This window comes from Apium graveolens, chromosome 8, assembly GCF_009905375.1.
Source record: "Apium graveolens cultivar Ventura chromosome 8, ASM990537v1, whole genome shotgun sequence".
Lineage (NCBI taxonomy): Eukaryota > Viridiplantae > Streptophyta > Magnoliopsida > Apiales > Apiaceae > Apium > Apium graveolens.
This window is the reverse complement of record NC_133654.1, coordinates 31,371,738-31,443,826: the sequence shown is the minus strand read 5'-3', so window position 1 is coordinate 31,443,826 and position 72,089 is coordinate 31,371,738.

The window sequence follows — 72,089 nt, the reverse complement described above, 5'->3', positions numbered from 1 at the left end:
CGGTAATATCCTGCTAATCCCACAAAACTCCTAACCTCAGTTGGGGTAGTCGGTCTTTCACAATTGTATGTCTATCTTGGCGGGGTCGACCATAACTCTTTTGCTACTCAACACATGCCCTAAGAACTGAACCTCCTTTGACCAAAACTCATATTTTGAGAACTTGGCATACAACTTCTCATTCCTCAGGATTTCTAAGACTATCCTCAAATGTTCTGCATATTCTTTCTCTATCTTTGAGTAGATTAGAATATCATCTATGAAGACTATGACGCATATGTGTAGGTACTTTTTGAACACTCTGTTCATTAAATCCTTAGAGGTTGCGGACATGTTGGTTAACCCGAATGACATGACTAAGAACTCATAATGTCCATATCTAGTTCGAAAGGCAGTCTTTGGTATATCTTGAGGTTTGATTTTCAACTGGTGATATCCTGTCCTCAAGTCTATTTTGGAAAATTGCACAACACCCTTAAGCTAGTCGAATAGGTCGTCAATCCTAGGGAGAGGGTACCTATTCTTGATGGTCAGCTTGTTCAACTCTTGGTAATCTATGCATATTCTCATACTACAATCCTTCTTCTTTATAAATAGCACTGGTGTACCCCATTGTGACACACTTGGTCTTATCATCCCATTGTCTAATAATTCTTGCAGTTGAGAAGCTAATTCCTTCATCTCAACTGGGGCCAATCTATAGGGGGCCTTAGATACTGGTGTCGTTCCTGGTGCTAATTTTATAGCGAATTCTATTTCTCTATCGGGTGGCAACCCTGATAAGTTCTCCGAAAACACATCCCCGAATTCGTTTACTACGGGTATGTCCTGTATGTTAGGAACTTCCTTCTTAGTATCCATCACATAAGCCAAATAAGCTTCATTACCTTTCTTTAACAACCTTTTTGCCTAAATCATGATCAGAAATTTCTGGGTCTGTCATTGACCTTTAAACAGTATCTCCTTCCCATCTCGCAATCTCATTCTTACCTTTTTTTTTCTCACAATCTATTTGTGCTCCATTACTGGATAACCAGTTCATTCCTAGGATCATATCGAATTCTCCTAACATAAATGGTAATAAGTCAACCTAAAAGACTTTCCCTTCTAGTTTCAATTTGCACCTAGGGTGTACTTGATTTAAAGGAATGATTTCTCGGTTCACTATTTCTACTTGTAATACCTCACGTAAAGGTATAGCATTAAGATTTAACTTCTTAGCAAAATTTTGAGATATAAATGACTTGGTCACTCCGGAATCAAATAAGATATTTGCGCGTTCAGAATTTGACAGATGGGTACCTGCTATCACATCGGTGTTTCAGACAGCATCTTGAACGGTCATGTTAAGAGTCCTAGCAGCCAGGGGTTAGTTGGATGCAGCTCTGCTTATTCCTCAAACCGGTGGCCTATTGGTGGGGTAATCCTTCCTTACGTGCCCTATCTTTCCGCACTGGAAACATGTCATTCCTGGATGTGGGCAACTTGGGGCGATGTGTCCTGGTTGGTTGCACTTGAAGCACTTCTGAGCGCCTGGACACATACTCTTAGGTATCTATTTCTGCATGTTCGACACTCTGGTATAGGGGCACGGGATTGGCTGTAAAATGTCGCCCTAGATTGTTCGCCTCCCTGACCAACGCTCTCACTTAGGACCTTCCTAAATCTGGGGCCTCTCGCAGGTTAGGACACCACTCCTCTGACGAACCTGCTCGAAAGGCTGTTTCAGATTCCTCCTCCTCCTTGACTTCCTATCTTCCTTTTCCTACTTTTCTTCTCTTTCAAACTCTGCTCACTAACTGCTTCAACAATCGAGGCCTTTTTTTTACTAATGTGGCATAATCTGACAGCTCTAGAACTGCTACTCGGTTCTGGATCCACTATTTCAGACCAAGCGGAAACCTTCGTGCCTTCTCTTCAGTATTCACAAACTCTGGTACAAATTGTGACGGCTCAATAAACTTGGCCTCGTATTCCGCCACCGTCATGCTATCTTGTTTCAGCTCTAGAAACTTGATCTCCATCTGAGTCTCCATAAACCTAGGGAAATACTTGTCTAAGAACAACCGTGTAAATCTATCCTATGGGATCACAGCGTTAGTCTCGAGGTTATGCTTGGACTCCCACTAGTAGTTACCTTCCCCCTTTAGCATGTAAGAGGTGGAGATGGTCTTGTATCATTTTTTAACACCTAGTATCTCGAAGACTTCTCTATCTCCTTGACCCAGGCCCGTGTTTCAACGGGGTCGGCAGATCCTAGAAACTCCGAGGGTTTGAGAGATTTGAACGCCCTGAAGGCGGTAGCAGCAGTTTGTTGGAAAATATGTGGCAGTGGTGGAAGGGGCTGTTGATTCAGATTTTCCCTCAAAAGATCCATAAATTCATTCATGGGGTTTCCTCTCTGATGGGTATCCGCAGCCTCTTTCTCTATATATCCTTCTTCATCAAATTCATCAAAGGCTAGGTCCTCTTCATTTTTCTCATTCATTATATGGTCGGGTTCATTCTGTCGTTGGTTGACAGATTCTGCGGGCTGTGCCCTGATTCCTCTTCTACGGGGTGGCATTGTTCTGATAATAAAAATGGTGTTAATATAGTTGCATGTTTTTATCTTGAATAAATTCCTTTATATGTAAGCATGTATTTAAATATTCAGCATGCTTCTACCAAGGTGCGATAATATGGTAAGACAATTTCATAATAACTGCCAGATAATATATAATAGGGTCTCCCAGACTATGTCTTGGGGATAATAACAATCATCCAAATCCATACGTGTACCTGAATACAATACATCAACTACATAATCCTGAATACTGAAATACAAATATATACACCAAGTACCCTGAAGGGCTAGGAATGCTATCTACTACCAGCTATCCTAACAAAATTGGTGACAAGTCACCCAGCCCTTTACATGGTCCATATGTGGTCACTGGTCTCTCAGTCTGTGTCACTGCGTGTGAGGTCTCGAACCCTCCTTATCGCTCATGCTAGCATCAGCTCAGTATCAACTACTAGAATGTATCCTCCCATTGCTATCATCCTCATCTGCACTCGAGTACAAAGCTCAATCCCATCAATCTCCCGACGAGCTAAGCCGGGGAAGCAGCCCTGAAGTCCCCAGGGTAGCTTAGCCTGATAGCTCTCCCGGTAGTCAGTGCCTGTCGTAGCTCCACAATACGGGCAGATGCCGCGGTGATCTCAGTATCCAGCTGAGCCACTATCCAGTCATGCAAGACTACATGTATGGTCGCTGGGGGTGGTAGGGGTGAGTTCGGGTCACTGCAGGATATGTCATGAATTTTATAAGTTTGTGCCTCCATCTCGTCATCCTCGTCCTCATCAGCAAAGGGAAAGGGGCTCAGTATTTCTGGGTGAGATGTGGGAGGGTGAACGGTCGGGAGAGGGTACATCTCTATGTCAGTCCAGTCTACGCCATAGCCCTCGGGCTCCCCAACATCATCAGCTATAGGGGTAGGGAAGTTATTCTCCTCCTCCGGGGGATCCTCGCTAGGGTCATCATTTGATTCATCAATAGGTGGGTCCTCCGGTTCATGGGTAGGGTCGCGTTCAGGGGCCATAAGGTCTCGAACATGGTCAACCTCCCCCATAGGCTCCACTGGTACCTGATACAACAAGCAAGGTGTTACTAACTTAGAGTCAGAATTTCCTTGAGGGTAAAACTGTCAAGATGACCCATGCAGTCTGACGATCAACTCGACTTGAGTTCTAATTGATTATTATTATTCTTATGTCTACGTATTTTATTTCCTATCATTTCCAAGATTTGATAACCTAACGCTCTGATACCAATTCTGTGGCTCCCCATAATCCCGGTCAGGAATTTAGGAGGCCACACCATCTTGAATCATGTATAATATTATATAAATACTCACACTTTTATGACCCCACACTTATCTGCACACACACACTTACAGGTTATTGTCTTGGAAACGAACAATTCCTTACTAGAGTTATTATATCCACAGAGTGATAATGATTACATAACAAAAGTAGTTAAGTCTTACCATAGGTGTAACCTTTATTTAAGGTTAGACCGGCGGCCAAATATACGCTTCGTCATTATTACCTTACATAAGTCATACTTGTAAATAAGTCGGACTAAAAATAACTGAAAACCAATCCAACTTATACGGTCTACCCGGGGTACTGCACCGAACATCCAACGGAACAACCGGCCATTTCCTACCCGTTTCCTGGCCGTGAGCTTTATGATAGGCATTTTCTTTCACTATTATCTTGTGTCATTTTAAGAAAACAAGTGTGAGCTATAATGCCCAGCATAATAAAGTACAGTATGAAAAGACTGTATAAGAAATTCATATCTGATTTCGTATATGATATATATATGTTTGTTTAACATAGTTTTTCTAGGTGATACACATCTCCCTTCAAAATAATTCTTTTATTGACTTACTAGTCTGCAAATACCTTAATGGTAAACCCAGTACCTAGGCTTGAGTTACGGTATTGCATCTCAATTCCAATTCAAAGAATAGGACATTCATCGGAGCCCCCGAAATATGATAATCAGTCGTATAACGGTAAATATTTATTTTTCCCTACATGTAGAAGGATGACTTCCTTACTCCCGGTTATCACCATTTCCGTATTCGGGCATATTATGTGTGGCCCAACATCCAGGCTTTTCACATACTTCACATGTTTACATGTGGCATACCAGTAGTCGCTCCAGTACACGAAGTACTAGAGTCTACCCCTCCTTGTCCTTTGAAGAATCTTATTATAAAAATGGAACTTGAATTATATCGAAGTTCCTAAAGCGTGTTGCTTGTTGATAGAAACAACTCATCTCATATATGTATATAAGTACTTCCGAGAATTTTCAGAGGAAGTACTAAGATAATGTGAGTCGAGCATTGTCAACAGATGAGTAAATAAGGAGGAGTTTCCTTGGATACTATAGTCAAAATAATTAATATATATTGAAATAATATTTTTCGAAGTTCGAAAATTACTAGAATAATTTTCTGAAACCTAGAAAATATTTTGAATTAGATTTTAAATCACATTACATCATTCAATAAATATTAAATAATTAAATAATAATTATAAAATAATTAAATCTTAAATAATTGTATTTTTAAAAGAATATTTGAAATAATATTCCTCAACTAATTTATGTTTAAGAAATTAACTTAATCTTTAACAATACTTTATAATTAAATTTAAAATAAAATAATCGTCAGAGAATACTTCTACTTTTTAAATGGATATCTGAAATAATATTCATTGTTCGAGTAGTTAAATATAGTTGAGGGAATAAGATCATTGGAAATTGTTTTAAATAAATTCGAGGTATTTAATACTTCGCAAGAGGACATCGAGTCCCTTGGAATAACATAAGTACAGGCTTTTGATCGTCCAAAAGTCCATATTTCACTTGAAATTTTTACATTTCGTCCCTCGGCTCCACTATCGATTCTTAAGGATTTCTATACGCGCGGTCTCGGCTCCGATAATTTTACAAAATTGAAAAGTCCATATTTTCACTTGAAATTTTTATGAAAGTTCAAAAAATCCATTTCTTACTCTCTGTAAAATTTATGATTTTTAAATATTTTTAAGTCGATCATTTCTATTTCTAAAGTTCATAATTCGTTGCAGTTTTTATCGCGTAAGTCATTTTCACTAAAACGGACTTAACTTTTGAACCGATCGAAATCAAGCGATTCAAGCGCCTAAATGATTCTTACAGCAAGCTCTTACTTTTCAAGAAATAACAGTTTATATATTCTGTACTTCTGCAGAAAACTTAGGTTACGATTCTCTCGTTTTAACAATGTTACGCTCGCGACTCGGGTTTCATTTTCGCTCTAAATCATTAAACAACAATCAACAATCACCATACCATCATCTTAACACCATTTTATTAAGGCCACAACAACAGCCTTAGTAACTAACTAACTAAACATCAAGAAAATAACAAATCAACCATCAAACTAGGTTTATAACCAAGATCCATAATCTTCTTGAAACTTAAACCTTAAAAAAGTTTGGGTAAGGATTTATACCTTTCTTGAAAGCTTGGAATGTGTTCTTCTTGATGTTTGAATCTTGGGGAGGCTTGGTTGTGCTTTAGGATCCTAAATCATGCCATTAAAATCAAGAAATCAAGAAGTGTTACTATGTGGCACTATTCATCATCACTTGCATGGAATTATTTTCCTATCCAAACCTTAATGAAATGCTCTCAAAAATTTATCTTATCTTAGTTTGATATGTAGGAATCTTAGGAATTAGATAGAGGATTTATCCATGGCTTGAAGTGGAGTTTTGAATTTTGACTTCTCCTTTTTTCTTGAAAAGGGCAGAATGGTGTTTGCAAGAGAGAGAAAAGAGAATTTTTGATTTGTTTTGCTAGTTGCTTCTTGTATAAGTGATGAAGTATTTAGTATATATTTATAAGATATGCAAATATCATCCATATCTTCCTAGCTAGGCTATTTTCCAAGCTATATTGCTAGCTTAGTACAACTATTACTATTCATGTCACTATTCTCTAGCTAGGTTACTATGCTCACTAGGTAGGTTATTATTTGGTTGGTAACCTTGGTTACTTCCTTACTTAGTTAGTTTTCATGGTTTGCATGGCTTGATACGTTTTATTTATTCGCTTACATATTCGCTTGGTCACTTATTCATTTTCATATTAAATCTTCGTAAGCGGTTCGCGGGGTAAATCATTTCTTATACGTCCTTTACGCTTTGAAGCCTTGTACTTGGGTTTTAATTTGTAGGAATTTAGATTCATAATGTATTGTGATTCTTGTATTCCTCAATGGTTCATAGATACGGTCGTTTTACAAAGTTTATTTTCTTCGAAAACTAATGGCGTTTACATACACTTATTTGGTACGTAAAATCTCATTGTCGACTCGGAAATTAAATTTCCCATGCATAACATAGTGTTGGATAAAAAGTTTTCCCCAATTGTCAGGGTTACTATTCATCAAACATTTTACAAAGTGTCAAAAATTCGAGTTATAACATCTTCAATGTTCAACGAGAAAGAATGAAATCGAAGAAAAAACCAAGACATTTGAGGAACTCTTAATATTTCTAGGGGAAAAAGTGTGTTATTTTGGAGAGTGGGAGGAGAAAGAAGAGAGAAAACGGGGCGCTAAAGTCGACTCTTGAAGGAGTACTTGTTAAAGGGGGAGAATTATGATATTTGGTTATACAACATGATATGGTTGTTTGGAAATTGGTGATGTCATCATTTATTGAATTCTCTCTGGTTGAAGGTCTTAGCATAATCTCCTCAGTATCAGTCAATTTTATGATAAAGGATGTGAAGTCTTGTTTAAGAAGGAGAAGTGCTTGATCTCTAATAAAAAAAATCAGAAGCTTACTCTCAATGGAGTGAGAAAGGGTGATTTTTTGTAACTGACTAGAATTCTGCTTAAGATGGTCAAGTAATGTGTTTCTACAGTAAAACTTCTCTAGATAAAAGTTGGTTATGGTATAAGAAGCTCTCCCACTTAAACTGTAATTCCATGAATCTTTGGTTATGAGGGAATTGGTGAAAGGTCTGCCCGAGATGAAATTTAGTTTAGATGGACTTTGTGAAGCATGTGAGAAAGGAAAGTCAAAGAGATCATCACACAAGAAGAAGACAATGACTAATATCACTGAACCACTATAACTTTTTCATATGGATTTGTTTTGCCTAAGCAATGTCATGTCTATGTCAAGAAAGAAATATGACTTAGTGATTGTTAATGACTATTCTAGATATACTTCGGTGTTATTTCTACATTCAAAGGATGAAGTAAGTGATATGATTATTGATCACATCGAGAAAATTGAGTTAGAAGCTGGAGTGCATGTTCGTACTATCAGATCAGATAATAGAACATAATTCATCAATGCAAAGTTGAATAAATTATGTATTCAGATGGGCATCTCAAGAAAGTTTTCAGCACCAAGAACACCACAATAGAATGGTGTGGTTGAGAGGAAGAATAGAACATTGGTCGAAGCTACAAGGACTATCAAAGTGAAGCCAATCTTCCTATTCACTTCTTGGCTGTAGTAGTTTATACTGCATGCTATACTCAAAACAGAATCCTGATTGAAAAGATGTACGAGGAGACCCCTTATGAGTTAATGGACAACAAAAAACCATCAGTGAAATACTTTCACATGTTGGGAGGAAAGTGCTTGGTGCTTAAGGATAATGATCATCTTGGCAAGTTTGATGTTAAAGCTGAAGAAGGTATTATTCTGGGCTATTGTCTGGAGTCAAAAGCTTACAGGATATATGTGATTAGTGATCAAAAGGTTATGAAGAGACTTAATGTAACTTTTGATTGCCAAACTCTTAAGTATTCAAAAGGAATATAGTTCAGATAATCTTGATGTAAAAGATCTTTCTGATGATGAAGACGAACCTGAGGTTGTTCCAGATAGTAATGACAATGGAAATGATCCTGATAATGATCATAATTCTAATTCAGACTCTGATGGTCCAGATGACAGTGGAGAGAGTGGAAATGCAGAAGAGCAGAGTCACACTATTTCTGAGACAAGTCCTCAAGTGTCGCATTCTAGAGATCAAGCTGACAACAACTCAAGGGGAGCAGAACAAGAAGCAAAATAAAGATCATCTAGTCAGACTCAACATAATGCTGAAAATGCTAAGTCATCAAGAGCTAATTTGCCTAAAGCAATTAGGTGGACTAAATATCATACTCCTGATTTAATCATTGGCGATGCAGAGGAAACAGTTCATTCTAAAAGAGCTACAAAGTACAAGAAGCAGAACAAAAATCATCTAGTCAGACTCAACATAATGCTGAAAATGCTGAGTCATCAAGAGCTAATTTTCCTAAAGCAATCAGGTTGAATAAGTATCATACTCCTAATTTAATCATTGGAAATGCGGAGGAAACAGTTCATACTAGAAGAACTACAGCAAATGAATGTCTTTATTTTGGATTTCTATCACAAATGGAACCAAAAAAAGTAGATTAAGCTCTTGGAGATCTAGATTGGGTGATTGCTATGGAAGAGGAACTCAAACAGTTCGAAAGACAAAAAGTATGGATCTTGGAGATCCATACTCCTGCTTTAATCATTGGAAATATAGAGGCAACAGTTCATACTAGAAGAGCTACAGAAAATGAATATCTTTATTATGGGTTTCTATCATAAATGGCACCAAAGAAAGTAGATGAAGCTCTTGGAGATCCAGATTGGATGATTTCTATGTAAGAGGAACTCAATCAGTTCGAAAGACAGAAAGTGTGGAAGCTTGTACCCAGGCCTAAAGATAAATATGTGATTGACACTAAGTGGGTTTTCAGAAACAAGCTTGATGAAGATGGAATTGTTACAAGGAAAAAGGAGAGACTGGTTGTCAAGGGATATTCTCAAGAAGAAGGAATTGACTATTATGAAACCTTCGTACCAGTTGTTAGACTTGATGCCATTAGGATGTTTTAGCATTTTTAGCATATTCAAACCTCAAGGTATATCATATGGATGTGAAAAGTGCTTTCCTGAATAGTGATATTGAAGAAGAGGTCTATATGGAGCAACCCACTAACTTCGTAGATCTCGAGTTTGAAGATTTTGTGTATTTACTCTTCAAGGCTCTTTATGGTCTTAAGCATGCACCAAGAACATGGTATGACATTCTCTCAAAATTTGTTCTTGAAAATTGTTTCACAAGAGGTGTCATAGATAAGACTATGTTTCATAAAAAGTATAAAAATGATTTTATACTTGTGCAACTCTTTGTTGATGACATTATATTTGGGTCTACAAATGATGCACTTTGTGCAAGGTTTGTTAAGCTTATGCAGAGTAAGTATAAGATAAGTATGATGGGTGAATTGAATTTCTTCCTTAGACTACAAATCAGTCATAAACCAAATGGTATCTTTAGTTGTTAAACGAAGTACATCAGAGACCTTCTGAAGAAATATAGGTTGGAAGATTCAACACCCGTAAAAACTTTGATGGTAACTACCACAAAACTTGATCAAGACAAGTCTAGTAAGAAGGTGGATATCACTACTACAGAGGCATGATTGGATCATTTCTCTATCTGACTGTTAGTCGTCCAGATATTATGTTTGTAACATGCTTGTGTGCACGATATGAAGCTAATCCGAAGGAATCATATCTGATAGTTGTCAAAAGAATTTTCAGTTATCAAAATGGTACACCTAATTTAGGTATCTGGTATCCTAAAGATACGGATTTTGATCTCATCGGCTACACGGATTCTGATTATGCTGGTTGTAATATTGATCGGAAGAGTACTTCAGAAAGCTCTCAGTTTCTTGGAAGAAGATTGGTTTGCTGATTTAGCAAGAAGCAACATTCAGTTTCCATATCTACTGCTGAAGCTGAATACATTGCTACTGGAAGCTGCAGTTCTCAACTTCTCTGGATGAGAAACCAACTTCGAGACTATGGACTTCATTTGAGTAATATTCATACCTACTGTGATACTACAAGTGCCATAGTAAACTCAAACAATTGTATTCAACACTCTAGGACCAAACACATTGATATAAGGTATCATTTTATAAGAGAGCATATAATGAATGGTATTATTGAACTTCATTATATTCTGACAATGGATCAAATTACAGATATTTACACAAAGCGACTTGATGAAGCTACATTCAACAAGTTTTTTTGTGAACTTTGCATGTTGAATTTTCTCAATTAATTGGTAATCAAAAAATTTAATTTGATGTGGGTAGTCTTTACAACCCCTATGATGATGCTTCGAGGGGAATGTAAGGCTACATATCTATTATCATTATATATTTCCATGTTCGTACACTTTTGAAGCTCACTGATTACCATGCTTTACATGTTATATGCTAGTTGGTAAGTAAGTTAGAGTTCTTAAAGCAATATATAAGTTGTTTGAATGCTTTCATGCTATATGTTTTATATGATGCCAACACTTATGATACTGATATTTGTTTTAGCGCACACACATATCACTCATGTTCTGATTTAAGATTCTGTGTGATATTTGGGTACTAGATCCTGAGTCATTTTAATAGTCAACTCCTGGGTCACTCTAATTTTCTGATTATTAGTATTTGTTCTAGAATAAATGTGCATCATAATCAGAGAAAGTTGTCATAGTTTATGTCAGGAGTATAGTATAATTGATTCAGTCTTGATGTGTCTAATCAACATTGGTACAATCTTGTTAAATACACTCATGGCATGAATATGTGATCTTGTAATGCTAAACTCTGATTACTTTATGTCAATCTTGTTATTTTAGAATAGTTCTTATGCCCCCTGTGTCAAAAAAACATTAATTATTTCAAGCTATTGCGATTTGAATGGATAGAATTATCAAAAGAATAAGAAGGAATAATCATTTGAGACATCCTTAATGAATCCTTGTGGTGGTAAGTAAAGGTAAACTTCTTTGATCCTAAGATTATAAGCTCCTGAATCACTCTGATGGTGATCTTTAAATTCTCTGATAGTTTACTTTGGAAGTTTTTGATCATCAACCCTCAGTGGTTTTAGGAACTGACTATTAGCCTATCAAAGCCCATAAGTTCTGACCCAAGTCATAGAACCAAACACTTCTCAAAAAGCATCTTTTACCTTGATCTAATATATTCACCATATTTTGCTCTGATACACCTGATTTTCCTTGAGATATTAACTTGGTCGTTAGATAATTTTACCACTTGGTATTTGAGTTTTGTTGAGAATGAGGAAGATAGTGCCAAGTAGCACTACATAAGGAAGGATCGGTCAACCTTACAACTTTGTCTTTTACAAAGTAGTGGAGTATCTAAACCTCGATAAATCTGTAAGTCCATATGTATTCTCTTAAAAGAATATAGAGCTGAAAAGGCATATAAACAGTTACTAGGTGAACATAATCTATTAAAATTCGCATGTCAGCTAGGGCATCTAAATAAGAGTCACTACCCCTTGATATATGTATATATTTCCTATGCACGAGTGAGATCATTCACAAACAAGGAAGGCATTGATGAAGCAATTATTATTGAACCATATCAAGGTCACTAACAATTGTTGGATTTTAATCTTTAGATCCTGGCCTTCAAAGCCTTACTCTTTGATCTTTAGATTGGATCAAGATTCTGGACCTCTGATTCACTTCTAGGTTCATGATCTCTGATAAAGGTAAGATTTTTCGATCATTTCTCTATTCATTATCTCTGATTTTGAATTTAGCTTCATGGCCCTGGATCATTATCTTTGATAAGTCTTCATAAACTTCAGAAGATATATCTGATCCCTAATGGCATATCATTGATCATTGAATATCTTCCCAGAATTCAAATATGGCTATAATTTTGACTTTAGTCAAAATTGCAATTTATAAATAAGGACTCGGATATTATTTGATGAGTTTATAAAGTATACTTCTTTATGGAAGTAGAGGGATATCAGAAATTCTGTCACTTAAAGAATCCTAATTTCCCCTCTCAGAAGGAACATTTCTGAATCTATTGACTGAAAGTTTCCATCGTTGAAGTTGGAAGGAAACTTTTCTATGAAAAGAATTTTCTTGCAGGTACACTTAGATGTTTGGAGCTCTGAGTGAGTGACATACTGTGAGACTGAGTGATACACACTTGATTTTAGAGTGGATTGAAACATATTGTGAGATCACTAAACAGAAATCACACACTTGCATTGCAAGGAAATAGTTACATAATATAATCTCTTCACTTTGTTGGGTGGTCCTACCCCTATGCTTTGATACATTTTGAAGAATTAATCAACTAAAGGCGAGAGATTATAGAAATATTATAAGAGATTATATGGAAAAATAGTTATTCTTATACTAAGGAGGAGAGTTTTCACCTTTATCGTACTAAGGGGAGGTTATTCATCTTAGGGGGAGAGCTTATTGGTTCTGAGTTCCAAAATGTTTTCTATGTGCTTTATGGGAATATTTGAAGATATAATTTGGAAGCTTGTAATACGTATCTAGCTGCAACTTTACTTAAGGGAGAGAAAAATCAGTTCTCTACTAAAGCTGAAGTGCAGAAGATATAAGATAGTATCATTTACAAGTCCATAGTCGAATGTTGAAATTTTAGTGAAGATCTATTTTTGAAGTTAGTTGACTTATCCTCCAAATTGTTGGTTCTCCATTATTATTTGACTGTCGGGTGTAACAGTCAAATAGGGGGAGATTGTTGAGCAAGATTGAAGTTGTATGTATAACTCAATATAGAACAAAGGACTTGAAAATAATCCTTTGACTGTTACACTAAATACAAGTTGTCAATCAATTTACTTGGTTAATATTAAGCCACGTATGCTTTCTCCCTCTCTCCAAACTACTACTCTACCTACCAGCCTATATAATAAAAAAATGCATATTAAAATTTTATCTCTCCATAAGTGAAAAGTGCGAAGCTCTTGTAAATTTTTTTCAACACACAAAAACATTGATTTGATAAGGAGAGCTCATGCCTAATTGATTACTCACCATTAAAGCCTAACACATTTGATTGCACTCATCATTTATAGCCTCTTTGATTGTATTAATTATTATTTGATAAGAGCTACAGGTTTTTAGAATAATAGAAAGAAGCTATTAGTTTGATAGCTTATATATTTGTATTGGCTCTTTCTCTTTGTAACCTTTATCTATGTTCAAAGGTGTAAACAAACCTTTGCGATTTAATTTCTTTATATAAGAATTATTCCACGAAATCTCTTGTGTTTGTTTATTTCGTTTTAAAGTTTCAACTTCCGCTGCATTTTAGATTCAAAACAAAGAATATACATGCACCCCCCTGTATGTACCTAGTGGACCTAACACCCATTCTCTCAGCGGCTAAATTAAAGACCATATGAAAAAATTGTTGCTCTAGATGATGAAATATAAATAAACTGAAGATTAGCATAAATTCCATATATAAAATTACTCAATGAAAACAACTTCATTCTTGTTCTTTGAAATATTATATGTGACTATTTTAAAATTTAACTATATAAATCTCATATTCTGGTGGTGAAGAAAGGGTGTTTGGAAGATGTTCAACACGCAATATGAACACATGGTCCAGAACACATGTTCCTTTAGCAAGGGGACAGTAGCAATGCTTGTGATTAAATGCAACTCCACATTTGGACATGACAAACAAAACCAACATTCTTTTGATATGTCATTGTTTCCTTGTCGGATCATTCACAGCTTCTTCCTGTAAGCTTTGCTTAAAGCTTTAATATGGACCTCTTTCATATTTTCCTTCGTTCATGAAGTTAAAGCATACTCCTCTTAAATATTGTTCCATGGCCTCGATATTGTTTTAAAAGTTGAATGCTCCCCTTGTGGACAACAACCTAAAGAGATAACAACCTAAAGAAACAAATTTTAAATACAATTATCACTAGCTAAATATTTTTGACATTTTTTTAGAGGTATCATATCGCCAATATTGTAAGATGAAAATATCATCACTGGACCTCTCATAAGATATGTTATTTAGAGATGCATAAGGACTAGAACTGGTATTTGTTTATTTCATAGATACATCAGGAGCAGCCATGGTAGCTGTTAGAGTGGGAGACAGTGCATGTATAAATTTTTATTTATCTACATTTCTAACTGGAGCTAGACTGATAAAATGAGACATGTAAGCAAAGAAGTGCATCGAATGAACCAAATAATACCACCACAATTTAGGACTAAAAATGGGGAAACCATCAATCCGACTGGTATTCCTCCCAGGCTTTTAAGCCAAACCAAAACCTGAGCCTTAAAAACTCAACTAACTACAACCCTCTATATACAATACAAACGTAAGGCTAGCCACTTAAATAAAACAAACATAAACTTGGCCATGGTAGATTTAATAAAATACTGATAAAGTTTATCTTGTCAAATGCAGCCACATCGCCCAACAACATAAGATTCAATACATAGATGGATTCAATTAAGTTAAATCATGAGCACTGGAACAATAATTAAGGGATTATTACTAATCCTATTCTTCATTTTGGCTGAATCGTAAGAATGAAGTTTTAGAAATGAAAAAGAAAGAGGCAGACCTCCATTGCTAAGTGATGAACCGGTGAACCTACTCCGACTAAAATGATAATCTTTAGAAGTCTTGGTCTAGTGTGTAATATGTAAGTATGTCTCAAATGTATCTCGGAAATTATTGTCAAATTGGTCGAAGTAAATAAACAACCCAATAAAAATATTGTTTCGCTTAAGAAATCTACCAAACACCTCATTTATTATCATAAAGCTCACAAAATTTATGCAACCAATGTTATATTTTCTTTAGTTATGCATAACCTCTAGTTGTAATGTCGATCTAATTGAATAATCATGTCGTTGTTGCCATCGAGCTTTCATCGACAACTTCATAAAACTACGATGACATAAAATCAAAGGAAGGATAATACATATTAATAATTAGTCCTTCAGAATCAGATGCTTGGTACCAGAATAACCTTATATATTGATAAACATAACTATATCTATATATTTTTGGGATGACAAAAGAAGAACGAGAAGAAAAGCAAATATTTATAATGAAAACATTATAAGTCAACTACTCTAAAATGAAACTAAGTGGCGCTTTTATATGGAGCTCAATATCCACTTAACTACAATGACTAAAATATCCATATATTTTATTCATCAATAATCTGTTGTCTATACGCCTATGAAATTATCTGGTGCAATATAACATTTTGATACTTTGTTACCATCACAATTTTGGAGGCATATTTTGAATGTGTGTAACTGCTTTTCCAATGCTTTGGGATGGTGTGAAAATAATTTTCATCCACTTGATTTAGTTTAAGTATAAATAAAAAAAATTATGCCATGTCAAAGAGAAATACTTATGAAAACCTGAATTTGCACTTTCGTGATTTTGATTCCTAATAATTTTTTGACTGCCATGTCAAAGAGAAATATTTCAAATTTTCATGTTTTATCTGCATATTTTCATAATTACAAGCATGGTGGCACATGAGAGAAAATAGTATATGATAACATTATTGTCACACTTTAGTCTCGCATGCAGGAGATTCGGAACTTAAATGCTTGAGTTTGTACTTTGTAATACCAATGTCCCACATAGAGATTTGGGACCTTAAATTAGTTTATAAGTTAAACTATTACAAATTCAGTATATCAACGAATATGAAGAAAATGGAGTCAAAGTGTAATTAATTAAAGGCTTATATTTCTCAGAAGTGTAATAAAGATTCAACTAATATTAAGATCCAACAGATGAAGAATAAAAGATAATCAAATACATCAACAAGTGAATTTTCTCCAACAATTACGTATTACTTATTAAAGAGAATTCACTAAAAAACTATGTATGTATCTATATATGTATGTATGTATTTGTATATATATGTATGAATATATGTATGTATATATGTATATATGTACGTATGTATGTATATATATGTCTATGTTTTTAGGTATATATATGCATGTATATATGTATGTATGTATGTGTCTAATTATGCATGTATGCATGTATGTATATATGTATATTTACGTATATATGGATGTATGTATGTATGTATATATGTATATATGTATATATATATGTATGTATGTATATATGTATATATATATATGTATGTATATATGTATGTATGTATGTATGTATATGTTTATATGTTGTATTTGTGCATCTCCCAGCGGTCAATTTTTATACCATATATGCTATATTTTGACGCGATTTAGATTTTTTTTTTTAGTATCTAGCTTTCATTTTTAAGTGGGTTTCTAGTAAAGTGCTATCCACTAGAAATTCCCTTATAATGAAAATTAGAACTAATGGCATTTTAATTATTTATAGCTTTAATACTTAAATATAATACACACAAAATATATTTTAAATTTCATTTAATCCACCTCACCCCATCCATACACTCTTCACTTTCTCGACATCTACCCCCAACCACCCATCACCCAGCTCAGCCTACCCCCCGGCCAATAACCACCGGATCCCTCTCTACCTCTTCCTCCCCCAACATCTTAATCATCCCTACCTCCATCTCTCTATCCATCCCCAGCAACTTCACACCCACATCCAGTCACCGCCCTACTGTCGCCCGACCATTTACCCGACTCTTACAATAACAAATCGCACTCCTCTCCCTCAACCTTCACGTCAACGATGAAAAAGACACAACCTTCAATTTGCACAACTTTTTTTCAATTTTCCGATTTGCTCAAGCTCCAACGACTATTGAGATTTTTGTTATTTTTATTAAAATTTGATCTCCTTATAACTAATATAACTAATACTGATTTTATATATTAATTTGGTCATATGTGTTATACATTCATTGATTAGGGCTCAGATTTAGTGATTCTGTAATTGGATGTATATAGATTTTGGTAGTGGTGGCATTGGAGGTGATGTTCTGATTACAGTTTAGTTGTGGTTCTTTGTACTTAGATTTGGTGATTTTTGTCATTATATCGATGATCAGAGCCGTTGATGGAAGCTATTTGCTGGATCTGGTAACTAGAGGCATTAGTCGGTTGTGGTGATTTTTTTTGGTGGTGATTTTTTGTTTTTCGTGATCAGATATGGTGATTTTTATTTTCCAGTGGTAATTTCTCTATTTTGACAATGGTGATTTTTTTTCTTCCGGTGATAATTTTTCAGATATGGGCCTCGTTGACGTGGAAGTAGGGGTCGCTACTAACTTGATAGTTGTGTCGTTGTTGATGTAGAGGCTAAAATGTAAAATTGGAAAGTCGGTGTGTGAACTAGGGGGCATAATATAAATTTTAAAAAATTAATTCTAGTTTTCATTTAAGGTTATTTCTATTTGAACTATATATATACATATATATATATATATAGGGACGGGTTCAGTGAGGAACTGAGTTATATGAGTAACTTGAGTAACTCTTTCTTATTGGTCATATTAGACCCTCAACCATAAAATACTTTACACATGTTCAACTGAATTTAAGGAAATAATAAAATAAGTAAAACACTTATCTATATTGTACACAAACATTTACAGTACATAAGAATTTGTAAAAAAAAATATTAGAGAACACACTTACATTTACACTTACAGTATATATGAATTTCGTAGCATTTACATTTACAGTATATATGAATCCTATAAGAAAAAATACAGAACACGCATTTTCATTCATTCTAAATATTTTATTCACGTTATTTTATTAAATAACACTACTTGTTCTATCTATGAAATTTTCCGTAATAATATTATTTACTAATATTACGTCATTTTGCAATAGTTGTAGAAAAATATTTCTCACCCATATTTTTATAATTTTGAATAACAGTTATCATCTTGTGATTTAATTATATCCGTAAGGAATATATTTATATTTTAAATTATAATATTATAATAAATTTACAGAGTATTGCTTCCATATAAGTTATATGAGTAGACACATGAAATTTTGGTGATTAATTTTATGTGTTCTGTAATTATAAATTTGTGTTCACTAACATTTTAGAATTAATATTTTTATTTATTAATCTATCCTCATAAAGAATAATTATATTCATAAAATATAACACATAATTTATTTGTATAAATTATTATTTTTATTTAAAAAATATGTATTGACATGTACCAAAAAATAAAGCAAAACTTACATGTCCCTAAAAAATAGAAAAATTATATGTATATATATATAATATATCTTAAAGCTATGATCGATCAGGTCTAGAAGATAAGATAAGCAGGGCCCATCCTTAAGCATGCAATAATGGATTATGCAGCTAATCATACGGCGCATGGCTCTCTATAGAACAAGAAAGATGTATTGCTAGTTCAAGATGCTGAGCAACAAAGTTCCATTTTGGAAAAATATTGCCATTCTGGGAATGTACATGCAGTAGAAAAATTATGCCAATCCATTGAGATGAGATGAAAAAAAGGAAAAAACTAGCACTATCTCTCAAATTACCTATCTTGTACTCGATCATGGTTTAAATAGATTTAGATCCATTTTATTGGAAAATGCAGGTTCTAATAAATTCAGCTTACTAATTGTGAAACATGTAATTGAGCGACTGTATCAGTATAAACAAAATCATTTGATTATTTTTGCTAATAATTTAAACCAAAATCCATTTTTGGGGGGCGAAAAGAATTTTAATTATATATATATAAGTTGCCCTCAAATGAGAAATTCTTAAAACGGGAACTGTGAGAACTGGTGATTACTGTAGTAGAAACTGGTAATTTTTTGAAGATTGAAATTTCGAATTCGGTAAATTGGTGATTTTGTGAAAAACAAAAATTTTAAATTTTGTTAAATCATTAATTTTAACTATGAAAATCACCGGTTCTCACAATTCTCATATTAAGAAGTTTTCATTTGAGTAAAAACTTATAATATACTTCACAAATAAAAAAAATAAGATTATCTTAAAATTCAAAAATCGTTCTTACTTTTAGTTTCTAGTTCATAGCTTAACAGTTTCAATTATATCAAATTTATAAAGTATGTATTCAACCCTATCTTACAAATTATCTTGTTGAAACTTTGTTGATTATAGAAATAACAAACTATGTATTTAAAAATGCATTTAATAATACGATGTCTTATAAACTTATATAAGATACGTATTTTGTCATTTTGGTGTCCCGTGAATACATTATATGTCACTCTAACAACTCAATATGCGATATAGTTAACTCCAGCTTTCCAGTTATTCTTTAAAACACCATATTTGATTACAAAATACAATATTCAACCTTATGTAAGTTACAATCAGATATAAGTATTTGATTCTCCTTCAAAACACCATATTTGATTCGAAACACCATATACCTTATATCATGATTTTTTGTAGATCTTTGAAAAGTTTGAGATTGTTCGTCGAAGAGATCGGGGAAGGACACTGCAATCTTTATAAAGATACTTGTTTCACACTGTCAATTTTATATGGTACAACTAACCGCTTTTCTGAATTTGCCATTTTAATGATCTTCTTCTGATAACATTGTAAAATTGACTTTTTTTAACATTTTACTCAATTTTAACATTTATATCATATTCAGTTTTTGATTGTTGAATTCAAATTTTTGATCGTTAAAGGCCAGGTTATAAAATAAAATTTATTTTCAGGTATTTAATAGATTATAAGAATTTATTATTTAGTTATCATGGACAAAATTATAATTTTGGAGATTCTAAGCCAGTTGTGGTGATTCGGTGGTGATTTTTTGTTTGTCAGGGGCCGAATGTGGTGATTTTTATTTTTCGGTAGCGATTTCTCTATTTTAATAATGGTGATTTTTTTCGATAATGATTTTTTAGATGCAGGCCCGCTGACGTGGCAGGGAGGTCGCTGCTGAGATGGGGGGATAATGCTATTCCCTAATAATATAACAACATAATTACAAAATAGGGGTTGAACGGAATTCTGGTTTCTTTTTAAAACTTTGAAAACTTCTTACAAAAATATATACTGTGTTTGAATATGCTTGAGTACGGATAAACAATAATAGTATTCAAGAACACAAAGTAAATAAACAGGTGTTTAAAAACAATCTGGTGGATTGATATTTCCACCAGAGATATATATATTGAGAAGATAACCCTGTGATGCTAATATCACACAGTTGCTTACAAGTGTTTACAAACTTGAACTTGAGAGTATTTTATAGAGGATACATCTTGCTATGCTCTCTTGTTCTTGCTTGTTGAAATGATTCGATAATTAAAGTACTTGCTACACTTGGTTTATATATTACCAAGTTAAATGTGAAATAAGACAAAATATAAAACCTAACAACTAAATCCAATCACATGTTTCTTCATTTATCTATCCAATGCAATCCAGTTAGATACTACATCTTTGAACGTCCCCGATTTACGTGGAAATGGAAATGCTTCAATTGATTCTAAAACCTGAATACATGCTGCCACATTCCTTTTGTATACAATCAACCCATATGAATGTTAAGTCACAGTCAACTGCTATTTGAATTGGTTATCCGTTGAATCTTCACCAACATCCGTTGACACTCTGTTCAGTTATTCGTTGATGCTGTAATAGTGCCATCCATTGATGCTTGTATATGAACATCCGTTAAAGTTTTAACAAATAGCAGTTGATCAGCTTATCCGTTTAAGGTGTCTTGAGTCATCCGTTGAAGCTTGTGGTTTATCCGTTGAAGGTGTATTCTATAGCAGTTGATACTCTTTCACTTATACAAAATTACAAGGCCGAATAGCTTGCTAGTAGTCAATATGACTTAGAATACAGTATAACTTCTAAACCCCTAAGCTGTTTATGGTATACATAAATGTACTACAAACTTATTTGAGTATAAGCTACTACTCCAACAATGGATAGAAACCTATGGTTATCTGTTGATGGTTACAAACTCATTTAACTTATCTACTCAGAGTATTTTGGTAAGTTATCATCAAGCCTACAATATATTTCTAACAATCTCCCCCAATTTATGTCTAATAGAATTATAGGCATAAATTCAGGTTAACTTGATGATAACAAATACCCTATTAAAAATAATACAGTAAACAGTAGATAAATTGTAAAGTGATTCAATTGAAAATTAAACAAAGAAGGTAAAGAATGTTTACATGTCATTTTCAAGGTGATCCTCTAGACTGAGCTGATTATCTCTTTTTCCTTGAATCCCTTTTCCTCTTTCCTAGCCTCTTATCATTCTCCTTCATCTGATTTTGAAATTGTCTAAAAAATTCTGCTTCATTTTTATTGTTGATATCCAGCATCTCCTGCATTTCTTTGAATATATCATTACTTGATATTTGCAGCTAGTCTTCAAGTCTGAAAAATCTCCTGACATATCTTTCATCTATGAACTCCATCATCCAATAAGGTCTCAAATGCACTCTATCACCAGTGTATGGGATAGTCAAAACTCTAGGTAATGCATTTGGATCTCTTCAGCTTTGTCTGATTTGGCTGATCTTGCTGAGTACTTCTGATTTGGCCACCTTAGTGAAACTAAAATATTTCTTCATTACAGAGAACATCTTTACTAAGACATTATAGCCTTCATTAAGAATTTTATAAAGAGGCCATGTAATCTCCTTTCCAGCCTTGTATCTAAACACCAATCTTTATGGTAGCTTGTATGAAGCATCAATCCCCCTTATTTCTTCCAGCTCATCGAGATAAAGATTGATGTCTGAGAATTCTTTAATGTCACATATGAAGAGTTGATCCTCCTTGTTGACTGTGGGCCTTAGCTTGGAGATGGTTTTGGATTGAGGTGGGTTAAACTTGATTCCTACGTGTTTCCTTCTTAGAGTCTTTTTTTTAACTGGTAGAGGAAGATTGAGATCAGGCATAGATAAATTTTCCCAATCTATTGGTTCATCCTTAGGTATAATTGGTTCGTCATGGAAATTAACACCTGAATGAACGTTGAATTCAACTGGCTCCACAGTAGGCACAACTGGTTGACTTGAGGTTGTAGATTGTATTGGCTCAGCTATATATCGAATGAGAACCCTGTGAAGCTTGAATTGCTCACAGATGCTTACAAGTATGAAAAACTAAACTTATAGAGAAATGTTATAGAATACAGCTTGAAAATGTTTCTCTGAAAATATGTGTGCTTAGTTAGTTGCTTGTTGCTCTACTAGCTACACTTGGTTTATATATCACCAAGCTTACATGACAATAAGACAAGATAATAAAATAAAACATATCTAGTCTAACTCTATGCTACTTCACTACTCTCTTCCAGCATCTTTGAATATCTTCATAATAGCATGGAAATGGTAATGCTTCTTTTTTCTCAAATTCCTGCTAAACAGGCTGCACATTCCTTTTGCAAACACTCGACGCATATGACTGTGTTGTCACTGTCAGCAGATATTTGAATTTGATCATCCGTCAGGTACATGCTTGTCATCCGTCGAGTACATACTTGTCAACCGTCGGTTAGCTTTATTAATCATCTGTCGGGTAGCTATTTGTCACTTGATTCCATTTCACTTATGCAGAATTACAAGACATCTCATATTTACAATTAATCAACCTATTCTGCATATCTACTAGTAGTCAACATGACTCATATACCCCTACAGAATCTACACAAAGTTGTTTGCAGAAATGTGCTACAATACTTATTTGTTACATAAGCTACTCACCCGGTGGATGTCAAATCATCATCCGTCAGGACTATATTGAATCATCCGTCGGGACTATATTGAATCATCCGTCGAGTGCTACAAAATTCACTAAGTTAAATCTACTAAGGTGTTTTGTTTAATTTATCATTAAGTTCACAACATATTCCTACAATCTCCCCCAATTTATGACTACTAGAATTGTAGGTATAAATTAAGAGAAACTTGATGCTAACAAAACATCCAAAAGATACAGAATAAAAATAGTAGATAAAACTGATAAGTGCTACAAAATTTACTGAAAATTGAACAAATCAAAGTATACAAAGAGCTAAAAGAGAACCTAATTTAGCAGCTCTTTCCAATAGTCGTGAATGCAAATAAAAAACTGCGTAAAAATCTAGGAAAACGTCAACGCTTGCTCGCCTATTGTCAAAAAAAATAGAGTACGTTATAAAGAATTAATCGGCCAGTTGGAGATTTGAGAAATAAAAAATCATTAATTTGAAGAGTCATTTTGAATTTTCAATTATATTTTGATGAACCTCTTTTCGCTTTCAGCAATTCATGGAAGAATGAATCGGGAAAAAATCTAAGTTGCTCACAATCATAATCAAGGTGCTCCTCTAGGCTGAGCATATAAATCTATTTCCTTGATTGTCTGGATTTCTTCCCAAGCCACCTGTTGTTCTCTTCTATCTGATTTTGGAGTTGTCTGTGGAACTCAAGTTCATCAGCTTCTGAGAGATCTGGCATTTCTTGTATTTCCAATAGAGTCTCATTGCTAGAGATACTCAACTGGTCCTCCAATATGAAGAATCTTCTTACTCCCTTTTCATCCCTGAATTCCCTCAGCCAAGTGAAGGGAATTAACAGAGTTTTTAGTATTGCATCTTTGGCTGTATTACTCCTCAGCTCCTCAATCTTCTCTAGAACTAATCTCCTTGCAGTCACATTGTATCCAAAGTTCTTTTTGAAAGATGAGTAGATCTTTATTAGAACTGATTGGCTTTCTAGAAGAATCCTGTGAAATGGCCATATTATCTCTTTTCCTCCCTTATATTTAAACACCAGCCTTTCAAGAAGATGTCTGTGAGCATCAATTCCTCTTACTTCTTCCAATTCATCTAAGTAGAGGTTTATGTCAGAGAACTCCTTGATGTCACAGATGTATAATAAATCTCCCTTGTTGACTGTAGATTGAGTTTTGGTCAGGGTCTTGGATCTGAGAGTCACAGGTTTCACTTTCTTGCTTGCTCTAGTCTTTGTCTTTTTTGGCTTGTTGAAGATAGGAAAATTTAGCTCAGGAATTGGCAAACTATCCCATTCTACTGGCTCATCCTTAGGAATAATGGGCTCACCATGAATGTTCCTAGTTGGATCCACCACCTTGAATTCTTCAAATACCACTGAGGGTTTTAATGTCTGAGTTGAAGTTGTAGGCTTTTTAGGAATATAGTCTTCCATTTCCTCATCACTAAAGTCCAATTTTCTTTTAGAGTGGAGCTTGTATCTGAATCTTCTTTTCTGTTATGGTTCATCTTGCACTTTTTGATCTTGAGGTTCAGTAATTACAGATGGTTGTGCAGAAATCTCAGTTGTGGTCTTTACAGCTTGAAGTTTGGCTAAGATAGCAGCTTGCTTCTTCTTTTGTTTGAGTTTCTTAGCATCCAGAGCAGCTTGCTTCTTTTCTTGCCTTATTCTTTCCTTCTCTTCCTTTTTAGCTTCCACATATATAGGGTGTCCAGCCACCACACAAATTTCCTTACCATTTCTATAAATCTTGGCTAATCTTCTTTTGAATGCCGAATCTGTTGGATCTTTGTAAAATGCAATTTACCTAGCCAACAACTTCTTCTCATCTGGCCTAGGTGTCTCATACACAATATCCTTAGGATTTTTGTCTAAGAACTTTGAGTAGTTCCTTTTAGGCTTCATGATCAAATTTGCCTTTGGAGATTTGATACATGATGTTTGGCCTTTTTCCAGATAATTCATACTCATTTCATTCACAGAAATTTTCTTGACTTGAGAGTGATGAATGAATGTTTTGTCTGGCTTCTGAATTGGCCCAAACTTTTGTTGAATTTCTGCATCTATCTTTCTCCATTTATCATCTAGTTCCTTCTCCACAGCTGCAACATCAAGCATCTTAGGAATTGCCTTTGACTCAAGCTTAGCAGCTGCTATGTGGATCAGATCAATGTTGTCCAATACTGGTGGCTTTGGCAGAGTAATTTCTGGAACAATTACTTGGCTGATTTATACATTTACCATTTTCTCCCCCTCGGTAGATGGCTCTGCTTGACTGACTTGAGATAATGATTTCTCCCCCTTTTTGTTATCATAAAGTAGAGTGGAGGAAGAAGATTATGCCGCCACCAGTTTTTGTAGCAGTTGAGTTTGTTGTGCTTGATGTAGATGTATAGCTGTGAGAGAAGCTTCCATAACAATCATCCTTTTTTCCAAGGTCTCCACCTTTGTGGAAACATTAGAGTTCTTCCTTAGCTGTCTCTTAATATCAATCATTGTTGCCTCTGGAAGTTTGGCATCCAATCTTTCAGAAATTTCCTTCTTCATTTGATCAACCTCATTTTTGATAGAAGTGACATTCTGACTGTGTTGAAAGCCTTGGATTTATTGTTACTGAAGAGAAGCAAGGTGTGCTTGTAGGAGCTTTTTAGTGCTGACATTTGTTGTTGATTGAAGAACAGATTGTGTCTGACTGATGAGTTGAACGAGGGTGGTCTTGAAATAATATTCATCACATTTCTTTGAAAATGCCCAATTTGGCATACCAAATCTGGAAGCCTACTTCTCCCCATATGTTCAGTGTCTCCTTTTTACTATCATCACCAAAGAATTCTTCTGACCCACCAGCCTCATAATCTATGTCAACACCAGCTATAGAAGGCATAGCTGTGATGGCATCCTTTGCTCTTTGCATGGATTGAGTGGTGTGCACCAAATTTAGCATCCTTTCTGCATTTTCATTGCCCTGTTAAGCCAAAAGTTGATATGTTGGAACAAGATGAGTAAATATCTCAACAGCCAAAGAGGTGGAATCTATAACAGATTGACTATGCTGAGATAGTTCCTCTCTGTTTGCTTCATTGACATTCATTGACTCACTAACAATGATGTCCACCCTTATCTCTCCTGTACCTGCATTTCTCTCATAATCTCTCTGTTCTTGCATCAAGGGCTCCCCTTGGCTTCCCACCCTCACACCCTCACCTTCACTGTCACACCCCCAACTTAACAATACATAATATATAACTATTACAATATTTAAAAGAAAGTGAATATAACTGAATCCAAGATCTTACAGTTTAGGGTTTGGAACAGCCCAACACTACCATCTATTACTACTGGTTTTAATATCGAGTCCTCACACAAAACTATCACTTATTCTACCTGGGCTCGGACATACGCATCGACATCACAAGTCTTACGTGTTGTCTGCTTGAATCTAACCATAGCTGCTAGCTATAATATCAGGGTTAAAGCAAGGAGTGAGCCAAATGCTCAATAAGTGCTAAACAATACGATACAAAACATAAATCGAGATATATATTAAAGAATGATAATGCGAAGATATAACTAATAATAACAAGAGATGAACTTTTGGGTGATGGCATCATTTGCTTGAATCAAAACATTTTCAAAATCATATCTTAATCAAAAATCATTTTATGACGCTACGAATTACAGCCGGTGATCAGCCGCGAAGTAATCCCGAACCTCGCTGGGTTCTAAACATTAATGGGATCCCTAGGCAACTTTTAAGCCTACAATATAAGTGTGGAAATGACTCGCGTCTCAGTCCATATCCACTATTCAAAAAAAATATTTATCCCCCTTTGGGACTGAAAATCCACATTTAAATCATTTCAAAAACTGATGCCGATTGATAATAAAATCTCTTAAACAGTAAACATTTTTATCAAAGGATTGAAGTTTGACTTGAAATACTGAAATTATGTTCACTAAGTCTTAGGGCCAAGATCCACTAGACTTCACTCTTTCAGGGTAATTGAAAGGTTTCCATTTACAAGAATTTTGACAAGGAGATTTAGTAGGGTTTTTGGATAATAGGAAGGAGTAATGCCAAACTAGGCTTAAAGCAATGGTTTTAGACAAGGTATAGGTATTAGAACATCAAGAAGATAAGCATCACTGGTTACAAGTATACTAGAGGTGTTAAGGTATAAAGAAAGTGATCATTAGCTTAAGGTATATCAGGATGTCAAACTTTAGGATAAGGATAGGGTTATCAAACAATCGTGAACAATTTTAAAGAATATCTGGCTTTTATGTATCAAGGTAAAGTTTCTATTGGGGTTCAAGCATCAGGGTGAGATATCAAGATTTCTCAGTAATCAATAGCATGTTAATCAAGAGGATCAATTAAGTATTATAACAAATCTTTATTTCATCATGGCATTCCAATTACTTTAGTATACTAGCATGGTATGACTTTTGATATACTTACAATAAGTACTTGAGGGTTCATGGCATTTCTATATAATACGAAGCTATATTTGAGAATCAATTGGTCCAGGTATGACAATATAAATTAGAATACTCATATCATATATATATACGAATTAGCTATCACACATCCGCAGTATAAACTAGAAGGTAGATTGAATCACTTGCCTTGAGAAAGGCTGGACTGGTCTGGCAGGTAGGAGCAACTAGAAGCTTTACTCGACCTTTATAGCAAGTTTACCCTCGTCTCGAGATCCTACATAAATAATAATAACCTCATTATAATATATTCTCACCAACTCAACCTATTTACAACCCGAAATTAAACACAAATGGCACTTAGGCCTCTATGCATGCAATTTATAATCACCTTATAAACATAATAGTACACATAGACACATATACTCACATACCATATTTTAATACCAAATAATATCACTCACACACCATAATGCAACACTAGGCTTGGATGATCTCGATCCACAACTAAGTCACTTGATCGCTAAACTAGACAAAGTCTCAACTTTGGTCTCCTAACTCGATATGCCTTTATTAAACCATCCAAAACCCATTGACCCTCACTTGGGCCTTTCACTCTACTGGCTTTATACTATCTTGCAACTATAGTGGTCAACCTAGGTCTCACTCATAAGTGCTCCAAAATTATGTGGTAAGTGAAGGTGCTTACTAAGGTAAATTTCAGAATGACATTTATGGTTTCTTGAGTGCATTAGACACTCTTACACTAAAAGTTTACCTCCAAAACTTCTACACTAGATTCTTCCGATCATAAGGAAACTCCCAAACTTGATGTGGCTCAAGGGCCTAGCTTGGGCCTCCCTGGGCCTAAGCTTAAAGTCCATGGTTCCCCTGTTTTTCTGGGCAGAAAATGCCCTGACTTGAACTAACTTGTGACACATTATTCTAACTCAAAGTGTGGCGCCCTCCAAACCCGGGTCAGAAGTTTGGGGTCCTCACACACACCTTAATTATAACCTGCTTATAATAATAATAAAGATAATAATAATATATGCAGTGACCCTACTTACCAACCACCACGGACTGCAACAGGTTAAAGTATGCACACAAGCCAAACACACTAATATATTACAAACCGTTCAAATCCAAACTATTTCAAACTCAAACTAAGTATTAAACATTATTACAAACTTTTACAAACTTAAATTATCCCAAAAGAAGCCTACTAGCTCAGCTTTCTCAACCTGAACCCCTAGCTCTCGCGCTGGACTGGGGATCCTTGCCACCAACTGGTTCCTTTTTAACTGGAAATAATATAAACAACATCGCACAAATGAGCTAACTAGCTCAGCAAGTCACAATGACAAAACTGAGAATAATGATCATCAGGTGAATATGATTATGATATCAAGTGAACAATGGATTATGATTTAGAATTGGATAGTATACTTTTAATTTAAAAACCAAGGTTAGGCTGCTGATCAGTCACGCACTAACCCCGAGCAAGGCATACAACATTGCTCTAACTACTGGATCCAAGGCACACATTGGCCTAACTTGACCATTATATGGTCTGACCACGAATCTGGTCCACAATTTTATAAAAACCAATCCAATTCTAACATAATAACAGAATATGCAATAATAAACAATAACCGAAATCATTAACAACAATAAATGTTTAACAATGAAAGGGTTTCAATCCTTGTAAGGATCAATAAGGCAATTTAAAAGCTTGGATGCTGGGTAATGAAAGAATTGGATAACAAAGGAATCAACATTTCAGGGTTTCAAAGATTTAGGCTTTCAAAGCATAGGATACAAGGATTGAATGTACAAGTAATTCAGTTCAGTGTTTGGGATTTTGTTTACATGTATCTATGGAGTAATATCGTATACTTGAGATTTGTGTTTAGGTATACAACAATCAATGGTCTAGAAAGAATAAGGTTTATGGCTCAAGAACAATAACTGGAATCAGAGTTTAGGTTTCAGTGCTTCAATGCACTTGCAATATCAATCTGACTATCAAATACTACAATATCTCGAGAAAGTTCAGAACACTTGCCTGATATTAGCTTACTACACTGCACTCGTTTTCAATCACAAGCGTCTTACTCTTCAACTATCTGTTTCCCTTTCCTACGTCTTGCCTCTTCTGCTCATATATCATAAGCATCTATCAATAATTTACTCATGGAATTCTATTCAACACATACTTCTATCTACCCTTCGTTTTACCCAAATCCGATTAACGGATTGAAAGTTATGCAATAATCAAGTAAACACCGAATATATAGACCTATAGTCAATTAACAAGTCATATATAGCACATAATACATCACGTAATCAATGATATATTATTTATAAAGAAGTCTCGGGTCATAAATAGGCTTTCTGGTATTTAAAATGATTTTTAAAACATTTTTCAGAATTAAAACGGGTCGTTGGATCAATTTCGGGTTAATAAACAGGGTTCGGTTGGCTAATTCTGGCTCCGAAATAATTTTAGAATAATTATCGAGCCTTGGAAATAATTTAGAATAATATTTTAAAGCTCGAAACTATTTTTCAGAATTTTTAAATCATTTTTAAATAATTAAATCTAATTAAATAATTAATTAAAATCAATTAATAATTAATTAAATTAATTAATCAATTAATTTTCGAATTAATTGACCAATTAATCAATTAGAAATTAACTGAAATTAATTAACTAATTAATTTAGATTTATTTGTGAATTAAAAATAATTTTCAGAATTAAAATAATAATTTTTAGAATTTTCAGAAATTAAAAACGAATTTTTATAATAAAAATAAATAGGAAATATGATTTTTAAACATTTTTAAAACAGAAATCCAATTTTTGCAAAGTTTGGAAACTACAGGGACCAAACTGCATCGTTTTCAAAACTATAGGTACTAAACTGTAATTTTCCAAGGGTCGCCGGAAAATAGTCGGGGATGGCCGGAGAACACGTTCCAGGGATGCTCAGGCCACCATCACCTCCAGATCACATCTACACAACACCAGGAACACAACCATGCAATCAATTCATCCTAACAACTCCCTTCTCTACAGACCTCGTTGGTTCATGAAACTTATACGACTAGATTGCAAATTTCACAGAGAACACAACCCACTATAACACAACATCAATCTATCACAGAATAAGAAACCCCCAAATTTCAATTAAGAACATTCATACGGGTTATAAATCCTAATTTTAAAATTCGAAAATCAAACTCAAATTTGAACATGTTATTGAACTCCAAATCAGACGTATGACATATGAAATTCATCAGGAAAACAAGCTCTACAACGTGCAATCATCAAATCATACAAACAATCATCCGAACAAAAATTCATATTTTTAATAAAATAAATACGAAAATAAATAAATTTTTAGAAAAATAACCTTGATTTCTGCAGGTGTATGGATTACAGAATCTGGTAGAGCTCTTCAAGACCTTCAGATTGGTTACTCGAGCTTTCCAAACCGAATTCAATAACACCTCCAAATGCTTGTTTGATTCTTAGAACAGTTTTAGGAAATTAGGGTTTTTCTCTGAAAATTATATAATTATCTGTCTGCAAATGATTTTGATACGAAATAAAATACGGTAAAAGGCTATTTATAATTACGGAAAATTAGTATCCCGTTGGATCATTCCGGATATAAAACGGTACGTTTATTTGTAAAAACTGATCCAAACGGTATCAGTTTTCGGGATAATTATCCAAATCAGTACAATTTGTACTGCGGTCTTGGTCTCAGCGCCTGGTTACACGTATTACGAAGTGATAATTGTGATAGTTTAATAAAAAGCTCCCGTTTATCGAAAATTCGGGTTTTATTGATTTATCGAAACGAATATTGTATCAAAAATATTGCGCCGGGACCCGCACAGGACAAACCGTACGCCGAATCGAAAAAGTCGAAACATGGAATATGCTCGGAATATTACAATTAGGTTAGGAAGGAGTTCTCGAAAGAGTTTCGGGTTCCAAAAACGTAACAACGGTTGACGTCGGTTGGTTCCCGTTTTTATAAAATAGATTTTAATTACCCAAAAAAGATTTCAGAAATTTCATATGATTCTTATAAATCCATAAACCAACATAAAAATAATTTGTAAGATATGACAATTATCTATATTTTATTTTGGACATATAAAAATTAAAATACTCAATTAATATTATTTTTGAATATTCAAGTACAGATAACACTTAACAATTAGCTCACAGAATAGATACTGAACACACATAATAATTATATAATAGCAAAATAATTACACGATATATCCCGGATATTACACAAAGCCTATGAACTATGGCTGGAAAAACTCCTCTGATACTCCCTCTAACTAAGGCCCAACAAGGCCTAATGAGGGCCTACCTATGACATGGTCAAAACTTCCTATTTCTAAGTTGAAACAAAATTGTCCCCTGCTGGACAGATTTTGTGATTTCACTCGTGTACCTAATCAAACGACTTACAAACCTCCAACAAACACCTAAAACCTTTTATATACTCCTAGTGCTAGCTTCTGGTGGCTTGGGCCTCAAAGTGCACAACAAATGCTCATTCAAAACTTCCCCATAAACTAGTGCATCAAATCTGGAAAAATACAAACACTAACTAATCCCTTTCCACCTTGACTCCCACTTATTAACCAAGCATCCAACCTTTACTAAAGCAAACCTAGTGCATCAACATCCTAAAATAGTGCCTCAACAGGAGGGGAGATCATCCATGCCCAAGAACATCAACATGCAAATAAAAATATAACATGCAACTCATGGAAAATACTTAACAAGATTTCGGCTAAAGCATAAAGTTTAAATTCTTACAAATTTGACTTATACCTATTACTCTTCCTTAATAATCAAGAAATATATCTTCTCTTATCTATTAATAAGAAATATATCATGGAAACAATCTATCTCAAGTACAATATTTCGAATTTTTAGATTTTTAAACATAAAAACATGATTTCGAAAAGAGTTGCATGCACAACATGGTTGATCATCATATTAACATATTAAAACTAGAACGCATGGCTAAACATGATTATATAATGAAATTTTAGGAGCATGAAAAGGTTTTTCAAATCATGGTTTCTCCATAAAAAACTTAGTTAACACATATATAAAATGTATCTCATAGAGAGCTCTTGAATTCACAAGAATCAAGAGTTTCTCTTTGGAGATCGCACAAAAACTACACATGCAACCATGAAATCTCATCTCCCAAGTCACAAAACTCTTGGAAAGTATATAAAATCAATGTAGGTGGAAGAATTACACTAGAAAAGATGATAAATGGGATGGAAAATGGAAGGGAGTGGGGGAAATGGGGGTTCGACCGAGAGCAAGGGAGGGAGGGGGAGGAGAGAAAAAAAATGAGGTGTGTTGGAGTGTGGAGTGAGTGAAATGACTTCTCCCACTTTGTTTTTGGTTTTATGCTTTTGTTTGACAAAGAAAATGAGTGGAAATGAGAATGTACAAGAATGACCTCTAGCTAAAGTTAGGTCATTTTGCATGCAAGGTTAGTATGGTAATTTGGTTAACAACAAATAATTTAGTGGGGTTGGAAAGGTCTCCTTTGCCCTTTGGTAGAATAGAAGAGTGATCAGCAAGGGCTTCCATGTAATTTGCTAATTATAACAAATAAATTTTTAAAGATTTATTTTTATAAAATAAAATACAAGTTTAAAAATTATAAAATTTATACCATAAAATAACTTGGATTTTTAGAAATTTTATAAAATCACTTTTGAAATTTGTGAACGAAATAACTTTTAAAAGAAAATTTCTCCAAGGTTTAGAATATTCCTTATAAATTAAAAATAAGGGAAATAAATAAACTTTTGCTTTAAAAATCATATTCTACATAAAGCAAATTTATCATGTAGAATTTTCATTCACACAAACGTACAATCATTATGTATATTTGCATTCAGCTCTAATATTATACCAAGTCCACAAATAATATTACATAAAATGCCGGTCGTAACATCCTCTCCCCCTTATGGGATTCTATCTCCAGAATCTAAGAGAACATATGAGGATACCGGGAATGCATATCAGACTCTAACTCCCAAGTTGATTCTTCAACCTTGGGGTTCCTCCAAAGTACTTTAACTAACTTTACCTACTTATTCCTAAGACTCTTTACTTGCCAGTCGAGTAATTTGACAGGTTGTTCCATAAATGACAGGTCTGCCTAAATTTCTACAGGTTCATATTCTATCATGTGGTTGACATCAGGATTGTACTTCTTAAGAAATGACACATAGAACACATTATGCACATGCTGATACTGAGGTGGTAAGGCTAACTCGTAGGCCACCTTCCCCACTTGACTCAAAATTTCAAAAGGACCTATATATCTAGGTGCTAAATTCCCTTTCTTGCCAAATCTAGACAACCCTTTCCTTGGTGACACCTTCAGCAAAACGGCTTCGCCTACTTGGAATCTAACATCCTTACGCGCTGGATCCGCATACTTTCTCTGTCTATCTTGAGTAGCAAGCAACCTTTTCTGAATTAACTTGACTGTCTCATGCAACTGTTGTACCAATTCCGAGCCTAGAATCTTTCCTTCTCCTACTTCATCCCAACTTGTTGGTGATCTACATTTTCGTCCGTACAAAGCTTCGTATGGTGGCATGCCAATACTGGAGTGATAGCTGTTTTTATAAGAGAATTCTACCAATGGCAAGTGGTCGTCCCAACTTCCTATAAAATAGATTGCACAACTGCGCAACATGTCTTCGATTGTTTGAATTGTCCTTTCGCTCTGACCATCAGTCTGCGGGTGATACGCCGTATTCATGTTCAACTTCGTGCCAAGACTCTCTTGAAATTGCTTCCAGAATCTTGAGTTAAGTCGGGGATCTCTATCTGAAACTATCGATACGGGTACTCCATGTCTTAGTATGATTTCACGCACATACAGATGAACCAATCTGTCCAATGACGACTTTTCATTAATTAGAAGGAAATGCGCCAACTTCGTAAGGCGATCAACTAAAACCCATATAGCGTCATGTCCGGATTTCGTTTGCGGTAGTCCCACTATAAAATCCATAGAAATATTTTCCCATTTCCATTCTGGAATCTTTAGGGGCTAAATTAATCCGCTTGGTCGTTGATGTTCTGCCTTCACTTTCTGACAAGTATAACACTTTGCAACCCATTCTGCCACCTCTCGCTTCATATTTGGCCACCAAAAGTTCTGCTTTAAGTCCCGATACATCTTGGTGCTTCCTGGATGGATTGAAAATCTTGAATTATGGGCTTCTTGCAAAATCTCATTCTTCAATTCAGGTACATGAGGAATCCAAATTCTTGAGGAAAACCTTAGTATACCTTGCTCATCCTTTTGAGTACCAATCTCTTCTCCAGTTAGCTGATTCTTCTCTTTCTCCATTACTTCTTCCTGACATTTCCTTATCTTTTCCACTAGTGTTGGCTGAAAAGTCATTGCACGACAAATTTCTTCAACTATTCCACAATCATAAAGTTCCAATCCAAATTTCTTAATCTCTTCCGACAATTCTTTTGGTGTTGTTATCATATTCAATCTTTCCTTCCTACTCAAGGCATCGGTTACAATGTTCGCCTTTCCAGGATGATAATTTATCGAGCAATCATAGTCCTTAATCAATTCCAACCATCTCCTTTGCCTCATATTGAGCTCCTTCTGAGTGAAAATGTCCTTTAAACTCTTGTGGTCCGTGTAGATTTCACACTTTTCCCCGTAGAGGTAATGTCTCCAAATCTTAAGTGCGAACACTATGGCGGCTAGTTCCAAGTCATGCGTCGGGTACTTCAACTCATGCGGTTTTAACTGTCTTGACGCATACGTGATCACCTTACTGTGTTGCATTAGCACACAACACAATCCTTTATGTGAAACATCGCTGAAAATCACAAAGTTTCCTTGGTGGTCTAGTAGTACTATCACCGGAGCTGTTACCAATCTCTGTTTCAACTCTTGAAAGCTATCCTCACATTCTGCATTCCATTCGAACTTCTGATTCTTCCTGGTTAACTTAGTCAATGGCGTGGCGATTTTCGAAAAATCCTTGACAAACCTTCAATAATACCCTGCCAATCCTAGAAAACTTCGCACTTCTGTAGGTGTCTTTGGCCTCTCCCATCTCATAATCGCCTCAATCTTTGCCGGATCTACTTTAACTCCTTCATCTCCAATGACGTGTCCCAAGAATTGAACTTCCTTTAACCAAAACTCACATTTAGAAAACTTGGCATACAACTTCTCTTGTCGGAGTATCTCCAATGCTATCCATAGATGCTGCTTATGTTCTTCTTCTGACTCTGAATAAATAAGGATGTCATCAATGAATACCACTACGAACTTGTCCAAATACTTTTTAAATACCCGATTCATCAGGTCCATAAATGCTTCCGGAGCATTAGTCAATCCAAAAGGCATTACTAAGAATTCATAATGTCCGTATCTGGTCCTGAATGCTATCTTGGGAATATTTTCTTCTTTGATCTTTAATTGATGGTATCCTGATCTCAAGTCAATCTTTGAAAAGCACTTTGCTCATTTCAGCTGATCAAATAGGTCATCTATTCTTGGTAGCGGGTAACGGTTCTTAATCGTCACCTTATTCAACTCCCGATAATCTATACATAACCGCATACTTCCATCTTTCTTCTTTACGAACAAGACAGGTGCTCCCCATGGTGACGTACTTGGCCGTATCACTCCTTTGTCCAACAATTCTTGTAGCTGGCTCGCCAACTCTTTCATTTCTGCTGGTGCCATCCTATATGGGGCCTTTGAAACTGCATCTGTGCCCGGAGCAAGGTTGATCTCGACTCGATTTGTCGATCTAGCGGTAAGCCTGGTAGTTCGTTTGGAAACATATCTGGAAATTCATTAACTACGGGAATATCTTATATGCTGGGGTTTCCCTTTTTTGAATCCACTACATAAGCTAGGAACGACTCACAACCTTTTCTAAGTAACTTCTTAGCCTGAACGATTGTAAGAAATAGTTGCTCTTGCCTCTGTCCCTTAAATACTACCTTCTCTCCGCTCTTCGTCTTTAAATACACTTTCTTGGACTTACAATTAATCTGGGCGTTATTCTTCCCTAACCAATCCATACCTAAAATTATATCGAACTCTCCCAACTTGAAGAGTATCAAGTCGGCTGAAAACTTATACCCCGAAATATCAATCTCATACTTCGGACAGAATTGACTCACAGGAATCTTCTCTTGGTTTGCAATTACCACATTTACTACCTCGTTCATAATCATTTTATCACATTGAAGTTTATCAACGAAAGTTTCTGATATGAAAGATCTCGTTGCTCCCGAATCAATCAATACTTTAGCTTTGACATTATTTAGTAAAAGTGTACCTGCTATCACCTCAAAGTTCTGAATAGCGTCCTTCATTTTCAAATCGAATGTCCTTGCTGTTGCTTGCGGAGTTTTTGTAGTTGGTGGAGGTAATGTCAATACCTTGGTTGGCATGCTTGCACTGGTACTTGCCACATTCATTAGAGCTTTCACTGGTCCAGTTGTCTTGCACTCCCTAGCTATGTGTCCAGTCTTTCCACACTTGTAACATGTAACTCCTGGCTTCGGCATCTTACACTCGTTTGCCAAATGTCCCTTCTGGTTGCACTTATAGCATGTCATGCTCAGCTTATTACACACTCTGAGGTTCCTTCTTCCACAATGCTTGCATTCCGATCTCTGAAATCTGTTTTCTCCAACTTATCCTTGGCCTGCCTGGTTGTTCCCCTTCGATTCTTGTCTTTTGCTCAAATTTCCCTTCTTTTGAAAATTTCCGTCCTTATGGAATCCAATCCTCTTTACATTCCGATCTTGTGAATTTCTGGCTTAAGACTTTTCTCCATAAAATGGAACCTTTCTCTTCTTGTTATCCCTTTCCTTTCTTGACTGCATCCCATTATTCTCAATCAGAGCAGCTTTCTGTACTACTCCTGCATAAGTATCAAGCTCAAACATAGCCACTCTATCTCTGATCCAAGGCTCCAATCCTTGTTGAAATCTCTTCACTTTTTCCTCCACACTGCTGGTATACTTTGTCACAAACCTTGACAATTCTGTGAACTTCTTCTCATACTCCAGTACAGACATGTTCCCTTGCTTCAATTCAAAAAATTTAAGTTCCATCTGATTTTGCATGTACTTAGGGTAATACTTTTCCAGAAATAACTTCTTAAATCTTTCCCAAGAAACTTGCTGATTTGCTTCCATAGCTTTTACTGATTCCCACCAATAGATGACTTCGCCCTTCAAGAAGTAAGTAGCATATGGTGTCTTCTGATCATCTCCTAACTGTACCAACTCAAAAGCCCTTTCCATTTCCTTAATCCATGTGTTATCTATTATTGGATCAGTGGTATCATGAAATGCAGGTGGATTCACATTCTGAAAAGCCTGGAAAGTGACAACTTGTCGAGGTGGTACTGGTGGATCAGGTGGTCGGTGTGGTTCACTGTTATCTTGGTTTTTAAATCGTTGTTGAAGAGTTATTTGTTGTTGAGCTATAGCGTTGGTTTGCTGTTATAAGGTTTCCAGTAATCGAAGAATATTTGGATCTGTGGTAGATGTGGTTGTTGGGTTCTTCTTTTTGGGTGGCATGATCCTGAAATAAGAGTTGTGTCAAAACAGGTATGAATAATGGAATAATTCGAGGGTATCGCATGGTATTCTTATTTACATTTGAGGTCAAGTTTCAAATTAAACAAATATGGTGATGCATATAAAGGCATAAGATAACAGTTGAAAGCATATGGAACGATAGTGCATAATGATTGAAATTTAAAGGTCACAATACATCAAGATTAGGATAAAGTCTGATTCTAGGAATAACATGCTTATTTAAAGGAAACAACTGGGAAACCTACGAAGTCCGATAAATACAACAACATGAGAGGTAGGTAATGGAAAGAACTAAGGCTCTACTCCATCGGAACGGGGATTGGTAGTCTTCTCCTCTCGAAGCGTCTTCGCACTCTGGAGCTCATCCGCCACCATCTGGATGATATACTGGCTGGTGCGGTCTCAGTGCGATGGCATCTCCTCAAGCTTAGTGTTGACGTACAAAACCAAAGTGTCAAGTCTCGCAGTCATCTGCTCCTTAGGCTTCCCTTCATAGTTTCGGCTGTCCGGATACACGTTCTTCAATCGGTCTATCGCTCGGTCGTACTTGCCCTGAACCATGTCAAACTCGCGCCTCAACTCAGCATACACGGAGAAAGCAATAGTGTCGTCCGACCCAGAGGATGACGAGGAGTGCGCCCTTTGCTGACAAACCAATAAGAGGGGTATTAATAATAAATTTACTTAACCTACTATCTCGCATATTATCTACAACCTATACCTATATCCTATAACCTATTTGGGCCATCCAGGGACTCTAAACCGTAGCTCTGATACCAAAACCTGTCACACCCCCAACTTAACAATACATAATATATAACTATTACAATATTTAAAAGAAAGTAAATATAACTGAATCCAAGATCTTACAGTTTAGGGTTTGGAACAGCCCAACACTACCATCTATTACTACTGGTTTTAATATCGAGTCCTCACACAAAACTATCTCTTATTCTACCTGAGCTCGGACATACGCATCGGCATCACAAGTCTTACATGTTGTCTGCTTGAATCTAACCATAGTTGCTAGCTGTAATATCAGGGTTAAAGCAAGGAGTGAGCCAAATGCTCAACAAGTGCTAAACAATACGATACAAAACATAAATCGAGATATATATTAAAGAATGACAATGCGAAGATATAACTAATAATAACAAGAGATGAACTTTTGGGTGATGGCATCATTTGCTTGAATCAAAACATTTTCAAAATCATATCTTAATGAAAAATCATTTTATGACGCTACGGATTACAGCCGGTGATCAGCCGCGAAGTAATCCCGAACCTCGCTGGGTTCTAAACATTAATGAGATCCCTAGGCAACTTTTAAGCCTACAATATAAGTATGAAAAGGACTCGCGTCTCAGTCCAGGTCCACTATTCAAAGAAAACATTTATCCCCCTTTGGGACTGAAAATCCACATTTAAATTATTTCAAAAACTGATGCCGATTGATAATAAAATCTCTTAAATAGTAAACATTTTTATCAAGGGATTGAAGTTTGACTTGAAATACTGAAATTATGTTCACTAAGTCTTAGGGCCAAGATCCACTAGACTTCATTCTTTCAGGGTAATTGAAAGGTTTCCCTTTACAAGAATTTTGACAAGGAGATTTAGTAGGGTTTTTGGATAATAGGAAGGAGTAATGCCAAACTAGGCTTAAAGCAATGGTTTTAGACAAGGTATAGGTATTAGAACATCAAGAAGATAAGCATCACTGGTTACAAGTATACTAGAGGTGTTAAGGTATAAAGAAAGTGATCATTAGCTTAAGGTATATCAGGATGTCAAACTTTAGGATAAGGATAGGGTTATCAAACAATCGTGAACAACTTTAAAGAATATCTGGCTTTTAGGTATCAAGGTAAAGTTTCTATTGGGGTTCAAGCATCAGGGTGAGATATCAAGATTTCTCAGTAATCAATAGCATGTTAATCAAGAGGATCAATTAAGTATTATAACAAATCTTTATTTTATCATGGCATTCCAATTACTTTGGTATACTAGCATGGTATGAATTTTGATCTACTTACAATAAGTACTTGAGGGTTCATGGCATTTCTATATAATACGAAGATATATTTGAGAATCACTTGGTCCAGGTATGACAAGATAAATCAGAATACTCGCATCATATATATATAAAAATTAGCTATCACACATCCGCAGTATAAACTAGAAGGTAGATTGAATCACTTGCCTTGAGAAAGGCTGGACTAGTCTGGCAGGTAGGAGCAACTGGAAGCTTTACTCGACCTTTATGGCAAGTTTACCCTCGTCTCGAGATCCTACATAAATAATAATAACCTCATTATAATCTATTCTCACCAACTCAACCTATTTACAACCCGAAATTAAACACAAATGGCACTTAGGCCTATATGCATGCAATTTATAATCACCTTATAAACATAATAGTACACATAGACACATATACTCACATACCATATTTTAATACCAAATAATATCACACACACACACCATAATGAAACACTAGGCTTGGATGATCTCGATCCACAACTAAGTCACTTGATCGCTAAACTAGACAAAGTCTCAACTTTGGTCTCCTAACTCGATGTGCCTTTACTAAACCATCCAAAACCCATTGACCCTCACTTAGGCCTTTCACTCTACTGGTTTTATGCTATCTTGCAACTATAGTGGTCAACCTAGGTCTCACTCATAAGTGCTCCAAAACTATGTGGTAAGTGAAGGTGCTTACTAAGGTAAATTTCAGAATGACATCTATGGTTTCTTGAGTGCATTAGACACTCTTACACTACAAGTTTACCTCCAAAACTTCTACACTAGATTCTTCCGATCATAAGGAAACTCCCAAACTTGATGTGGCTCAAGGGCCTAGCTTGGGCCACCCTGGGCCTAAGCTTAAATTCCATGGTTCCTCTGTTTTTCTGGGCAGAAAATGCCCTGACTTGAACTAACTTGTGACACATTATTCTAACTCAAATCCTATGAACTATGGCTGGAAAAACTCCTCTGATACTCCCTCTAACTAAGGCCCAACAGGGCCTAATGAGGGCCTACCTATGACATGGTCAAAACTTTCTATTTCTAAGTTGCAAGAAAACTGTCCCCTGCTGGACAGATTTTGTGATTTCACTCGTGCACGTAATCAAACGACTTACAAACCTCCAACAAACACCTAAAACCTTTTATATACTCCTAGTTCTATCTTCTGGTGTCTTGGGCCTCAAAGTTCATAACAAATGCTCATTCAAAACTTCCCCATAAACTAGTACATCAAATCTGAAAAAATGCAAACACTAACTAATCCCTTTCCACCTTGACTCCCACTTATTAACCAAGCATCCAACCTTTACTAAAGCAAACCTAGTACATCAACATCCTAAAATAGTGCCTCAACAGGAGGGGATATAATCCATGGCCAAGAACATCAACATGCAAATAAAAATATAACATGCAACTCATGGAAAACACTTAACGAGATTTCGGCTAAAGCATAAAGTTTAAATTCTTGCAAAATTCGACTTATACCTATTACTCTTCCTTAATAATTATGAAATATATCTTCTCTTATCTATTAATAAGAAATATATCAATGAAACAATCTATCTCAAGTATAATATTTCAAATTTATAGATTTTTAAACATAAAAACATGATTTCGAAAAGAGTAGCATGCACAACATGGTTGATCATCATATTAACATCTTAAAACTAGCATGCATGGCTAAACATGATTATATAATTAAATTTCAGTAGCATGCAAAGGTTTTTAAAGCATGGTTTCTCCATAAAATACTTAGTTAACACATATATAAAATGTATCTCATAGAGAGCTCTTGAATTCACAAGAATCAAGAGTTTCTCTTTGGAGATCACACAAAAACTACACATACAACCATGAAATCTCATCTCCCAAGTCACAAAACTCTTGGAAAGTATATAAAATGAATGTAGGTGGAAGAATTACACTAGGGAAGATGAGAAATGGGATGGAAAATGGAAGGGAGTGGGGGAAATGGGGGTTCGACCAAGAGCAAGGGAGGGAGGGGGAGGAGAGAAAAAAATGAGGTATGTTGGAGTGTGGAGTGAGTGAAATGACTTCTCCCACTTTGTTTTTGGTTTTATGCTTTTGTTTGACAAATAAAATGAGTGGAAATGAGAATGTACAAGAATGACCTCTAGATAAAGTTAGGCCATTTTGCATGCAAGGTTAGTGTGGTAATTTGGTTAACAACAAATGATTTAGTGGGGTTGGAAAGGTCTCCTTTGCCCTTTGGTAGAATAGAAGAGTGATTTGCATGCAAGGGCTTCCATGTAATTTGCTAATTATAACAAATAAATTTTTAAAAATTTATTTTTATAAAATAAAATACAAGTTCAAAAATTATAAAATTTATACCATAAAATAACTTGGATTTTTAGAAATTTTATAAAATCACTTTTGAAATTTGTGAACGAAATAACTTTTAAAAGAAAATTTCTCCAAGGTTTAGAATATTCCTTATAAATCTAAAATAAAGGAAATAAATAAACTTTTGCTTTAAAAATCATATTCTACATAAAGCAAATTTATAATTCAGAATTTTCATTCACACAAACGTACAATCATTAAGTATATTTGCATTCGGCTCTAATATAATACCAAGTTCACAAATAATATTATATAAAATGCCGGTCGTAACATTCACCATCTAAGGTGAGACTCCTCTCACTCACTTTTGCTAGTCCTAAAGAAATGGATTGCATTTGTTCATTCATTATCTCTCCTTTTTCCTGGGAGCAACCCAGACTCTCACTCAATTCACTCCCTTCCCTCAGTCCTAAGAGTGATTGCACTACCATTAAGTCTTCTGCACTTGTAAGAATTGAAGAAATTTGAAGTTGTGCAGAGACACCCGACAGATGATGAATATCCATCGGGACAGTAGTATGGCTATCCGACGGATGACTGCTGTTAGGCTTATCCATCGGGATACAATCACTACTCGACGGATGATGAATATCCATCAGGATAGAAGAAATGAATGAGTTTGGAGTGGAGACTATTGTAAAGTCTGTGCAGATTGATGAAAATTTAGGTACATATGTCTCTACAGACTCTGAAAGAAATTGCAAGTGAGCCAAAAAATCATCTAAAAGATTATGCTTACTTGCTTCGATTTTTGGCTTCTCCACAAGAGTTAAAGATGGATAATTTGGAAGTGATGTATTGATTATGTCAACATCCAGTGAGTGTGTGGGTGAATTTGTATTCCAGGTGCTTCAATTGTTAAAGATTTTGGCTGTGACTCTACATTTATTGGAGTCACATCAATCTGACTTTGAGAAGGTGCAGTGACTGGGTCTTTAGCACCAGTTTGCACTGTGTGTGTTCCCTGTGCATCCCCAAGGGTTTTTGATCTTTTCTTTCTAACATATGTTTGTTGTGAACTAGTGTCCCTACCCCTCTTGGCCTGTGCTCCTGGTTGGGAGCTTGTTTCAATAGTAACATCCTTTTGGGAGGATGAAACTAGAATTGAGCTAATTTCCTTATTAACAACCACAATATGTTGGGAAACTGTGGTGTGGCTAGGCTTGGGTACACTCATCTCACCAGCCTTATCCTTAGGGTTTCTTTTATTTTCACCCTGTCCCTCACCTTGCTCACTCACCTTCACACTCCCCTCTTTGGGTTTAGTAGATTTTGCAAATGATTTCTTTTAAAAGAAACCATAGAGGGCTTTCTCAGACTTGGATTTTGAAATTATTGGTTTAGTAGCTAGGGTAGGCATCTGTTGGGTCATTTACACAGATGACATAGCTACACTAGAAGGCAAAGAAATGTGTAAGGTGGAAAGAGTGGAAATAGTAGAACTTACCTCACTTACCTGAGGTCCCTCCATGATTGGAAAATAAAGGAGGGGCGCCTCTTTGTGGTGATTTGTCCTGTTGAGATCTGCAATAATCCTCCTTTCTTGAACCCAACAATTCAGCTTGTTGGTTGGATTCTCAATTTCAATGTTCTCAATGAGGTGGTTAGCAAGCATCATAAAAAATCTAGCATAGTAGACACCTTTACCTTTCTTATTCAGTTCTCCTAACTTATAACCTAACTCAAACAAGACCAAGTCACTGAAATTAAAGTATTTATCAGTAACTAGCATGTAAAGCATGTTAAGCATGGAAATGTTAACAGAATCAAAGTTACTAATCTTACCATAAAATACCTTAATTACACATCACACAAAAAGCTCCATTCCTTTCTAATACCTAACCTCCTAATTTCACTTAACTTAGAAGTAGAAAGTGCATAGCCCATGGAATTTAGCATGTTAAGTATATCTGTATCTGTATGTGGAACAGTAGCAGTATTATCAGGAATTCTAAAGCATGCTTTGATAATGTCATTATTAATGCAAAACGGTTTACCCTTGAGAGTGAAAGTGATGGTCTTGTCAGTAGAGTTGTATACTGCATTTGTCCATATCTCCTCTACAACCTCTTAGTAGATTATGGGAGATTACAACATCGCATAGTTGAGTTTACAACTTTTCACAAAGTCCATCATTTTTTGAAACTCTCCAGACTGTTGAATCTCCTTATTTACAAGAGCTGTGAAGTTGTTCTTTTCGTAGATATATCCAGTTTGAGACATGATTTTGACGACTGGTGCCATTGTTAGAGACTAAGTAATTTGCAGAGAAAATATTTGCTTTAGAGAAGAAAGGAAGTTAGAGCATTTGAATTGAGAATGATAAAAGAGTAGAATAAAAATGAATTATGCTTTTATACTATATCAGAAATAAACTGTCAAAAATAATAAAGTAAAATAAAGTGACCAATCAAAATAGCCCAAAATAGCCGTTTAAAAATAGATAAATTGTAAAAATTCTGTCACTTATCAGTCATGTCATGCTTACGAACTATAAGTATACTCGTTGGATAATGTTCAGAGTTTTAACGGCTAAGATTGAGACAATTCGACGGATGAGGATAAATCATTTATCCGTCGAGATATAAAATACTCCAGAAAAATAAGTAATTTTTATTATCAAACTTGATGGATAATGAGCATCCGTCAGGATGTAAATTTTGACTTAGCCAAAATTTCATCCAAAATAGAAAAATTAATTAAGTTTCTGGCTGCACAACAACTTGCAAAAATAACTGAAATGATTCAAGAATAATTAAGCATACCTAGTTGACTTACCAACCTTGAAAAGGTGGATTCATCAAGTGGGTTTGTAAATATATCTGCAAGCTGCTTTTCACTTGGAACAAAATGAAGTTCCACAGTACCATTCATCAAATGTTCCCTTATGCAGTGGTACTTGATGTCTATGTGCTTTGTTCTTGAATGTTGTACTGGATTTTCAGTGATGGCAATTGCACTTGTGTTATCACAGAAAATGGGAATTCTATCCACTTGTAGACCATAGTCCAACAATTGATTTTTCATCCACAAAATCTGTGCACAGCAACTACCAGCAGCAATATATTCAACTTCAGCTGTAGAAGTAGAAACTGAATTTTGCTTTTTACTGAGCCAGGACACAAGCTTGTTCCCTAGAAATTGATAGGTTCCTATTGTGCTTTTTCTGTCTATTTTACAACCTGCATAATCTGCACTTGAATAACCAGTTAGATCAAAACCAGAATCTCTAGGGTACCAAATGCCAAGTTTTGGTGTTCCCTTGAGATATCTGAAAATTCTCTAGGATCAGCTTGAAATCTAGCACAAAGACAAGTAGCAAACATTATATTTGGCCTACTAGCTGTTAAGTAAAGAAGTGAGCCAACCATGCCCCTATAGCTTGAAATATCCACAGACTTTTCAGTAGTGTTTAATTCAAGCTTAGTTGCAGTGGCCATGGGAGTTTTTGTAGATGTGCAATCCATTAAATCAAACTTATTTAAAATATCATGAATGTATTTAGTTTGACTAATGAATATTCCATCACTAACTTGCTTAACTTGTAAACCAAGAAAGTAAGTTAGTTCTCCCATCATGCTCATTTCATACTTACTTTGCATCAATTTGGCAAACTTTTTACAAAGTTTTTCATCTATAGAACCAAATATAAAATCATCTACATAGATTTGAACAAGTATATTAGAGCCATTAACATTTCCAAAGAATAAAGTTTTATCAACAGTACCTCTTGTATAGTGATTTTCCAAAAGAAACTTTGATAAAGTATCATACCAGGCTCTAGGTGCTTGCTTCAGTCCATAAAGTGCTTTCATAAGATAGTAGACATATTCTGCAAAATTTGGATCTTCAAAGCCAGGAGGCTGACTAACATAGACTTCCTCCTCCAAGACTCCATTCAGAAAAGCACTTCTGACATCCATTTGATAGACCTTGAAATTGGCATGGGCTGCATAGGCTAAGAAAATTCTGATGACTTCAAGTCTTGTAACAGGAGCAAAAGTTTAATTAAAATCTATTTCTTCTGACAGCAGCCCTTAGCAACCAATCTAGCTTTGTTCCTGATTACTATGCCATTTTCATCCCTCTTGTTTCTGAATACCCACTTGGTGTCAATTGGATTCTTTTCTTTAGGTTTGGGTACCAGCTTCCATACCTTGTTCCTCTCAAATTGGTTTAGCTCCTTCTGCATAGCTAAAATCCAATCAGGATCTAACAAAGCTTCTTCTACCTTCTTTGGTTCTTCCTTAGATAGGAAGCTGCTGTATAGACATTCTTCTTGAGTTGCTCTCCGTGTTTGAACTCTAGAAGATGCATCACCAATGATGAGCTCAAAAGGGTGATCTTTAGTCCATTTTCTTTGTTGAGGTAGATTAGCTCTAGATGAAGAGGCCCCATTGTTGTCTTGATGTGTGACTGAGTTTTGATTATTAGAAACTCCCTCTAAGTTTGTGAATCTTTGATTTAAGAAAGGGGAATTTTATGTAAGTGATCTATTCTGACTTTCAGCTTCTCTTAATGACCCGATGGATGATGCACTTTGTGTCCCGACGGATGAAGCTGATTGTCTCTCGAAGGATAAGGCAGATTGTATCCCGACGGATGAAGCATTTTGCAACTCGACAGATGTTGAATTATGTGCTTCATTAATTGTAGATTTTTCTGCATTATCCTTATTCACTGTTTCTTGATCACTTTCATCATCACTGTCATCACTAACCATCTCCACATTATCAAACTTGAGGCTTTCATGGAAATCTCCATCTTGCAGTCCTTCAATCTTTTTGTCATCAAACACAACATGTATTGATTCCATAATAATGTTGGTTCTTAGATTGTAGACCCTATATGCCTTTCTCACAGTATATCCAACAAAAATTCCTTCATCTGCTTTAGCATCAAACTTCCCATTTTGATCAGTTTAATTCCTCAAGAGAAAACATTTGCAACCAGAGACATGAAGAAAATTTAGAGTTGGTTTCTTGTTCTTGAACTATTGGTAGGGTGTCATACACTTTGCTTGATTAACCAAAGAAATATTCTGAGTGTAGCAGGCATTATTCACAGCTTCAGCCCAGAAATATGTTGGTAACTTTGATTCTTCAAACATTGTCTTTGCAGCTTCAATACTGTTCTTTCTTTTCACTATTCCATTTTGTTGTGGAGTTCTTGCTGCAGAAAACTCATGCATAATCCCATTATCTTCATAAAATGATCTCATCACAGAATTATTGAACTCAGTTCTATTGTCACTCCTGATTCTCCTTACTTTAAAATCAAGATGATTGTTGACTTGCCTTATGTGATTGATGATGATTTCACTAGCTTCATCTTTAGACTTTAGGAAATATATCCAACAGAACTTTGAGAAATCATCCACAATTACTAGGTAAAATCTTTTCCTTGAGATGGAAAACACATTGACTGGTCCAAATAAATCCATGTGTAGCACTTGCAAAGGTTCTTCAATTATTGAATCAAGCTTCTTTCTGAATGATGCTTTGATTTTCTTTCCTTTTTGGCAGGTGTCACACAATCCATCCTTAGAAAACTCCACTTGAGGAATGCCTCTAACCAGTTCTTTCTTGGCAAGCTCATTCATGGTCTTGAAGTTTAGACGGGACAGCTTCTTATGCCATAGCCAACTTTCATCTTGACTTGCTTTATTGAGAAGACAAGTGAGAGATTCTGCATTAGATGAGTTGAAGTCAGCTAGATACACATTTCCTTTTCTCACTCCAGTGAGAACCACTTTGTTGCTTCTTCTGTTTGTCACAACACAGGCTTCTGAATTGAAGGTTATTGAATTGCCCTTATCACAAAGCTGGCTGATACTCAATAAATTGTGCTTGAGACCATCCACTAGGGCAACCTCTTCAATGATGATATTGTCTTTTGAAATCAAGCCATATCCCATAGTATAACCCTTGCTGTCATCTCCAAAAGTAATACTTGGGCCAGCTCTTTCCTTGAACTCTGTGAGCAGGGTAGAATCTCCAGTCATGTGCCTTGAACAACCACTATCTAGGTACCAAAGATTCTTTCTGTTTCCCTGCACACATCAAACCAAATCAAGTTGATTTTGGTACCCAAGTTTCCTTGGGTCCTGCCTTGTTAGCTTTCTTCTTTGGTTTCTTAGGTTTAATTTCATTTGACTTGGGAATTTCTGATTTATCCTTAGTCATTTGAGTTTGACCTTTGAAACCAGTCATTAAAATATAATTATCATGCATATTCTGATTAACAAGAAAGGGCATGCTATTTGCAAACATGTTATTCCAGTAAGGCATGCTAAATGGCATTTGTGGCATACTAAATGCAGCATAATAAGGATTATGTGCATATGGCATATTAGAAAATTGTGCATTCATATTCTAAGTAGACATAGCATTCATAGGCATGGTAGGCATATCAGTCATGTTAGGAAAAGAGGGAGGCACAGACACCAGAGTAGGCATGGAAAGTTTGCAATTAACAGATAGGTGATTAACACTACCACACTTAACACATATTTTTCTTGGTGCATATTTATCAGGTGTGTAGTTGTTATGCTTGTTAATTCCTACTTTCCCATTTCTATTGTTTTTCTTTTTAGCTTCTGCTTTAACCTCAATCTTTTCTAATCTGTCATTCATTTGCTTGATGGACAGATGACCAACATTAACTTTCTTCTCCTTCTTTACTTGACTTGATTCTCCTGGAACAAAGTTTTTGGAAACTGATCCATATTTCTCATTCAGCTTGGCAAGCATAGCTTTGCTCACAGGTTTACTCACAACCGACGGATGTGGCTCTTTGTCACTTGACGGATAATCCTTTTGATTATCCGACAGATGATTCTCATTATCCGTCGAGTCCACATCTGTCAGCAATCCTTCAACCAAGTTGGATTCCATCTTCTCCTTACTCTTTTTCCAGGCGGCATCACAAAAGGACTCAATACCTTGAACTTTAGTGATTTGAGCATGGACATCTCTGGATGATTTCCATGCTTTAATCACTTCTTGTTCTCATTCAAGCTGCTTCTTTAAATTCTCTTCTTTCTTCAAGGACTCAGTTAATTTATCCTTAGCAATCTTACATTCAATTCTCAAGTTTTCAAATTCAATAAACTGAGACTCTAGCACATTATTTCTCTCACTTAAAAATAAATTATTCTCTTTAATTTTAGCATTTTCCTTGGTGAGGGACTTAAGGGTAACAGACAATTGATATAATTTTGTGGACATGTTCTTGATTGCATCATTACACTCAGCTTTAGACAAATGTGCTAGGTTAGTGGTGATTACCTAATTACTTGAAGAACTTGTTTCCGTTTAATCAGATTTGGCCATCAGGGCTAGGTTGACATAGCTTGTTTCTTCATCTTCATCCAATCCATCAGCTACCCAGTCATTTTCTTGTATAATAAAAGCCCTTTTCTTTTGCTTGAGCAACTCAAAGTATTTCTGTTTATAATCAACAGGTTCAAACTTCTTCTTGCTAGAGTCTGACTTTCTACACTCACTGGCAAAATGCTCAGCCAAGCAACATTTGAAACATTTGAACTTGGATTTATCCATCATGTTTCTACTTGGATTGGCTGCTCCAAAGTTCATTTTGAACTTGAGCTTGGTAAATCCTCTGGAAAGGAATGCTAAATGTTCATCAATATCATCCATATCATCTTGGCTCAAGTGATCTTCATTTTCAGCTACCAGCCCTTTACCCTTGCTTTCACAAACCTTTGATGTAGACTCAACAACTTCTACCTTCATCTCTTTCTCCTTCTCTAACTCAGCAACCAGTGCTATGGACCCTCCTTTCTTCCTTCCTTTCTCCATCCTATCATCTTGCTCTATTTCAAGCTCATAAGTTTTCAGAATGCCATACAGTCTCTCCAAGGTGAACTCCTTGTAATCCTGAGAATTTCTCAATGAGACTGTCATTGGTTTCCACTCCTTTGGAAGAAATCTAAGGAACTTGAGGTTAGAGTCTTTTGTTTGATAGACTCTTCCATGCAACTTCAGAGCATTTAGTAGTTTTTGAAATCTACTAAAATTATCATTGAGAGTCTCACTGTTTTACAAAAGAAGTGCTCATTTTGCTGAATTAGCAGCTGCATCTTGTTCTCCCTTACTTGCTCAGTACTATCACAAATAATCTGGATAGTGTCCCAAACCTATTTAGCTATTTTTCAGTTAATGATGTTATCAAACATATCACCATCAACTCCGTTGAACAATATATTCATGGCCTTCTTATCTTTCCAGACTTGCTTAATATCAGGGTCTGACCATTCATGCCTTGGTTTTGGAACAGATGGCTCATTTCCAGTTGTAGCTCTCATTGGTACATGGGACCTCTCTCTATGTAATCCACATAGGCCTCATCTTGGGAAAGAAGATGTAGGTGCATCTTCACCTTCCAGTGGTGATAATTGTCTTTGTCCATAAATGGAATTTTAATTCCAATATCCTTCTTGTTCATCTTGATGTTTGTTGTGATCTTTACACTCTTTGTACTTCAAGAGCTTGCTCAGATACCAATTGTTATTCCCCAACAATACAACAAGAATTATAGAAGGGGAGTTGAATGTAATTCTGGATTCTTTTTCAAGATTTTTAAAACAGTTCTTACTTGATAATATATAAGTTGTTTGATTTGCAGAGTGCGGAATAAATACTTTATATGAATCAAAACAAAAAGTAATAAAAACACAAGTTTTTAAAACTTTCTGGTGGATTTGAAAGTATCCACCATATATATATATATATAAATATAAATATCGAATGAGAATCCTGTGAAACTTGAATAGCTCACAGCTTCTTACAAGTATGAACAACTATACTTACAGAGAAATGCTACAGAATACACCTTGAAAATTTTTCTCTGAAACTGTTTGCTTAGTTAGTTGCTTGTTGCTCTACTAGCTATACTTGGTTTATATATCACCAATTTTACATGACAATAAGACAAGATAATAAAACAAAACATATATAGTCTAACGACATGCTATTTCACTACTCTATTCCAGCATCTTTGAATATCTTCATAATAGCATGGAAATGGTAATGCTTCTTTATTCTCAAATTCCTGCTAAACAGGCTGCCACATTCCTTTTGCAAACACTTGACGCATGTGACTGTGTTGTCACTATCAACAAATATTTGAATTTGATCACCCGTCGGGTAGCTTTGTTAATCATCCGTCGGGTAGCTTTGTTGATCATCCTCCAGGTAGCTATTTGTCACTTGATTCCATTTCACTTATGCAGAATTACAAGACATCTCATATTTACAATTAATCAAATTATTCTACATATCTACTAGTAGTCAACATAACTCATATGACCCTACAGAATCTACACAAAGTTATTTGCAGAAATGTGCTACAATACTTATTTGTTACATGAGCTACTCACCCGGTGGATGTCAAATCATCATCCGTCGGGACTATATTGAATAATCCGTTGGGACTATATTTGATCATCCGTCGAGTGCTACAAAATTCACTAAGTTAAATCTACTAAGGTGTTTTGTATAATTTATCATCAAGTTCACAACATATTCCTAACACACATCCTTCTCCCCCTTTTGTTATCATCAAGTAGAGCAGGGGTTGAAGTTTTAGCAGCCACCAGCTGTTGAAGTAGTTGAGTTTGTTTGTATTGGCCTTCCAGTATCTTGGCCACAGATTCTTCAACTCTAGATAATCTTGCAGTGAGGGCCTTAACATGCCTTGACAAATCTCCTTCTTTTCTCAACTTCATTTGTACTTCCCTCAATTTGCTTCTGGAAGTTTTTCTTCAATATTTTCATATAAACGTTTATTCACTTCCTCAATTATGTTCTTCATATCATCCATATCTTGAGTCTGTTTAAGATTTTGAATTTTATGCAGCTGTAGAGACTCAAGATGGGCTTCAAGTAAAGCTTTAGTGCTGGCATTTGTAGTGACTTGAATGGTTGACTGAGTTTGGTTGATTAATTTGAACATGGTTAAAGTGAAGTGATGATAGTTGCATTCCTTGCTGAGCATCCATTATGGAATTTGAGTAGAAGAACTAGGGCCTTCATCTCACCCTAAGTTCCTGCCAGCTTTATCATCAAAATTATCACCATCACTCTCAGCATCATCATATTCAAAACTGTCACCAGCTGTTGAAGGTAGAGAGAATAAAAAATCTTTAGTCCTTTGCATTGATGCTGTTGTGTATACTAGATTAAGTTCCCTCTCAGCCTCCTCATTTCCCTGAGCAGCCAATTATTGATAGGCTATAACAGGATGAGTAAATTTTTCAGCATCCAAAGAGATAGAATCTATAATAGCTTGATATTCTTGCTGATATAGTCTCTCTTTTTCTGCGTCACTGAAATCCATTGACTCACTAGCAATGGCTGCCACCCTTATATCACCAGTACCTACTTTTCTCTCATTATCTTTTTGTTCTTGCATCAACGACTCCCATTGGCTCACCACCCTCACACCCTCACCTTCACCATCTAAGGTGAGACTCCTCTCACTCTCTTTTGTCACTCTTTTCCTCTCCTTTTTTCCTGAGAGCAACCCGGTCTTTCACTCAATTCACTCCCTTCCCTCAAACCTAAGAGTGATTGGACAACTACTAAGTCATATACACTAGTAAAAAATGTAGAAGTTTCAAGTTATGCAGTGACTGTCAACGAATAAGAGATATCTGTTGAAGTAGTAGTTGTGACTGTCAATGGATGACTGTTGTTAAGCTTATCCGTTGATGGACAATCACTTATCAACGGATGATGGATATCCGTTGATGAAGTATAAATAATGGAAATAGGAGTTGAAAGTATTGTTGAATATGTGGAGATTAATTTTAAAATTTGGTGCACAGATTCATCAATAGTTTGAGAAAGAAAAGGCAAGTGATCCAACAAATCATCAATTAGACGATGATCACTTGTTTGAGTAGATGGATCCTCCATAAATTTGAGAGATGGAGAATCATGAATTGATGTGTTGATCATAACCACATTCAGAGAATTTGTTAGAGAATTTTGTATGTGTGGTATTTCGATTATGAGAGAATTTGGCTGTGACTCCACATTTATTGGAGCCACATCAAGCTGAATTTTAGAAGGTGTAGTAACTAAGTCTTTGACTGCAGTTGGCACTATGTGTTCACCCTATGACGCCCCATAGGTTTAGCCTTCTTTTTTCTAATGTAGGTTTGTGTTTGATCAGTGTGTCTACCCCTCTTGGCCTCTCTTGGTAGAGATCTTGTTTCAAATGCTACATCCTTTTGGGAGAATGTAACTAGTAATGAGCTTATTTCCTTATTAATCATCATAGTCTGTTGGGAGGATGTGGTGTGGCTGGTTTGGGACTCACTAACCTCACCTATCTTATCCTTGGAGTTTTTTTGATTTTCACCCCTTCCCTCACATGACCCTGTTCACTCCCCTCAAGTACTGTGGTGCTTGTTACAACTAGTGTCTTTTGAGAGACACTAGAGGTTGGTTTCTTAGACCTGGATTTTGAAGATTTTGGTTTGGTGACTTGGGTAGGTGTCTGTTTGGTCACTGTCACAAATGCCATAGCCACTGTTGAATGTAAAGAAACTGTAGGTTAGGAAGAGATAGGAGCAGAAATGTTCATCTCACTTACCTGAGATGCTCCAATGATTGGAAGATAGTTGAGAGGTGGTTATTCCCAAACAATCTAACAAGGAATTACAGAAGGGGGTTGAATGTAATTATGGTTTTTTTTTTATTTTAAGAACTGTTCTATCTCAAATATATAACTGTGTTTGATTGAGCTAAAGTGCGGAATGAAAGTATTGAAGAAATGAAACACAGAGTAATCAAATACAAGTATTTTAAACTTTCTGGTGGATTGAAGTTTTCCACCAGAGATATATATAAAATTGAGAATGCTGTGATGCAAGGTCTGCATACAGCTGCTTACAAGTAGAACTTACAAAGAACATAATTATTCTTTATTGATACAACTTTATCTATTTCTCTGGTAAATTGCTTACTTACTTGATTATGTTCTACTTGCTACCCTTAGTTTGTATATCACCAAGTTATATGATACAAAGACAAACAAATAAGACAAAATATTTCTTAGTCTAATTACATGCTTCTTCATTTCTCTATCCAGCATCTTTGAATATCTTCAAGTAGCATGGATGGAAATGCTTCTTTGTTCTCTAAAACCTGTAAATAGGCTGCCACATTCCATTTGCATCTAATCAACCCATGTTACTGTTAAGTTACTATCAACTGCTATTTGAATTAAAACATCCGTTGAAACTTCATTGGATCATCCGTTGAAACTGTGTTGAATCAGCCGTCAAAACTTCACTAGATCATACGTTGAATGTGACTTGGGTCATCCGTCGAAGCCTTGTAGAATCATCCGTTGAAAGTCTTCCATAGCAGTTAACTCTATTTCACTTATGAAAAATTACAAGGCATCTAATATTTACAATTAGCCAACCTATTTTATATATCACACTAGTAGTCGACATGACTTTGAATATCCTACAACTTCAAGATCTTTAAGGTATTGTAAAATGCAAAAATATGTTACAAGACTTATTAATACATAAGCTACTCTTTCAACAGTTGTTTTTTAGTGATTATCCGCTGAAACCTACAAAGACACTAAATTAAATCTACTTGTTATGACCGACATTTTATGTAATATTATCTGTGGACTTCGTATAATATTAGAGCCGAATGCTAATATACTTAATGATTATACGTTTGTGTGAATGAAAATTCTGCATTATAAATTTGCTTTATGTAGAATATGATTTTTCAAAGCAAGAGTTTATTTATTTCCCGTATTTTTGATTTATAACGAATATTCTAAACCTTGGAGACATTTTCTTTTAAAAGTGATTTCGTTCACAAATTTCAAAAGTGATTTTATAAAATTTCTAAAAATCCAAGTTATTTTATGGTATAAATTTTATAATTTTTGAACTTGTATTTATTTTATAAAAATAAATATTTAAAAATTTATTTGTTATAATTAGCAAATTACTTGGAATCCCTTGCATGCAAATCACTCTTCTATTCTACCAAAGGGCAAAGGAGACCTTTCCAACCCCACTAAATCATTTGTTGTTAACTAAATTATCACACTAACCTTGCATGCAAAATGGCCTAACTTTAGCTAGAGGTCATTCTTGTACATTCTCATTTCCACTCATTTTCTTTGTCAAACAAAATCATAAAACCAAAAACAAAGTGGGAGAAGTCATTTCACTCACTCAACACTCCAACACACCTCATTTTTTTCTCTCCTCCCCTCCCTCCCTTGCTCTCGGCCGAACCCCATTTCCCCCACTCCCTTCCATTTTCCACCCCATTTCTCATCTTCCCTAGTGTAATTCTTCCACCTACATTCATTTTATATACTTTCCAAGAGTTTTGTGACTTGGGAGATGAGATTTCATGGTTGCATGTGTAGTTTTTATGTGATCTCCAAAGAGAAACTCTTGATTCTTGTGAATTCAAGAGCTCTCTATGAGATACATTTTATATATGTGTTAACTAAGTGTTTGATGGAGAAACCATGCTTTAAAAACCTTTGCATGCTACTGAAATTTCATTATATAATCATGTTTAGCCATGCATGCTAGTTTTAAGATGTTAATATGATGATCAAAATATAAACTTGAGATAGATTGTTTAAATCTATAATCATGATTTTATGTTTAAAAATCTATAAATTCAAAATACTGTATTTGAGATAGATTGTTTCCATGATATATTTCTTATTAATAGATAAGAGAAGATATATTTCATGATTATTAAGGAAGAGTAATAGGTATAATTCGAATTTGCAAGAATTTAAACTTTATGCTTTAGCCAAAATCTTGTTAAGTGTTTTCCATGAGTTGCATGTTATATTTTTATTTGCATGTTGATGTTCTTGGGCATGGATGATCTCCCCTCCTATTGAGGCACTATTTTAGGATGTTGATGCACTAGGTTTGCTTTAGTAAAGGTTGGATGCTTGGTTAATAAGTGGGAGTCAAGGTGGAAAGGGATTAGTTAGTGTTTGCATTTTTCCAGATTTCATGCACTAGTCTATGGGGAAGTTTTGAATGAGCATTTGTTGTGCACTTTGAGGCCCAATCCACCAGAAGCTAGCACTAGGAGTATATAAAAGGTTTTAGGTGTTTGTTGGAGGTTTGTAAGTCGTTTGGTTAGGTGCACGAGTGGAATCAAAAAATCTGTCCAGCAGGGGACAGTTTTGTTGCAACTTAGAAATAGGAAGTTTTGACCATGTCATAGGTAGGAACTCATTAGGACCTGTTGGGCCTTATTTAGAGGGAGTGTTAGAGGAGTATTTCCAGCCATAGTTCATAGGATTTGAGTTAGAATCATGTGTCAAAAGTTAGTTCAAGTCAGGGCATTTTATGCGCAGAAAAATAGGGGAACCATGAACTTTAGGCTTAGGCCTAGGGAGGCCCAAGCTAGGCCCTTGAGCCACATCAAGTTTGGGAGTTTCCTTATGATCAGAAGAGTCTAGTGTAGAAGTTTTGGAGGTAAAATTGTAGTGTAAGTGTGTCTAATGCACTCAAGAAACCATAGATGTCATTTTGAAATTTACCTTAGTAATCACCTTCACTTACCATATAGTTTTGGAGCACTTATGAGTGAGACCTAGGTTGACCACTATAGTTGCAAGATAGCATAAAGCCAGTAGAGTGAAAGGCCCAAGTGAGGGTCAATGGGTTTTGGATGGTTTAGTAAAGGCACATCGAGTTAGGAGACCAAAGTTGAGACTTTGTCTAGTTTAGCGATCAAGTGACTTAGTTGTGGATCGAGATCATCCAAGCCTAGTGTTGGATTATGGTGTGTGTGTGATATTATTTGGTATTAAAATATGGTATGTGAGTATATGTGTCTATGTGTACTATTATATTTATAAGGTGATTATAAATTGCGTGCATATAGGCCTAAGTGCCATTTGTGTTTAATTTCGGGTTGTAAATAGGTTGAGTTAGTGAGAATATATTATAATGAGGTTATTATTATTTATGTAGGATCTCGAGACGAGGGTAATCTTTCCATAAAGGTCAAGTAAAGCTTCCAGTTGCTCCTACCTGCCAGACCAGTCCAGCCTTCTCAAGGCAAGTGATTCAACCTACCTTCCAGTTTACACTGCAGATGTGTGATAGCTAATTCTTATATATATATGATGCGAGTAATCTGATTTATCTTGTCATACCTGGACCAAGTGATTCTCAAATCTATCTTCGTATTATATAGAAATGCCATGAACCCTCAAGTACATATTGCAAGTAGATCAAAAGTCGTATCATGCCAGTATATCAAAGTATTTGGAATGCCATAATAAAATAAAGATTTGTTATAATACTTGATTGATCCTCTTGATTAACATGCTATTGATTCCTGAGAAATCTTGATATCTCACCCTGATGCTTGAACCCCAATAGAAACTTTACCTTGATACCTAAAAGCCAGATATATTTTAAAGTTGTTCACGATTGTTTGATAATCCTATCCTTACCCTAAAGTTTGACATCCTGATATACCTTAAGCTAATGATCACTTTCTTTATACCTTAACACCTCTAGTATACTTGTAACCAGTGATGCTTATCTTCTTGATGTTCTAATACCTATACCTTGTCTAAAACCATTGCTTTAAGCCCAGTTTGGCATTACTCCTTCATATTATCCAAAAACCCTACTAAATCTCCTTATCAAAATTCTTGTAAATGGAAACCTTTCAATTACCCTGAAAGAGTGAAGTCTAGTGGATCTTGGCCCTAAGACTTAGTGAACATAATTTCGGTGTTTCAAGTCAAACTTCAATCCCTTGATATAAATGTTTACTGTTTAAGAGATTTTATTATCAATCGGCATCAGTTTTTGAAATGATTTAAATGTGGATTTTCAGTCCCAAAGGGGGATAAATGTTTTCTTTGAATAGTGGATCTGGACTGAGACGCGAGTCCTTTCCACACTTATATTGTAGGCTTAAAAGTTGCCTAGGGATCCCATTAATGTTTTAGAACCTAGCGAGGTTCAGGATTACTTCGCGGCTGATCACCGGTTGTAATCCGTAGCGTCATAAAATGGTTTTTGATTAAGATATGATTTTGAAAATGGTTTGATACAAGCAAATGATGCCACCACCCAAAAGTTCATCTCTGATTATTATCAGTTATCTCTTCATATTGTCGTATTCTAATTTATATCTCGGTTTATGTTTTGTATCGTATTGTTTAGTACTTGTTGAGCATTTGGCTCACTACTTGCTTTAACCCTGATATTACAGCTAGCAGCTATGGTTAGATTCAAGCAGACAGCACGTAAGACTTGTGATGCCGATGCGTATGTCCGAGCTCAGGTAGAATAAGAGATAGTTTTGTGTGAGGACTCGATATTAAAACCAGTTGTAATAGATGGTAGTGTTGGGCTGTTCCAAACCCTAAACTATAAGATCTTGGATTCAGTTATATTTACTTTCTTTTAAATATTGTAATAGTTATATATTATGTATTGTTAAGTTGGGGGTGTGACAGGTTTTGGTATCAGAGCCACAGTTTAGAGTCCCTGGACAGGCCAAATAGGTTATAGGATATATGTATAGGTTATAGATAATATGCGAGAGAGTAGGTTAAGTAAATTGATTATTAATGCTCCGCTTATTGGTTTGTCAACAAAGGGCGCACTCCTCGTCATCCTCTGGGTCGGACGACACTATTGCTTTCTCCGTGTATGCTGAGTTGAGGCGCGAGTTTGACATGCTTCAGGGCAAGTACGACCGACTGATAGACCGATTGAAGAACGTGTATCCGGACAGCCGAAACCATGAAGGGAAGCCTAAAGAGCAGATGACTGCGAGACTTGAGACTTTGGTTCAGTACGTCAACACTAAGCTTGAGGAGATGCCATCGCACCGAGACCGAAGCAGCCAGTATATTATCCAGATGGTGGCGGATGAGCTCCAGAGCATTGTGAAGATGCTTCGAGAGGAGAAGACTACCAAGCCCCGTTCTGATAGAGTGGAGCCTTAGTTCTTTCCATTATCTACCTCTCATGTTGTTGTATTATCGGACTTCGTAGGATTCCCAGTTGTTTCCTTTAAATAAGCATGTTATTCCTAGAATCAGACTCTATCCTGATCTTGATGTATTGTGACCTTTAAATTTCAATTATTATCTTTCCATTTGCTTTCAACTATTATCTTACGCCTTTATATGCATCACCATATTTGTTTAATTTGAAACTTGACCTCAAGTGTAAATAAGAATTCCATGCGATACCCTCGAATTATTTCATTATTCATACTTGTTTTGACACAACTCTTATTTCAGGATCATGCCACCCAAAAAGAAGAACCCAACAACCACATCTACCACAGATCCCAATATTCTTCGATTACTGGAAACCTTACAATAACAAACAAACGCCATAGCTCAACAACAACTAACTCTTCAACAACGATTTGAAAACCAAGATAACCGTGAACCACACCGACCACCTGATCCACCAGTACCACCTCGACAAGTTGTCACTTTCAAGGCCTTTCAGAATATGAACCCACCTGCATTTCATGATACCACTGATCCAATAATAGCTAACACATGGATTAAGGAAATGGAAAGGGCTTTTGAGTTGGTAGAGTTAGGAGACGATCAAAAAACACCATATGCTACTTACTTCTTGAAGGGCGAAGTCATCTATTGGTGGGAATCAGTAAAAGCTATGGAAGCAAATCAACAAGTTTCTTGGGAAAGATTTAAGAAGTTATTTCTGGAAAAGTATTACCCTGAGTACATGCAGAATCAGATGGAGCTTAAATTTCTTGAATTCAAGCAAGGGAATATGTCTGTACTAGAGAATGAGAAGAAGTTCACAGAATTGTCAAGGTTTGTGACAAAGTATACCAGCAGTGAGGAGGAAAAAGCAAAGAGATTTCAACAAGGATTAGAGCCTTGGATCAGAGATAGAGTGGCTATGTTTGAGCTTGATACTTATGCAGGGGTAGTACAGAAAGCAGCTCTGATTGAGAATAATGGGATATAGTCAAGAAAGGAAAGGGATAATAAGAAGAGAAAGGTTCCATTTTATGGAGAAAAGTCTGAAGCCGGAAATTTACAAGATCGGAATGTAAAGAGGATTGGATTCCATAAGGGCGGAAATTTTCAAAATAAGGGAAATTTGAGCAAAAGACAAGAATCAAAGGGGAACAACCAGGAAAGCCAAGGAAAAGTTGGAGAAAACAGATTTCAGAGACCGGAATGCAAGCATTGTGGAAGAAGGCACCCCGGAGTGTGTAATAAGTTGAGCATGACATGCTATAGGTGCAACCAGAAGGGACATTTGGCAAACGAGTGTAAGATGCCGAATCCAGGAGTTACATGTTACAAGTGTGGAAAGACTGGACACATAGCTAGGGAGTGCAAGACAACTGGACCAGTCAAAGCTCTAATGAATGTGACAAGTACCAATGCCAGCCGAGGTATTGGCATTACCTCCACCACCTACAAAAACTCCGCAAGCAACAACAAGGATATTCAATTTGAAAATGAAGGACATTGTTCAGAACTCTGAGGTGATAGCAGGTACACTTTACTAAATAATGTCGAAGCTAAAGTATTGATTGATTCGGGGGCAACGAGATCTTTCATATCAGAAACTTTTATTGATAAACATCAATGTGATAAAATGATTATGTACGAGGTAGTAAATGTGGTAATTGCGAACCAAGAGAAGATTCATGTGAGTCAACTCTGTCCGAAGTGTGAGATTGATATTTCGGGGTATAATTTTTCAGCCGACTTGATACTCTTCAAGTTGGGAGAGTTCGATATAATTTTAGGTATGGATTGGTTAGGGAAGAATAACGCCCATATTAATTGTAAGTCCAAGAAAGTATATTTAAAGATGAAGAGTGGAAAGAAAGTAGTATTTAAGGGACAGAGGCAAGAGCAACTGTTTTTTACAATCGTTCAGGCTAAGAAGTTACTTAGAAAAGGTTGTGAGTCGTTCCTAGCTTATGTAGTGGATTCAGAAAAGGGCAACCCCATCATAAAAGATATTCCCGTAGTTAACAAATTTCCAGATGTGTTTTCAAATGAACTACCAGGCTTACCGCCATATCGACAAATCGAGTTCGAGATCAACCTTGCTCCGGGCACAGAACCAGTTTTAAAGGCCCCATATAGAATGACACCAGCAGAAATGAAAGAGTTGGCGAGCCAGCTACAAGAATTGTTGGACAAAGGAGTGATACGGCCAAGTACGTTGCCATGGGGAGCACCTGTTCTATTTGTAAAGAAGAAAGATGGAAGTATGCGGCTATGTATAGATTATCGAGAGTTGAATAAGGTGAGGATTAAGAACCGCTACCCGCTACTAAGAATAGATGACCTATTTGATCAGCTGAAAGGAGCAAAGTGCTTTTCAAAGATTGACTTGAGATCAGGATACCATCAATTAAATATCAAAGAAGAAGATATTCCCAAGACAACATTCAGGACCAGATACGGACATTATGAATTCTTAGTAATGCCTTTTGGATTGACTAATGCTCCGGCAGCATTTATGGATCTGATGAATCGGGTATTTAAGAAGTATTTGGACAAGTTCGTAGTGGTATTCATTGATGACAACCTTATTTATTCAAAGTCGGAAGAAGAACATAAGCAGCATCTATGGATAGCATTGGAGATACTCCGACAAGAGAAGTTGTATGCCAAGTTTTCTAAATGTGAGTTTTGGTTACAGGAAGTTCAATTTTTGGGACACATCATTGGAGATGAAGGAGTTAAAGTAGATTCGGCAAAGATTGAGGCGATTATGAGTTGGGAGAGGCCAAAGACACCTACGGAAGTGCGAAGTTTTCTAGGATTGGCAGGGTAGTATAGAAGGTTTGTCAAGGATTTTTCGAAAATCGCCACGCCATTGACTTAGATAATCAGGAAGAATCAGAAGTTCGAATGGAATACAGAATCTGAGGATAGCTTTCAAGAGTTGAAATAGAGATTGGTAACAGCTCCGGTGTTAGTACTACCAGACCACCAAGGAAACTTTATGATTTTCAGCGATGCTTCACATAAAGGATTGGGCCGTGTGCTAATGCAACACAATAAGGTGATCGCGTATGCGTCAAGACAGTTAAAACCGCATGAATTGAAGTACGCAACGCATGACTTGGAACTAGCCGCCATAGTGTTCGCACTTAAGATTTGGAGACATTACCTCTACGGGGAAAAGTGTGAAATCTACACAGACCACAAGATTTTAAAGTACATTTTCACTCAGAAGGAGCTCAATATGAGGCAAAGGAGATGGTTGGAATTGATTAAGGACTATGATTGCTTGATAAATTATCATCCTGGAAAGACGAACGTTGTACCCGATGCTTTGAGTAGGAAGGAAAGATTGAATATGATAGCAACACCAAAAGAATTATCTGAAGAGATTACGAGATTTGGATTGGAACTTTGTGATTGTGGAATAGTTGAAGAAGTTTGTCGTGCTTTTCAGCCAACACTAGTGGAAAAGATAAGGAAATGTCAGGAAGAAGTAATGGAGAAAGAGAAGAATCAGCTAACTAGAGAAGAGATTGGTACTCAAAAAGATGAGCAAGGTATACTAAGGTTTTCCTCAAGAATTTGGATTCCTCATGTACCTGAATTGAAGAATGAGATTTTACAAGAAGCCCACAATTCAAGATTTTCAATCCATCCGGGAAGCACCAAGATGTATCGAAACTTGAAGCAGAACTTTTGGTGGCCAAATATGAAGCGAGAGGTGGCAGAATGGGTTGCGAAGTGTTATACTTGTCAGAAAGTGAAGGCAGAACATCAACGACCAAGCGGATTAATTCAGCCCCTAAAGATTCCATAATGGAAATAGGAAAATATTGCTATGGACTTTATAGTGGGACTACCGCGAACGAAATCCGGACATGACGCTATATGGGTCATAGTTGATCGCCTTACGAAGTCGGTGCATTTCCTTCCAATTAATGAGAAGTCGTCATTGGACAGGTTGGTTCATCTGTATGTGCGTGAAATCGTATTAAGGCATGGAGTACCCGTATCGATAGTTTCAGACAGAGATCCCCGATTTAACTCGAGATTCTGGAAGCAATTTAAAAAGAGTCTTGGAACAAAGTTGAACATGAGTATGGTGTATCACCCGCAGACTGATGGTCAGAGCGAAAGGACAATTCAAACAATCGAACACATGTTACGCAGTTATGCAATCAATTTTACAGGAAGTTGGGACGACTACTTGCTATTGGTAGAATTCTCTTATAACAACAGCTATCACTCCAGTATTGGCATGCCACCATACGAAGATTTGTACGGGCGGAAATGTAGATCACCGACAAGTTGGGATGAAGTAGGAGAAGGAAATATTCTAGGCTCGGAATTGGTACAACAGTTGCATGAGACAGTCAAGTTAATTCAGAAAAGGTTGCTTGCTGCTCAAGATACACAGAGAAAGTATATGGATCCAGCGCGTAAGGATGTTAGATTCCAAGTAGGCGAAGCCGTTTTGCTGAAGGTGTCACCAAGGAAAGGGTTGTCTAGATTTGGAAAGAAAGGGAAGTTAGCACCTAGATATATAGGTCCTTTTGAAATTTTGAGTCAAGTGGGGAAGGTGACCTATGAGTTAGCCTTACCACCTCAGTATCAGCATGTGCATAATGTGTTCCATGTGTCATTGCTTAAGAAGTACAATCTTGATGCCAACCACGTGATAGAATATGAACCTGTAGAAATTCAGGCAGACCTGTCATTTATGGAGTAACCTGTCAAATTACTCGACTGACAAGTAAAGAGTCTTAGGAATAAATCGATAAAGTTAGTCAAAGTACTTTGGACGAACCCCAAGGTTGAAGAATCAACTTGGGAGTTAGAGTCTGATATGCGTTCCCGGTATCCTCATCTGTTCTCTTAGATTCTGGGGACAGAATCCCTTAAGGGGGAGAGGATGTTACGACCGGCATTTTATGTAATATTATTTGTGGACTTCGTATAATATTAGAGCCGAATGCTAATATACTTAATGATTGTACGTTTGTGTGAATGAAAATTCTGCATACAAATTTGCTTTATGTAGAATACGATTTTTCAAAGCAAGAGTTTATTTATTTCCCTTATTTTTGATTTATAAGGAATATTTTAAACCTTGGAGAAATTTTCTTTTAAAAGTTATTTCGTTCACAAATTTCAAAAGTGATTTTATAAAATTTCTAAAAATCCAAGTTTTTTTATGGTATAAATTTTATAATTTTTGAACTTGTATTTTATTTTATAAAAATAAATCTTTAAAAATTTATTTGTTATAATTAGCAAATTACATGGAAGTCCTTGCATGCAAATCACTCTTCTATTCTACCAAAGGGCAAAGGAGACCTTTCCAACCCCACTAAATTATTTGTTGTTAACCAAATTACCACAGTAACCTTGCATGCAAAATGGCCTAACTTTAGCTAGAGGTCATTCTTGTACATTCTCATTTCCACTCATTTTCTTTGTCAAACAAAAGCATAAAATCAAAAACAAAGTAGGAGAAGTCATTTCACTCACTCCACACTCCAACACACCTCATTTTTTTCTCTCCTCCCCCTCCCTCCCTTGCTCTCGGCCGAACCCCCATTTCCCCCACTCCCTTCCATTTTCCACCCCATTTCTCATCTTCCCTAGTGTAATTCTTCCACCTAAATTCATTTTATATACTTTCCAAGAGTTTTGTGACTTGGGAGATGAGATTTCATGGTTGCATGTGTAGTTTTTGTGTGATCTCCAATGAGAAACTCTTGATTCTTGTGAATTCAAGAGCTCTCTATGATATACATTTTATATATGTGTTAACTAAGTGTTTTATGGAGAAACCATGCTTTAAAAACCTTTGCATGCTACTGAAATTTCATTATATAATCATTTTTAGCCATGCATGCTATTTTTAAGATGTTAATATGATGATCAACCATGTTGTGCATGCTACTCTTTTCAAAATCATGTTTTTATGTTTAAAAATCTATATATTCAAAATATTGTACTTGAGATAGATTGTTTCCATGATATATTTCTTATTAATAGATAAGAGAAGATATATTTCATGATTATTAAGGAAGAGTAATAGGTATAAGTCGAATTTGCAAGAATTTAAATTTTATGCTTTAGCCGAAATCTTGTTAAGTGTTTTCCATGAGTTGCATGTTATATTTTTATTTGCATGTTCATGTTCTTGGGCATGGATGATCTCCCCTCCTGTTGAGGCACTATTTTAGGATGTTGATGCACTAGGTTTACTTTAGTAAAGGTTGGATGCTTGGTTAATAAGTGGGAGTCAAGGTGGAAAGGGATTAGTTAGTGTTTGCATTTTTCTAGATTTGATGCACTAGTTTATGGGGAAGTTTTGAATGAGCATTTGTTTTGCACTTTGAGGCCCAAGCCACCAGAAGCTAGTACTAGGAGTATATAAAAGGTTTTAAGTGTTTGTTGGAGGTTTGTAAGTCGTTTGGTTAGGTGCATGAGTGGAATCACAAAATCTGTCCAGCAGGGGACAGTTTTGTTGCAACTTAGAAATAGGAAGTTTTGACCATGTCATAGGTAGGCCCTCATTAGGCCCTGTTGGGCCTTAGTTAGAGGGAGTGTCAGAGGAGTTTTTCCAGCCATAGTTCATAGGATTTGAGTTAGAATCATGTGTTACAAATTAGTTCAAGTCAGGGCATTTTCTGCCCAAAAAAACAGGGGAACCATGGACTTTAAGCTTAGGCCCAGGGAGGCCCAAGCTAGGCCCTTGAGCCACATCAAGTTTGGTAGTTGCCTTATTATCAGAAGAGTCTAGTGTAGAAGTTTGGGAGATAAAGTTGTAGTGTAAGAGTGTCTAATGCACTCAAGAAACCATAGATGTCATTCTGAAATTTACCTTAGTAAGCACCTTCACTTACCACATAGTTTTGGAGCACTTATGAGTGAGACCTAGGTTGACCACTATAGTTGCAAGATAGCGTAAAGCCAGTAGAGTGAAAGGCCCAAGTGAGGGTCAATGGGTTTTGGATGGTTTAGTAAAGGCACATCGAGTTAGGAGACCAAAGTTGAGACTTTGTCTAGTTTAGCGATCAAGTGACTTAGTTGTGGATCAAGATCATCCAAGCCTAGTGTTGCATTATGGTGTGTGTGTGATATTATTTGGTATTAAAATATGGTATGTGAATATATGTGTCTATGTGTACTATTATGTTTATAAGGTGATTATAAATTTTGTGCATATAGGCCTAAGTGCCATATGTGTTTAATTTCGGGTTGTAAATAGGTTGAGTTGGTGAGAATATATTATAATAAGGTTATTATTATTTATGTAGGATCTCGAGACAAGGGTAAGCTTGCCATAAAGATCAAGTAAAGATTCCAGTTGCTCCTACCTACCAGACCAGTCCAGCCTTCTCAAGGCAAGTGATTCAACCTACCTTCCAGTTTACACTGCGGATGTGTGATAGCTAATTCTTATATATATATGATGTGAGTAATATGATTTATCTTGTCATACCTGGACCAAGTGATTCTCAAATCTATCTTCGTATTATATAAAAATGCCATGAACCATCAAGTACATATTGCAAGTAGATCAAAAGTCGTATCATGCTAGTATATCAAAGTAATTGGAATGCCATGATAAAATAAAGATTTGTTATAATACTTGATTGATCCTCTTGATTAACATGCTATTGATTCTTGAGAAATCTTGATATCTCACCCTGATGCTTGATCCCCAATAGAAACTTTACCATGATACCTAAAAGCCAGATATTCTTTAAAGTTGTTCACGATTGTTTGATAACCTTATCCTTACCCTAAAGTTTGACATCCTGATATACCTTAAGCTAATGATCACTTTCTTTATACCTTAACACCTCTAGTATACTTGTAACCAGTGATGCTTATATTCTTGATGTTCTAATACATATACCTTATCTAAAACCATTGCTTTAAGCCCAGTTTGGCATTACTCCTTCCTATTATCCAAAAACCCTACTAAATCTCCTTATCAAAATTCTTGTAAATGGAAACCTTTCAATTACCCTGAAAGAGTGAAGTCTAATGGATCTTGGCCCTAAGACTTAGTCAACATAATTTCAGTGTTTCAAGTCAAACTTCAATCCCTTGATATAAATGTTTACTGTTTAAGAGATTTTATTATCAATCGGCATCAGTTTTTGAAATGATTTAAATGTGGATTTTCAGTCCCAAAGGGGGATAAATGTTTTCTTTGAATAGTGGATCTGGACTGAGACGCGAGTCCTTTCCACACTTATATTGTAGGCTTAAAAGTTGCCTAGGGATCCCATTAATATTTTAGAGCCCAGCGAGGTTCGGGATTACTTCGCGGCTGATCACCGGCTGTAATCCGTAGCATCATAAAATGGTTTTTGATTAAGATATGATTTTGAAAATGTTTTGATACAAGCAAATGATGCCATCACCCAAAAGTTCATCTCTGATTAATATTAGTTATCTCTTCACATTGCCGTACTCTAATTTATATCTTGATTTATGTTTTGTATCATATTATTTGGTATTTGTTGAGCATTTGGCTCACTACTTGCTTTAACCTTGATATTACAGCTAGCAGCTATGGTTAGATTCAAGCAGACAGCACGTAAGACTTGTGATGCCGATGCGTATGTCCGAGCTCACGTAGAATAAGAGATAGTTTTGTGTGAGGACTCGATATTATAACCAGTTGTAATAGATGGTAGTGTTGGGCTGTTCCAAACCCTAAACTGTAAGATCTTGGATTCAGTTATATTTACTTTCTTTTAAATATTGTAATATTTATATATTATGTATTGTTAAGTTGGGGGTGTGACACTACTAAGGTGTTTTGTTCAACTTATCATCAAGTACACAACATATTCCTAACAATTTGCCCCAATTTATGTCTACTGGAATTGTAGGCATAAATTAAGAGAAACTTGATGATAACAAAACACCTTATGAATACAGACAGATTTATAGTAGATAAAATTAACAAGTGTTGCAATTTATTGAAAATTATACAGAGGAAGGTTTATAGAGAATCTCACAAGCCATTTTCAAGGTGCTCCTCTAGACTTAGCAAATTTAACTTATTTCCTTGACTGTCTAAACTTCTTTCCCAATTTTTTATTATTTTCTTCAATCTGGTGTTGAAGTTGCCTATATAAATTCATATTCATCTTCATTTTTCTAATCCAACATTTCTTGCATCTCCATAATAGTTTCTTGCTTGAAATTTTTAGCTGATCTTCTAACCTGAACAATCTTCTGGTGCATTTATCATCTTTGAACTCCATCAACCAGTATGGCCTCAAATGCACTTTATTTCCTGTGTATGGAATTGTTAAGACTCTTGGGAGTGCATTTGGGCCTTTCCAGCTATTACTTATTTCCTCAATTTTATTTAGTACCATTTTTTTGGCAACAATGTTGAACCCAAAGTTCTTCTTTATTGAGGAGAAAATCTTTACAAAAACAGAATAGCCTTCATTGAGAATTATGTAAAGAGGCCAAGTTAGCTCTCTTCCACCCTTATACCTGAAGACCAATCTCTCTGGAAGATGCTTGTAAGCATCATTAGCTCTTACTTTTTCTAGCTCATCCAGATAGAGATTTATGTCTGAAAATTCCTTGATGTCACACATGAAGAGTTGATCTCCCTTGTTGACAGTTGGTTTGGGTTTGGCTAAGGCTTTGGATTGACGTCTGACAAGTTTGGCCTTTTTGATTGCTCTTAAATTTTTTTTCTTTGGTTTGGCTAGGATTGGGATGTTTATATCAGGGAGTGGTAGGCTTTCCCAATCTATAGGTTCATCTTTAGGAATTATAGGTTCACCATGGAAATTTATGTCAGAATAAACCTTAAATTCAGCCTGCTCCATTGTGGGCATGGCTGGTTAACTGGAGATGGTATATTGGGCTGGCATGTACTCTTCCTTGTCTTCATCAAAATCCAGCTTCCTCTTTGGTCTGAATTTCAGTCTTGGTTTCCTTTTCTGCTTTGGTTCTTCTTGCTTTTCATCAATCAAAGTCTCAGCTATCACAGCAGGCATTACAGATTATGTGGTTGCAGGCTTCTTAGCTTGGTTCTTGGCATCTAAGGCAGCTTGCCTTTTTTGTTGTTTGAGCCTCACCTTTTCTTATTTCTTAGCTTCTGCAAACTATGGATGTCCAGCCATCAAACAGATCAATTTACCATTCCTGTAGATTTTGGTAATTCTCTTCTTTAAGATTGAGTCTCTGGGATCTTTGAGATGAGCAATAGATCTACCAAGCAGATTCTTTTCATCATGCTTGGGAATTTCATAGACTAGGTCCAATGGATTTTTGTCTGAATTCTTTGGATAGTTTCTATTTGGCTGAAAAATTACATTGGCCTGTGGAGAATTTATTGCTAAGGGTTGACCCCTTTTCCATATTCCCTAAGCTTATTGCATTGACTAAAATTGGTCTTAATTGAGAGAAATGTGAGAAATGTTTCACATCTTTGTCTTGTTTCTTAATTGGACCAAATTTCTTCTCTATCTTCTCATCAAGCTTCTTCCATTTTTCTTTCAGCTCCAATTCAGTTATTGCTATCTTGATCAAATCAATGTTGTCTAGCATTGGTGGCTTTGTGAAGGTAATTGCTGGAATTATTACCTTACTGACATTAATGTTGAGCACTTTCTCCCCCTCACTAACTGACCCTCCTGACTAACTGGAATGATAGAGACTTTTTCCCCTTTTTGTTAGCATCAAGTTGAGCAGAGTTTGAGGTTTGTGCAACCACCAATTTCTGAAGAAGGAATGTCTATTGAGCTTGATGGAGTTAAATTTTAGTGATAGAAGTTTCTAGGGCCTTCATCCTAGTGTCCAAGGAATCAACCTTACTACTGAGATCAGAATCTAACCTGAGTTGCATGTTAATATCTCTCATTGTAGTGTTAGGAAGAATAGATTCCAATATTTCATTGATGCCCTTCTTGACTTGTCCAATCTCTGTCTTGATCTCAGACACATCTTTTTGCTTAAGAGATTGGATTTTGTGCAAGTGAAGAGACTCAAGGTGTGCTTGGAGAAGACTCTTGGTGTTGGCATCTGTAGTAGCTTGAAGAGCTGTCTGAGTCTGATGGATTATGTGGAATAGAGTTGATTTGAAGTGATGCTCGTTGCAGTCTTTGCTAAACATCCATGCTGGAGTGTTTGTTCTTGAGCTAGGACATGCATCTCCCCTATGTCCAACAAATCCTCTTCATAATTAGAAGCATCCCTAAATGTGCCACTGGAACCTAACTTAAAATCATCACCAGCTGTAGGTGGAAGTGAGTTGATTGCATCTTTGGCCCTTAGCATTGAAGTTGTTGTGTGCACCAACTTGAGAATTCTCTCAGCAGCCTCATTTTCCAGTTCATCCAAAGTTTGATAAGCTGGAATAGGGTAAGTAAATGCCTCGGCTTCATAAGAAATATAGTATAAGATAACTTGATATTCTTGCTGAAATAGCTACTTCTTTTCAGCCTCATTGTCATCCCTTAACTCACTAACAATGGGTTCTTCCCATTCATCAGTACCTGTTTTTCTCTCTTGATCTCTCTATTTTTGCATCAAGGGCTCCCCTTGGCTTCCCACCCTCACACCCTCACCTTCACCTTCTAAGGCGGGACTCCTCTCACTCTATTTTTCCAAGCTGGAAGAAATAGCTTGCATGTGTTCACTCATTTCCTCTCCTTTTGCCTGAGAGCAACTCAGCCTCTCACTCTGTTCACTCCATTCCCTCAATCCTAAGAGTGATTGTAAAATTACCAGATCATCTGAACTTGTAAAATAGTTGAAATTTCAAGTGGGCAGTGATATTCAATGGATGAGAGACATCCGTCAAGATAGTAGTTGAGAGTGTCAACGGATGATTGCTGTTAAGCATATCCGTCGAGATACAATCATTGGTCAACGGATGAAGGATATTCATCGAGATAGTAGAAATGATAGAGTTTGGAGTTGAAACTACTATAGACTCCGTGGTGATTGATTTGAGATTTTGCACAGATTTCTCAGTAGAATCAGAAAGAAATGGCAAGTGAACCAACAAATCATCTAAAAGATAATGCTCTCTTGCTTGAGATTTTGGCTTCTCCATGAGAGTTAAATATGGAGAATCAGGAATTGATGTGTGAATCATGTTCACATCCAAAGAATTTGTGGGTTAGTTTTGTGTGTGAGGTGCTTCTATGATGAGAGATTTTGGTTGTGACTCCACATTTATTGGAGTCACATCAAACTAACTTTGAGAGGGTTCTATAAGTGAGTCTTTGACTACAGTTTGCACAGTGTGTGCACCCTGTATATCCCCAAGTGTTTTAGATTTC